Genomic DNA, 72089 nt, shown 5'->3' on the forward strand with positions numbered 1-72089 from the left:
GAGGTAGGGTCAGTGATGCTAGAACACACCCACATTCTAAACACATAAAAGCAGACAGACAGGACAGATAGGGACCTTCAAAATCCATCTGCCGCTGGAAGCTCTGCCGGAAAAATCCATACTTTACCTCCATCAACCTCCAGAGAGCCAAACTAGAGACTTCAATCTATCCAGAACTAAGAGACCAGACCAGAGAGAAAGCAGTGCTGTACCCAGAGAGACCCAGACCAGCAGAGAGAGCTGACCCAGATCACTGTGAAGTGCAGAGGCCAGACCAGACCAGACCAGAGTTCAGTTTAAAACCCTGACCAGATCCGTGACGAGGCCCATTTAATTCAAGAATATAGTGTGAGTACATAGTAAAACTGTGTAGAACCAATCTCTTAGTTGAAATCATATAATTCAATCTATTTAACCTAAGTAGAACTGCAGCTTAGCAATTGTGTTATTCTGCCATCATTTTTAAAGCTGAAAAAGTGTGCGTTAAAAATTTGCAAAAACCAAAAACGACCTCTAGTAAATCGGTCATATCTCCGCAACCGTTTGGGCTAGAGACTTGCAATAACTTTCATTTGGAAGCTGAGATCCTAGGCTTTCCTAGGACCCCAAAACGATAGAGATAGTGCTTGCGGTTCCTCTGTAATAGCGCTCGGCGCATCCGCGAATTTTGCCGCGATTTGCAAATTTCTTCACGTGTAAAAAGACAGCAGTTTTGCTTTTCCTTGCCAGAAATTCGTTTAACCTGCTAATCATTCCTGCATCATTGCTAGTGTGAGCCTGGACTAATATTAACCAGATACCACTCACCCTGAACCTCTGAAAGGGAATTAAAAGTATTTTAGCATATTTTCTAATTCATTGCCAGCACATATCAAAGCAATTTGGGCCTGTGTTTTCAAAACTCCTATCTGTTTTCTGTAGTCTAAGCTTGCTGGGGTGAACTGAATTACAGTTGGTTGCATTTCTGAGAACTGTGTGCTTCCTTCCATTTCCTTGCATTGCATCAAGGGGGGGAGGGGATTGCCAGAGAGAAGTGATTACATTGTTTGTTGAAATCATATTGAGTATTTTCTGTATTGCATTTTCATTCAACATTACATCCAGTTGAACTCTATAAAGCATTCTCTACCACATTATACTTTTGTACCTATTTACCAGTGTGCTATCTTATCCATTTCATGTCAACTCCTTATTGATTATAAAGAAGTGTGCTAGTGCCAGATTCTCCGTTGTTAATATTTACCATATCAGATTAAGTGTGCTATTCAATTATTAATTTATTATAAAGTGTGATATATATATATTTTAAATTATCAAATAAACCTTTTAAACTTGCAAAACAGAACTACTTCTTGGCTCAGTGGGGTCAGGGGATTCCAAGAGAGGGGTGTTATATAGGGGTAGTCATCCAGAACGCATGAACTGGACATAAAGATATATCAATAAGGGTTTTCATTCAGTATTCTAGACTAGGCGTTAACTTAGCTGTAGTGCTGAATTGAATCCTCTTACAAATCACTAGTTGGCCAGATTCTATTTAATGATGGAGATATTCCATAGAATTATTCCCATAAAGAGGAAATTAGATTTTGCTGTCGCATTAGACCATTAGGATGCATAATTCCATATCATGATCAGGGAGTCTCATCAGCAGTTCTTGTGTTTGGCACTGAGGAAATGCCACTTCAAGTTCTGTAATCTCCTTTTTGGATTGCAGAAAGCCCTCAGGGTGTTTATGAACGATGTGGCTTCTGTGGTGGGTTCTCTTCCCTGGAGGGGGGGTTTAGGTCTTTTGTTACCTAGACAATACAATTGGCTGTTGAATGAATACACTAGCGTTCAGGTGTAGCAGTATGTTCATTCTATGTGATCGTGATTGGCTCTGCTGGAGTTCTTAGACAGCTGGGGGAAGTCTAATTGGTTACCCTCTCAGAATCTGACGTTCATTTGTGCCCAAATTCACACAGACCTGGGATGGGTTTTGCTCCCAAAAGATCGGGCAGTCTGTCCTCAGGACATATCACGGAGATGCATCAAAAAGGAGGCTGCATCTGCCAGGATGCTGCTATATGCACACAAGTGTATGGCATCTTATTTGTTTGTGGTGCTTGGTCATGGTTTTATCTGAGGCCTCTGGTTTCCTACATGTATTGACATTGGTGTCCAACTTCCTTGTTGCCAGTTTCCCCATGCTGAGGAGCAACCTTTGTTGGTGGACACATACTGATCATTCTTTCCATCAATGCCAGATGCACAGGGTTGGGAGCAGCTTTCGGGGAGTTCACACAAAAAGAAGAGTTGAACAACCAGGAGTGGTAGCATTACTACAATTGGAAGGAGATTACAGTGATTGCCAGGGCTCCAGTCATCTCTTTGAACTGTGTGCTTCAACACTTGGTGTTGGTCCGAAAGGAAACCACTATGATAGCACCCGTTCCAAACCTGCAAGGAGACACTCAGCCTTGATAGCTGGAGGCTTGGTCAAGGTCTTGGTGTAATGGGCTGAGTCACACCTGGAATCCTCAAATGCACTGCACAACAGAGGGGGAGAACAGGACAGCTGGTTTTTCCATCCTCCTAGGAGAAGTCGTTTCAGTCAGATGTTTTCTGGAGGATTGGGATGAGATGTGGTCTTACGTATCTGAATCACTTTGCTGCTCTGAAGAAAGCCCAGCTTTTTTTCTTCAGCTGCAGGTTCTTGAGCAGTGGTACTTATGGGATCAATGTCCTTTAAGTTGCCTGGGGGTGTGCTGTATGCATTTCCTCCCAGTCCATTAATTCCAGCAGTATTGAGCAAGCTCTGTGACAGCAGACCAGATATGGTTTTAGTGGTACACTATTGGCCTCGGACATCTTGACTGCCCCTTCGGGTGGATTTGGCATTGGCTCCAGTGTGTATGTTGCTGAGGTACCCATCACCACTCAGGTCATTGACAGCGGATTCTGAGCTATCTCTAGTGCTATAATCAGTTTGGAAGTTGGGAGGAGTGAGTTTTAGCATTTAAGCCTTAATCAGTAAGAGTCAGGTTCCATTTAGCAGTTCAGGAGATGGCAATCCTGATTGTGTGCCTTATGGAGAATGGCGTGCAGGCATTGCACATTGGCTTTCCAGGTTTGATGCAGTTTCTGTGAGACAAAGTCAATAAAAGGCTTGCTATCTTTAATTTGAGAGCACAGTGATCTGCGTGTTCAGGGACTCTTGGGTGTATCTGGCCTTACATCGGAAGACAGCATATCTGGCCTTAGATCAGAAGACAGCATTTATGGCCTTACATCGAAGACTTCCTCTCCGAAGGTGAGAGTTGGCAGAGTATGCATGTTATGAGGGGAGTTTTGTGTACATTAAATGATTGCAGGTCAACATGTTTATACCATTTGTAGGCTCAGGGACAGGCAGGAAGGCCTCAGTGTCTTCATTTTTAGGTTGATTTGGACAGTCATTTTCAAGGCGTGCTTCCAGACAAATTGAGGAGAGGTAAACCAGGGCCATGGCGACATCCTGTGCAGAGTCTTCCCTGATGGTATTGTCAGGGCAGATACGTGGGCCTCCCAGAATACATTAATCACACATTATCGACTGAATACAGCCAGTCAGGTGGCATAACTTTAGGCACCCGTGTTTGGAGGTCTGTCATGCACTTAGGGCTGTACGTGCCTATTGTCTGTTAGAAAGTTTGGTGATAGGGGTGTAACAGCATACGTTGGGGGCTGAGTGATGGTTCCAAGGCCCTATCATTGCTGTATGTGGTATTCTTCAAACGTTAGTACTGGAAGAAGGATGGATGTAACAGACCAGCATGAAAGGGAGAATATTGGACTGGGTTCTCACACAGAATAGCTTTCAGGGCTCCTCCTGTCCGTGATCTGACCATTTCCTTTTGGAATGGAAAATGTCACGATGCGGGCAGTACAAAATCAAGCCTACAAAAGGTATGGACGTCATATAGAAACTTGCGCAAGCTGGCTCCTGTGGCAATGACACTCCTCTCTTCCATTATGGACAATCTAACCAAGTTAAATACATCAGATGAATTGGTACAGGCATTTGGTAATACACTTGAGAAGGCAGTCAATATGCTAGCCCCAACAAAAACTAGGCTGCTCAAACCCCAACCTAGCAAAAAAGTGTATTTCCCTGAGATTCACATGTTAAAAAGTATAAAGGTGCACACCATGAAACTATGGCAAAACAGGCAGGCCGTTGAAGATAAAACCGACTATATTGTGGCAATCAAAAATCATAAAAATGCTATTTTAACAGCAGAAAAATGCTTCTATACCAGAGGATTGAGTGGGAAGCCTTGAGTTCAAGGGGATTGTTCAGGATTCTCAAAGAACTGGAAGACCCATGTACTATTCCATCGCAGGGCACGAAGGATGTTAAGTGGTGTCAGACCATCCAAGAGACCATGTGTAACAAATTGATGGATATCCAAAAGGACATCTCTTTTAAAACCATGCATGCACAGGGAGACCATCTGACCACCTTACATGGCGGTGCCTGTTTAGAGGACCCTAAATTTGACTTTCCGCCCATTAGCGAGCAGCATCTTGCGAACGTTCTTAGGCAAATAAAATCCATAAACTGCATGGGAGACATCTTCTCTGCCCTTACCATTAAGGAGTGCAGCCTGCAACTGGTCCCGGTGATCACCACATTTATAAATGCCTCTTTTAGGGAAAGCTCTGTCCCATGTGTTTTTTGTGTTTGTTTCTTTTTGAGTTATGGAGTTTTAGACAACTCCACAGGCATCAACTTTTCCTGTCTGTCACACAGCATCCTCAGTGCAGTGACACAGCGAAGCCTCTTTTTAACACAAGGTTTAAATACCTTCTCTGGGATAAACTACTGTTTCACAGAGAAAGTAAAGTGAAATTGACTTTGCTAGTCTTTTCAAATTCCTAGACCCAGCACACCCTATCTTACAATAGAGTGCTGGAGGGGGTTACCCATTGACAGTGGTTTTACAACGAACTGCCATGATTTTTACCGACCACGAACACCCGTAGCGTTACATAGCAGGAGCCGTGTTTTTCAAGATGGCATCTGAGCCGCCTTTGTTTAAACAGGTCCCGGTCTTCTTTTTTTGCCATTTCTTTTTGGAAAGGTCCTTCTAGAGTTTGTCTCTGTGAGCCAAACCAGGTCCGGTCCCTTTGTTCCTACACCTTTGGCGGGCTTCAGGACTGAAGACCGCCTCTGGCGCAAGAGTGTCTGCGGTGGGCAGGAAGTGAGGGAGGTGCCGAAACTCCCTGTGCTTAGTCTCCTAGGAGATCCAAATACACTCTGGCGTGATTGGCTGGCTGACTGTCCGGCAAGGACAGCCACCCTGCTGGGTGAGTGGCAGCTAGGCTGGAATGAATGGGAGAGCACTGTATAAAAGGCAAGTCTCTTGTCTTGGAAATCAGAGTCGACCACTGGAATGAAAGAACCGAAGACAAGCTTGAAGAAGACGGCTGCTGCAACTCCTGGACTGTTGGTTTGCCCAGTGAAGCCCTGCTGCAGGTCCAAATCGCCAAGTTCATTTCGACAGAGAAGCCATGCAAGGACGACTTCTTCATTTGAGTTGGTGGGACCAATCAACTCGACCTGTAAGCCACCTGAATACCATTCTCAGAGTTGGTTGTATTTTCCTCAGAGTGCTGCAGGAAACCAAATAACTAGGGAGAGGGACACCAGTTTGTGTGCTTTACTACAGCTTCCGGAATCAAAGATTTACCAGTTGCCAGATTTGTGACCAGTCTCAGTGCAGTGCAGGAGTACCCCAATGTCCTCCCTCTTGTCCCCACGACTGAGACTCAACAACAGCGAGATCTGCAGGAACCGCCAAGAACAGAAGTCTTCAGCTGCCTCTTATTCTTCATGGTAAGGTACTGTGAAAACCCGATCGAGAGAACTTACCTCTCACTGCGAAAGTGCTTGAAACTTTGGAAACTTGCAGGCCTAGTCAGCTTGTGATCCAACATATGAACCTTTCTTTTATGAACTACTTCCGAGAACTTTGGCGAAGACTTTTCCGTTTAACTACCAGAACTGCTTTATCTGAAACAAGACTTTAGCCCATTGACTTTGGCCTAACCTATTGAGTTGAATTGGCTCCTCTGGTGAACTATTTGCACTGTCTAAGAGAAACTGTAATATTCTTTTTATTAACCTATGCCTTTTTGCTCCTACTTCAAAGTACTTTGAATGCCATTTTGCTCCTCCTTCAAAGTATTTTAAATGCCTCAGACCCGTACCGTCTAAAGTACTGAAGTATATTTTTGGGTGATATATATTGCTTCCTTCTAGTGAATGTTTTATAACTGACTGTGAAATAAATTAATATGTGTTTTACCTAGAAACCTTGAGTATAACAGTCTATTTGAATATTTGTGATTGTAGACCTTTGTGTAAGATCATTACAGCTCACATTCCCCTCTTGAGATAAGCCCGGCTGCTCAGCAATGCTACCAAAACTGTGTAGTACAGACTTCTACCAAAGGTTAGTTTTGCTTACAACTGTAGTCCTAGTTGTGTGCAGTGGTCCCAAAGGGTACTGCATACAAACTTTGCCTTACAATCCCCATTGATAAAAAAAATCCACCTTTGATGCAAATGTGCCTGGGAACTATCGCCCAAATACTAATGTCCCTTTTCTACTCAAGATTTTGGATAAAGTAGAACAATAACAAATTGAAGAGTTGTTATGCCAATTTGACATTTTGGCTTCCGCCAGGCCCATAGTACAGAGTCTACCCCGTTAGACCTCAAATCTAACATCTTAAACATCTTTGATAAGGGGGGGGGGCAGCTCTGTTGGTGCTGCTAGATCTGTCCATGGCATTTGATTGTGTTGATCACACCATCCTCATAGAACAGCATATTTTTCAGCTGTGGCAGCATGCTGGGTACACTCATTCAAATCTGAGCGCAAGGCCAGTGTTTTTTTCAAAGCTGTCTGTGCATAGGAGTTTCTGGTTTCTTGTGGTGTGCCTCAGGGATACTGCGTGCCTCCTACTTTATTTAATATATTTATGCGCCCATTATTTGACCAATTGGATGCTGCAGGAATAATTGATACAAAATATGGAGATGACACGCAGTGCTACTGTCAGCTGATTGCGATGTCGACCCCTCCTCTCTCAATAGCACCTACAGACTGATCCAAACGTGGATGCTGGCGAATAAGCTAGTACTTAACGATTCCAAGACTGAATTCATAGTGGTCGGTACTGTGCCCCACATTAGGAAACTAGGGCAAGAATATCAGCAATTTGATGTTGCAGGCTGTCTAATTAAAACATAATACAAAGAAAAAACATTGGGTGTTACCTTGGATCAGAACCTGACAATGAGGCGAATAGTCTGGTGGCAGGCACCTCATATCACCTGAAGATGCTCGCACAAGTACGGCCGTTCTTGAATGTCAACAACTGTGCTATGGTGGTGCGTGCCATTGTTGGCTCAAGATGACTATTGTGCCAGTCTCCTGCTTGGCATCACCAGTGGGGATTTATCTCAGCTCCAGATTATCCAGAACTATGCGGTGCGCATACTTGAAGGTCTACTTAGAACAGACCATGTGTCCTCAGAGCCCTGCATTGGCTCACTGTGAGCAAGCACATTCTGTTTCGGGTCCATTGCATTTCCCATCATTGCATCTATGGACAAGGTCCCGAGTTTTTAGCTAAACATCTGACATGGCTTCCAGACCGTAGAGCTCTTCGGTCTAACAACACTAGCCTACTGGTTACCCATGCACTAAATTGTCCTGTGTTGCTCGTGGGGCTTTTCCACATGCAGCACCGGTTCTGTGGATTGCCCGTCCACCTGATCTGTGAGCATGTGTGTTGCTACCTGACTTTAAACAGACACTGAAAACCAGGCTGTTCTGCTGACCTATATCACATGTTCCAACTTATTTGGTCCCTGTCTGGCTTCATTTATTTGCTTGATTGTGTTTGTCATGTTTTAAGCGCCCCTATGCTTCTGGGCTCTTTGTTTTGCGCTATATAAATACATTAAATAAATAAACATAAAAACATGTTTAGATCAGCGTGGGATGGAAGGGGCCATGATCTTGAGTTGTAAAAAGTAACTGTGGATTTTGGTGCAGGGAGGTGTTCTACCCTGCAGAGGGATGAGTGAAACCATTGCTTTCATGGAGGCTGGAACTTAAATGTAAATACTGTGACTACTAAGGGTAAGGCTAGGGGTAATGTTGATTACCAGTAAGCAATCTAAGCAACTGAGACGCGTGCTGGTGAAGAAAAGCAACTTAGATAACTAAAGGCTGCGGGGCATAATTTCCCGGTTGTACATTTTATTTCATACTTTTATGGGGATGATTCTTCGCTGCTCACTCTGGAAATAACACAGCTTGGCTTGTATTTTTGCTACCATCTTTTTAATGTTTTTAAAATGCAAATTTTCTAATGATACATTTTGCTATGTGTATTTACTAATGCCACCTTTTTTTCATAAAGATAATACATGTATTAGGCTAATGTTGTCCATTCAATCTAGGTATGCAGAGGTTTGAGTTTATGAATATGATGCCCCTTTGTAAATAAGCACCAGGCGTGCTTGTATTTATTTTGGGGCTTGTAGCTCTGCCTGTTTAAAGCAAATCTACAAGTATTAGAATGAAAAGTATAAAGTCTGCACTGAATGAACTACCCACACATGACATGAATAACTGGTGAGCCATGTTAACAATTCAATACAAATACTAAAATGTGATTAATGTAATGCTTTAAATAAAAAAAGAACGCTGGCAATTCATGTGAACCTCTTCTATCTCTTCATATTAGCTCATCAGGTCCATTACAGAAGGAGGGAAACCATGTGTCAATCAGTGTTTGTCCTGCCCACAAAAGGAAGGAGTCCAAACAGACTCTCTGGACTGAAACACGAGCAACCCTAAGCATGTTTCAGCCTTATTGGACCTCATTAGAGAGATTCAGCGTCATGTCTTTGCCACTTAGAGCAAGAGTCCCTCAACTAGGCACGCCCACTCACACTTGAGGATTCTCAGTATAAACGCCAAAATGGAATGGGTCGACCATGAGACAGCTTCAATCTCATTGTATCCCACCCACCTGCTCCCTTAGAGAAAGGGGAAGACATATATGGAAATCAGTCAGGCAGCAACTGTAGGGTCAAGTCTTCTCCGCACAGGATCCCAAGAAGAACCATGCATGCTTCTGTCTTGTAGGGCTTCATTAACAGAGTGCAGCTTGATTCCATAGGCACACAAAGGAAGTGCACAGATGTGCGGGATAGCTGTGATTAATTCACAGCTTCCCATCAAGCATTTCTGGTGATTCGAAACTCATTCTAAGTCGTACAGCTCTTCCTATGCTCAGTGAGCCTCTGGCCTCACACTACTTATCAATGATGATGCCCAATGAGGCCAACACATGTTATTTTATTTTTCAGAAATTAAAGTCCTATAAAAAATTTAAATAAATCCCCCAATCCCTATCGGGTTCCCCCTCACATGCATGCGACTCTAAATAGTTTTAGAAATCCGCACATGATTTATTTTAAATGTACTTAGGTACCTAGAAATAGAAACAACCCCAGTTGTTACCGATGTGAGCCAGATGTAAATGTTTATCTGCACTAGAAAAATGTGAATGGGTCACCACCAGCTTGGCTCTGTGTATTGTTCCCTTTTTAAAGGTCCTTCCCAGTCTCGTTGACATGGTCATTTTAATCTCACCTCAAACAATGCTAGGGACCGTGTTGTAATGAGGTAAGACTTTGTAACTACGATCAGAAATCTAAAAACTTGCATAAACTACAAACCAGCATGCTCTACCTTGGAAAAGTGCCTCACAGCAACAGTAATGACTAAGGACATCTCGAGGTGGGTAAATCCACATGAGCATCAATCTGCTTCTTTGCATGCCAGAGCTCTGAAGCCAACTCAACAATTCCTTTGATCATCGATGCAGAATACACTACCTGCATAAATAGGACAAGTAGTAACACACTTTCAAAAATATGCAAACAACAAAATTACCATTATAGCAAAAAGATTATACTCCAATATGCACTGCTCCTTGCCACAGGAAAAGAAGATGGGGAGAGTACACAACATTCACAGTAGAGGGCACAGAAGAAAGCACTGCTTCATCAGAGCCTAGTACTTCCTTCTTCAAAGAGAGAAAGGTGAGTTACCAAGCAACCATTTTCAGGGACATGTTTAATAAGAGATGGAATATCTTTATCTGCCAGTGCTGGGTACTGCCCTGATAATGAAGCTGCTTTTCGATTGCTGGAACCTTGAATATAAATAATAGCTACATCTCACTCAGGGAAGAATTAAGTCCAATGTGCTTGGAGACCATTCATACACTGGCAGACTGCTGCACTGCCTGAAGTCCACTATGAATTGCTCATATTTCCAATGGAAATCAAGCGCCAAAGGATAATTGTACCAGTTTAGATCATATATGTTCTTCTTTAAACGCCCATTCATCGCATGCATCCCAATCAAATAGTTCATTCAAGTACTCCTTCTTTAATAGAGAATTCATCTCGGAAGTAGTTTTGAATAAAGCATCTGAAATATTTTAGAACCCTAAAATCCCTAAGTTTCCTTAACAGAAACAGAAAATGACTAGTGAAATTCCCCGCACCGTTTTAGGATTCAGGAACCCAGGAATTCCACACTTTCAATCCCACACTTTTCTTGTTTTTATGAAAACTAGTTGTCATGTAGACTCAGAATCCAGAATGTCGCGTAAATTACCCTGATATTCCTGTGCTGAGAAGTAATTAATTATATCATCATCCACATACATCATCTTTCGATATCAGAACTAAAGTTCACACATCTCCACAGAAAAAGCCAAAGCATTGCAAGCACCCAATGGCATTACACAATACGCATGGTGGCCAAATGAGATATCAAAAAGGGTCCCCATTTATCTACAGCTATTTTCATCAGATTGTGATAAGGTAGTCGATAATTATTAAATATACGAAAGCACAACAAACTGCACACTATTACCAATTAATTACACAGGGCAACAATCATGTTTTCTGTTAGTTAATCAAATGCTTCTGGTCCCCAAAGTGTGTAATTCTAAGATCTTTTTTGGGAATCAAAATAGGAAAGACCTAGTGAGATAGTGAATATGTAACCACAATGGATGGTTTCATGTACGTTTGTGCTCAAGGTTTGTTTCTCAGACAAGTTATGTATCTGTCAAAATGGGATCATCTAGCCTAGCTCAGTTTCTACTGCACAATCACGGCCATGATGAGGGTGCAAAGCATCATTAGAAAGTTTATAAAATATATCTAAAGATTGCTGATTCCTGCATGGATAAACTGTCATTTTAGATATTAGAAATGGTCCCAAAAATCTCACTTAAAGACACATTGGCTCCTCCAAACCTTACTGTGTACTGCAATGTACATCCGGTGCAACAAAGTGACTGACCCATAAGTATATAGCAAGAGGTTGATCTAATAGATGAGTTATGCGTCTCCAATCCAGGAAAATATACAGAGCAGCAGAAAATTGGGAAATGAGATCAATAACAAGATGAGATTTTCTCATTTTCGCCAAGCAGGGCACCCTAGTGGACTTGCATAAGTATCAACTGACCAGATTCCAAACCTATTGAAACCTATTGGGCCTCATTACGAGGTGGAGGTAAGGGATTACTGGCACCGGTAAAGGCACCGGTGCCGGTAATCAATTACCGCCCTACTATGAGTTCCCTTTGCGGGTCCCTCGGTAACGCCTGTTTTTTGCAGGCGTTAAGGACGGGACCCGCAAAAGGACTCTAGAGCTAATAATGGTACCATTATTAGCGCCTTCCCCATTCCCATTGAGTCCTATGGGGGCTCAAATGGGAATGGGGAATGGCCCTGATGAATGGGGAATTACCATTCCCTCCGACCTCGGAATGGACTGGTAATTGCTCCATTCACCAGGGCGGAATCGGTAGGGTTTTGGAGGCAGCCATGGAGCCAACCTCGTAATGAGGCCCATTAAGTCCACAGCATCTAACTTATCCATCAAGGACTTGGGTATTAAAGGAACCCCAAAGAGTCCAACTTTGGTCTGTTTCTCTGCCTAACGTCGCATAATCCCAACAAAGGCGAAGCCTAATGCATCTTTCCCAAAAGTAAAATACCACTTTCACCATTATTGCAACATACTATGGAGGCAATACCCATGTCTCAATTGCACTCATTGTCGATGCAAGGCTGGTCTCGCAGCGTTGTTCTTTCATTTGTGTGGAGGAGTGGCAAATGTCTCCATTTGCTTCTGCTCCAACAAGAACAACCTATGTGCTCAGGGGGTCCTCAATGTAGATGTGACGAAGGCAGATGACTTTGATGGAGTTTCCGCCTTAATCATAAAATCATAGTATACCCCCATTTTGTTGACACTCACGTTGAACTCCAATGATCAAAACAATGAAACAACTGAAATCACCAAATATGAGTGTCAACTTGTTCTATGAGTAAAAACTTGCTGTTTGTTAAAGGCTAGCAGCAAAAGTAATGTCTCTAAGTAAGCAAAAGCAACATTGCCTTGAGCCAGACATCTGGGGAGTTATTCAAGTCAAAAATAGTGTAATTGTTTCTATCTACCCAGCCCACTTCTTATGAGTATCCATCTGAAGATTACATAGTGTACTTGCCAGTGTGGCCTAGTGGTATAACTTGTGGTGCGATTAGTGATTCTCCTTAAGCACAGTGGTGTTAGAGAACCCCACAATGTACAGCACCTTCTGTATATCTCTGTACCTCCTTATGCTATACATATGCTAAGTACCTGAATCCTCATGTTATCTGTATCACATGTTACCCTATCCATCCTGTCACTTTATATACGTGTGCCGCTATGTATGGCTCCTGTCCTGCTCTTGTGCTTGGACACCTAGAACACAGCTATGCTATGACACATCAGCTGTTCTCATACTGACATGACCCCACAAACACCTCATCATCCTAATAAAACACAGCTAGCTGAGCACATACCGGCTAGCTTAGGCATCTCCTCAGGCCTAACACAGCCAGAACTCAGTCTGGGTGTCCACCCTCCAGACTGAACACATCCAACTGATTTCCTCAGCATCACACCTACCGCTAAGAAGCAACTAGTATGCAATAACCACACCAGCTGCACACATATCCGATGTGCCCACGCACCATATGACACTATATCTCTCTACTGACTTGAACTGTGGTTCCCGAGGGCGTTCAACCTACCAGCGCTTTGAGGTCATACCAATGATACATAAGGCGCTATATAAATGCCATAACATAACATAACATAACCTTCTATCGCAGCTCCAACTCTAACCTTCCTGTACATCTGTGCGGATGGTCTCTGCTTTGCCATAATTTGACTTTTCAGGAAATACTCTGGTGAGCCTATCCACAGCCATGGTATCCTATCTGATCTTCATAGCAGCAAGGCAACTTAGCCTAGGCAGGCCATGTACCCGAGCCCCTGATGAATGGGGATAATTGCTTTCCTCAGCCTAGATCCTGAGTAGAACGTCTGATACATCATTAGTTGTTCATCTTGCATTTCCTTGCTTGTTCTGTACACTTTAGTCCCAGGGAGTGTTGTACTTACTATTGCACAGAAGTACCTCTCACAGATGTCTTTTCAAAGGGACAATGTGGAACTTGTATGGCACACCTTACTCCGATCCAAGGGAATCCATTTTTCTCTTGCCACCCCTTAGGCAACCTCTTGAAAGTGCTGTTCCCTCTAGTGAGTTAGCCAATAGCTCATTGACAAGAGAAAACAGTTTTATGAGCTCTCCTGTGATTGGAGGTTGCCTCTAAATGCCAATGGACTTTAAAACACAAAGTGACTACAACTGTGTAACTAAATAACTCTTTTCATAATGCATGTCACCTTTATCCTGTATTCACTTTCACACTCTCTCAGATCCCTGGCTTGCAATATTCACAAGACAATAATTCTAGCGGTTAGCCTTGCTTCTTGGGGGCGGATCAGCCAAAGACCAACCCAATCAAACAGTTACTTACTTTGTGAGAAATAGCTTGAATCTTCCTATCCAGATAGAGCACACCCATGTTGGCCTTCTTCAGGAAACAATTGGCACAGTTATCGTCATAGGCCTCCATCCTACATTTTAACATTAAAAAGGGGCCCTCAGGAGCTTAAGGTAGAAGACTTAATTTGCCTTGAAAACAAAGTTGCTCACATTTAGTCAGACAGAAACAGACCACACTCACACAGTCTTCACACAATTGTCACATTCACAGTCACCAAAACACACACTATAGCAAGTTAGAGTGAGCGTTGAGGCAGCTGTCATATTGCCAACAACCATAATAGAGAGGATTAAGCGGGTACCAATTCCTAGATCTTTGTGGCTCATGGTGTACAATGAATCAATTAGCGAGAGAGAGGAAGCGAGAGAGAGAGTAGGTAGAGAGAGTAGAGGGAGAGAGTAGATAGAGAGAGTAGAGGGAGAGACAACGAGGTAGGCCTGGTTTAACAGTGGAAACATGATAAAGTGAAATGGAGCACACTGCAGAGGGCAGTGGTAAGAGTGTGGGCAATGCATCAAGATGCTGTGCCTTGTAGTCCAATTATAGATATTGTTATGACCTATAATGTGCGTTTATGCATTTTGATGTCCTTTTCATGCCTTGCTATACATGTTATAATCTGCTGCATCTATGTTTCAGGTTGTCTGCACAAATCACCAACCTGACCATCAAGGTCCATGACTGCTCCTTGTAGTAATGTGCTCAAATGTGACATTCCATACTCTACACACATACAAACTTAGTCAGCCACACATACATGGCAATTAGAGGCACCATCCAAAACATAATGCATACGAATACTGCAACTCTCCAATTAACTTAAAGACTGAACCATGACAATGTATCCTAACACCAATGGTACCAACGGTTCCCCTTTAGACAAGACTGACTTAATCCCCTCAACACAAAACACAAAGCCACTGACCTTCATACACAGGTCAGGGCACTTGCCTTTTGCACACCTCAATGCAACGGCCGTGTTTCCCCTCACCCCACACTAACCTAACATTCCAAAATCTCTTCAAGATACACCATACCACCTGGAAACTTTGCAAATTGCAGTATAGCATTTGATTAATCCCAGTAACATTATATATCATAACACAACCCTAAAATAGTGGCCAGAGAATTTGGCTTATTCATAGTGCAAGAACAATGTCAAACGTATAAGCTGGCCTTCTCTGTTGTGACCTCTCACTTATGGACTTACAGCAGACTTTGGGAAATCAGTGTGGAATTTACAGCATGTTGCTTTCCTAAATGAATAGCTTTTTATTTTGTCTTCACGGTTCTTTCACACATAATTTTTATGCATTTCAGTTTCCTACCACTGCATTACATATTTGTCCGTGTTATCGTTCATATGTTATAAAGCATTCCACGATTGCGTACATTTCCATTTGTCTGTTAAACATTGGGCTTATAATGTGTATACTTTTGTCATTCTGTGCCCAGTGGTCGAAGTGGGCGGGAGCCATCGGGAGCGGTGCTCCTCTACTTCTTTCAATTCAGTTTTACAGTTCCTATGCTTTTATTTTAAAAAGAAACCGTTCCGGAACGGTTTTGTTTTAAAAAAAAAGTGTGGGAAGAAGTTGAACTTTCATTTTCAGTGCACTGCACTGAGCGTTCCGCTAAACAGCAGGCGCATGTGTGTTGGGGTTTGTATTGTGCGTGGTAGGGTGTGTGGCGATGGGGTTTGTGTGGAGCGGTGCAAGCCAGTAGGGAACATAGTTGCACTACTTCTTTTTGTACACTTCGACCACTGTCTGTGCCACACTCTTTGGGCCCTTTGAGCCTACGTTTAGATGGGCTGATTCGGGTTGGAATTTACCTTATCAATGACTAGATGACAGAAGACCTAGCAGATCTCGTCTGTATTTCCACAGAAGTCATTTAAATCACTGCCTCACTTTTCACAAAAGGTTGGCTTTGCATTCACAATCCTTATGCTTGCTCGTGAACAGGGAACTATTACCAAATGTCCCTAAATATCACAATGTTCAGGAATACACTCCAATGTCCCTTCTCATTCTCCAACATGAATCCCCTTCAGCACCAATCTGCATTATTTTAAATACACCTGAACACCTGAGCAATCAGAACACCGAATCCCTCGTAGAGCCAACATCCTTCCCACGTCTTTCCTTTTTGTCTTGCCCTTCCCTATTCTTGAAATGTATATGCAACCGTCAGGACCAACATAACTACCACTTGACAGCTCGGAGTGCAAACCTCTCTTGCCAATTGAGCCTTAATTTGATCTTTGAGTCCTCTCTAGAACAGTGGAGTGTATTTATTTTGCTCACTATGTTTCAGCAGCCTACTTTCTGAACCTTATAAAGTCTGAACCAATATACAGTGTTTTCTCCTGTAGGTCGCAAAACCCTTCTTCCATACATCAATCAATATGTGGTTGATCAGACATCTGGCTAATAACGACAGACAAGGATGAGGAACAGACACTGGGAGGATAGTAAAGGATGAATCTGGCCCAGCTAAGTTCACAATCATAAATCATGAATCATGAATCAGACTTTCGATCAATAAAAAACACAATGATGTTGAAAAGAAGTGAACCAGAGAATCATCAAGAAACTCTTTTACCATGCCGGACTCCCCACCACATTTTCAAACGTACAAACTAGCCCATGGGGTAAAATAACCATCACCAACCAGAGACCTAGGACATATTTCAAGTTGATGTTAACATTCTCTACATTCTACAGCACTACTATCAAGATACAAACTTTAGCTGGCAGTGATAATTTCCGCTTAGAACATTCCTGATGTTTGTGTTTCCCCATATGTTTGTTCTTAAATTGGGCAAAGCTTTAGTAAAATAAATAAATAAATAAATACATAAGTAAATACATAAATAAATAAATAAAAACACTATTATTGTGACCAGTTGGAATATAGAGTGTCTAGCTATACACCTTTTCTTAGCCTACATGGGTGGAAAAACATGAATAGCAGGAAAACACCTTCATTCGTTGGATGTCTGGCAAGAGAATAAGGCAAGGAGATTCAAAGTCCATTGCCAAGAGGATCATAAGAGCTTGGAATACCTCATTGTGTCCTCACTTATATATTTAACACAGAAAAAGGACACAATTAGTACACATACAATTATATCAGTCATAATAGAACAGGGACATCCACTATTTTGCCCATTATGCTAAATGAACATCTGAAAGGTCATTGGCAATCTTGCTGCATAACAAACACACATCCACTGTCCACTGCCTAATTTAGCCGACAGCCACAAACAACTCGTTCAAATATTTCTAATAAATTATCATGCTATGATATGTTATTTTATGGTATGTTAAGTTACAATGTTTTTATGCTACACCAAATCACCAATGAAGTAGTTGTTGAGTTGTGCGCCTGCCCAGGCTATTCAGACCTTTTCCAGCAGAAGAAAAGTACTGGGAAGCAGATACAGGGATGAAATAGAGGGTGCAGCTGCAACTTCAACAAGTAACAGGTGGTAAATGACATGTGTTGTTTGGATGTGTGATGTGCTCAAGGTGTGCTCTAGCTGCCCAGTAAGACATGATGGCTTTTGAGCAGAGATGGTCATTAGATTTTTCCCATAGGGACAACGCCAGAATCGTATCTCGGGAACTACCCCTGATTCATGGAATTATTTGTGTGTAAAACTGGGATTTGCGTGGAATTTTGCCTGCAAAACCCCATTCGTCAGACAGGGATTTGCGTGCAGAAAGGCACGCGAGTCCCCGTTGTACATGCAAATAATTCCACGAATCAAACCTGTGGCCAAGTATCAGTAAAGAATTATCTGTGTGCAAATGTGAATGTGGTTGGATATCAAAAGATCCCAGGATAAGTTTCATGCCTGGCACTCAGAGCTTACTATCTGAATACGCCTTCTCTGTGCCCCAGTAATTCATCTCACACTGGTGCAGCCACGGTCTATGTTAGCGCTTGGGTGCTTATGCTGTTTGAAATTGTTGTCTTTGTGTACCCCAGTGTGTTGCCATCGAGGGGACTGGTCTCATTGTAGATATGTGTTTAATGTGATTACCTTATTAATATCCTCTGATATGTTAAGCAGGACATAAGTAAAACAGAATAATAATGTTTGGGAGAAAACGTTTTAGTGAGGCAATTCCATATACAGTGGTCACCTCAACTCTAGCCGAGAATGACTCTGAGGTTTAAACAGGTGAAATTCTCAAGCTGTGAGGCTCCTGCCAGGCACACAAAACCTGCAAATCCGCAAAACATGCATACATGGCACAAACCGCTGCCACCCACCGGCAGACAATCCGCACTTGCCAAGTGTGAACCAAACCCATCTATGACCTGTGGGGAGTGCAAATTCTGTGGTCAGTTTAAGAAGTCTAAGACTACATGCCTATATATGTATACAGCCTAGCTCCCATTGCAGCTTGTTGAGTGTTATGAAGTGCGACTCATAAGAAAGGTCTACAGCTCAAAAGATAGTTTTATATTGCGAATGTACTTCAATTATGCTACTCGCTACTATAACAGTTGCACATGATTACACAAAATAGCTGGGACACAGGAGTTAAAACAAATATTTAGATCAAATATGTTTCACACAAGTGAAACAGCAAAATAACTCCATATTAAACACTATATTCAGAACATGTTTTTACACATGAAAACACATTTTCAAAGCCAACAATATTTCCAACAAATATTACATAGTAAAGTTACACCCTATTAAACAAAACATCAAAACAAGGATGGTACCATACGTGTTAAGCAAAGTTGAAGGTATGCATATTGTTTTCCCAGATGTCACAATATAACAAACATATCACATCGCAAGGAGTGAAACACACGCTAGTTAATACACAATATGAGTTACAGTCATCCGAATATAGAAGGATTAAACCATAATTAAGTTAAAGCAAATTAACAAGGAAATAATCATATGTTATATTAACTTAATGTTAATCGCATGTGCCCAAAACAGCAAACAATCATTATAAAGCAAAAAAAGTCTTCATTTCAAAGTCAAAATGCAGGGCCGGTCTTTGCGTCAGGCAGCTCAGGCGGCTGCCTGACGCAGTCAGACTCTAGGGGCGCCACACCAGCAGTCTGCTAGTCCACATTTCATTAAAAAAAGAAGTTAAAATAAATTAGTGAAAAAATAATAATAATCTTTCACTGTGTTTACCATCTGTACCTGACACACACACTAGCTGCGCCACGGGGCACCACCAGGGGGCCGGCCAGCCTAAGTGGCTGGCGCAAGCGCATGCAAGAGACAGCAGTAGTCTTTATCTGCATTATTATAGCTTGAGGTGCTCCCCCAAAGCCAGGCTGCAGCAGCAGCCAGCCACATTCATTTTTATATAAATAACGTATTGCTAGCACTGCAGCCTCAGCTCAGGGCAGCAATTAGCAACATTTGTTGCTTCATTTCACTTCCCAGGGTGGCGCTGGTGCCAGACAGCAAGGCCCCATGCCTGGGCGCACGTTCCCTCCTCCAGCTCATGTGCGCACAGTGCACTGACACAGGGGGATTGATTGGGGCTGGTCAGCCTGCCCTTCCTTGACCTGCTGCCCCTGTGTCTGTGTGTGACCATGGATGAAACGGATCGGAATCCAGATCAAGGCCCAGCCGAAGGCAGACCCAGTGAGCCAGAGCCTGACTTTGCCATCTTGGGGCACCGGTCCGTGCAGGCAGCCCTCGGGTGCTGAGTGCTTCTCGTCTGCAGATCAATAAGGTGTTAGTATTTGTACCCTAAATGCCACTGTTAAGGGGTGCCAAAATGCGGCATTTCACTTACTATTGTTGAATCTTAAGTCTGATGTCTGCCGGGGAGTTGGAGAGGACAGAAGCCCCGGGAAACGTTGCATTTTTTAAGATTAAAAATACTATTTAATGTCGTCAGCTGCTTGGTTTTGCAGAAGCTGCCGCCGATTTTCACTTATTTTTATTAATGTTGCAAATATGCTCCAGTGGCGGATTAATACTGTTAACCCGCCACCGGGACCGATATTTGCAATGTTAGTTAAACAAAGTGAAAGTCAGTGGCATTGGGAAAGCCAAGTAGACGACTTTCACTTTGTTTTACTAAAGTCGCACAGCATTTTTTATGTGCGTCACGCCTCCGTGGTCAGCGGGGCCGCCAAGTCCACGGGGGATCCGAGGACTGGGCACCCCCTGGCAGAATTAAGTCGGGGCTGAGCCCCCTTTCCCCCCGGGCCTCAGAGAAGAGACGCAATATGGATGGCCCTTTGTTCCATCCATACTGTGTCTCTCTCTGGCGGCCCGGGTGAAATCCAGGGAAAAACGATGTTTAGAAATTGTGGACAGATGCAAAGCAATAGGCTCTTGCTTTGCATCTGTCCCTCAATTTCTAAAAATCGTTTTGGGTTGGGTATACTTCTACATCTGTGCACCCGGGTGCACGGATGTAGAGATACACCCAACCCAAAGCGATTTTTAGAAATGGAGGCACAGATGCAAAGCAAGCCTGTCCCTCAATTTCTAAAAATCGTTTTGGTTGGGTGTATTTATACATCTGTGCACCCCTCTTGGCAACAGGGCTTCTATAATTGTAATACTATGCTTTTGTTGAGGCAATGCTAGTTCATATTAGTGGGGCTGCTATACTTTTGATGGGACAACATCAGCACTTCTCAGTTGAGCTGCTACACTCTTATTGACAAGGCCCCAGCACTTCTCTGCAGTTTATTTATATACATTTTAATTGGTTATTTATTATGCACATAACACCCAGAGGTTTCTAACCGCAGACCGAGGGATCGTACCTGTGTTGTGCAGACCGAGGGATCGAACCTGTGCTCCATGTCGTCTTGCTTCCAAAGCGAGCACATTGCCCCTGAGCTATCCTCCCGCGACTCTGAAGATCTGAAGTACATTTAATGATAGAGAACCAGAACTATTGAGCAAGTCTGATATCATCTTCATCATCATCAGAATAACTGAACACTGTTGTGGTTATTCAAGAACTAATATATTTAAAGGGATGGAATTACTCAGAATGTAGCAGCACTATTCAATAACCCAAAGTGCTTAAGCATAGTTAATGTGAAAATACTACATTTCTCACCGTTGGGAAAGTACTGCCACTTCTCACAGAGGCTTCTACACCTTTTATGGGGCAGCACTGATCCAGCCTGCTGGACAGCTTCACTTGTAATGGCACTTCTCAATAGGGCTGCTATACTTCAATAGGAAATGACCAACACTACCCCAAGGGAATTGCATACTCTTGATGCCACCGAAGCAGCACTTTCACCCACCACAGCTGCTTTATTTTTAATGGCACAGTTCGTGTACTTCTCAGCCACTCTGCTTTACATTTAAACAGACCAAATTGTCATTTCTCAGTAGGACTGCAACACTATGGGCCTCATTACACGGAAGGCGGTAAGGGTTAATGGTGACCGGTAAGGGTACCGGTGACCATTAACCCTTACCGCCTTACTACGAGGTCCCTTTGCGGGAACCGACCTTAACCGCTGGTGTAGACCAGCCTTTAAAGTTGGGACCCGCAAAGGGACCTTGGTGCTAATTACGGTACCGTAATTTGCGGTACCGTAATTAGCTCCTTCCCCATTCGCCATGGAGGAAGGGGGAATTACCGCCCCGCCAACCTTGGAATGGGGTGGTAATTCCCCTTTCCTCCATGGTGGTACCGGTATGGTACCAGCGGCAATCATGGTGCTAAAAACACCATGGTTTACCACCTACCCTATAATGAGGCCCTATACCATTGTGTTCTGTATGTTGAGTGCTTCGTCACCACCAATGTGGGTTCATGGCACTCTCCCAGTGTCTAAATAGTAGATCTGACTACATTCAATTGGCAACAGGCATGTCCCGTGCTGCCTGCTGTACATAAGCTGCCACTCAGAATGTTGGAAGCCGTGATGGGGCAGGAGATAGAAGGCTCGAGCGTGTAGGATAGCAGAATCAGCAGGTTCTTAAAACCCGCTCACTTATTCCTGGGGCAAAATTAGCCTGATCCCACATACAGGGGGTTGTTACCCCTTTATCTCTCCTTAATGAAAGAATGAGCTCTCTCAGACACAAGTTATCCCCCCTGCCCCACAATGAATTAATATGGTATGGATCTATAGATCGAGAAAACTGGAGTGAGAATTCAGAGTGTTTTAACAGAAATATAATTGTCTTCCCAGATGGGAGACACCTCCATTAATATACATGGGGCTCACTGAGATGACCAAGAGTGAAACTGTACGTTCTGATGTGAGATTACCAGCAACGGGTATACTATGTTCCAAGGAGTGAGGTGCCCACTCAATATATCACACTGTTTCAAGGTGTGAGACCCCTCCTGAATGCTTGCCCAAAGAGCCTTGGCCAGAGTTTCACACTGAAGAAGTGAGCATGTGATCCGGGGTCTGCAGCCCACACACACGCATGGGATTCCCATGCACCCACTTGCAAGATTTGCACCAAATTAGGGAGATTGTGCTCCAAGGTAGGAGGCACACGCATAGTCTTTGCTCTGAGGTTTGACACACTCACAGGATGGGATGGCATTTTGTTCTCCAATCCTAGTTGTGTTGCTCTGTATTTTGAGGGCTACTACAACCTGGATGATTATAGAGGGGTGGGGTAGAGGCAGTGTTGGCCTACTGGAATGCAAGTGGATGGTTTAAACCTCCTTACTTACTTGATTTATATGCAGTACATGCTAGCCAATGTTTCCCCTGTTCAGCGCCCCCTCACCCCCCTCGCACCAAGTTGGCGACAACGTGCAAATGCGGTCATATAACCGCTGGTGATGTCACTTCCTGGTGGTCAGTAAGCATTTGCGAAGCATCCTATGCTGCCTGGAAGTCATGTACAGTAGAGTCATGCTTGCTAATGTCAGCAACAGCTCCTTCGGTCTGAGCATTGACCTACTGGACAGGTTCTGGGCCATAAACAAGATAAACCATTGCTTCAGCCACGTCAAAAATGGCAAGCCTGTTCATGCATGTTGAAAACACATTTTACCCGTAGGGAAATACTGGCTTGCAGGGTCCACTTTTAAAAGCTGCAAGGAATGAAAGCATGCTATATTGAGAGGGTTTTTCAAAGGGTTTGACCCTTGAAACTATATTCAGCTGACCCGCGCCACTCTGCCCAATACAAACGTAAACACAGACCAGTGCTGCTGCACAGAAGACCACAAAATCTGCCTCCAACAAAGTAGCTGCATGGGCACAACCCGTCAATGACTGCAAGCTGCCCAAAACATTGCTTCTGTCACAGCTTCATGCCAATAGCATGCCTCTGCCGGCGCTAGCATGGAAATAGGCTCCAATTAAAGGCTTTCCCCTTCCAAAGCTCTGTTTCACAAAGCAATTTATTATAAGGCTGCAACAATTCCTTGCTTCAAACCATATACAATTTTAATACATTGCTCAGTAGCAATTTAAGGGAAATTGTCCACCTTGCTTCCGAGTCTCCTCATAAACCAGAGTGAAGCTTGATCTATCAAGTGTGACTCGGAACTAGGCAACATTCCTCTTGGTTGACTCACATGTCTCTAGTAAAAATAGATCGAACTATGTATTTATGCATGGGTGACTGAACTACATGCAAATGCTTATCAGATTGTTACTCGGAACCACTGAAACCAGAGAGACCTTGCATTGGCTGAGGCGACTCGGAACCGAGTAGGTATGTTTCCTATAGGACAGCCATGTAGAACTCCAGTCAAATTTTCTGAATCCCAAGGTTGAACATTTTAATCCCCATTAAGGTTGTGGGGCTGTAGAGGATAGCGCAGTGAGGTGATTAGCTGGAAAATCCAGTTTTGGCTTGTGATTTTGGGAACTCCAGTAATGTCCTGCCAAAACGCTCTGAGTTAATAACAAACATCTAAGCTTTAGAAGCTATCACCAGTTGCATGTACAAACTGCTTTACACTGGAATTTTTGTTTTTGGCAGTTTAGTAGAGGGCAATCTATATATTAGTAGCTGTCAGTAAAATACAATTGCCAGCACTGAAGAGGTCAAATGGGTTTATAGCTACATCGATATGAAGAAATTGAGCATAACTGATAAAGGACTGTGTACCAATGTTAACTTGGTTGCTTGTCTAATACGACACAATGGTCTGTGAGCACCAGGTGTAGACGGGAGCAAAAGGGAAGTGAGCAAAAGGAAGACCACATATGCAGACCACAATTTGCACACTCCACTAGTGAGTGAGAATTTGCTTTAAAGGACCAGGAAATGGTGTTCTGTGCATGTAGGGAGGAGCTGGCATTCCTATCTGAGCCAAGGTCCATGGCTAGGAGCCTGCAACATTCAATTCTTACCAATTAGACCGTTTTTTATCCACAGCCGCCTCTCAGGCATGATTTGCACTCCTACACTTGTATTTTGTTGCCTATGAACCTCCGGTTACCACCACCGGCAACCAGTGTTGTTTGATTCATCAGCTCAACAGGACCTAGAAGCCATTCTGGCCCCAGGGCTCCCAGCACCCTGTGCGAGATTTTTGGGTGTACTCCACAGCGTTCTGGTCCGTGTGCAGATAGCAGGCCCAGAATAACAGTTCCTGCCACAATACAAAAACAGCTGGACCAGCGGCATTAAAATACCAGTCTAGCCAAATGATAACACATACCATTCATTAAAATCTTTAGAAAAATCCAGTTTTTGCTGCCGTGGCACAGGCTACATCCCTCTGGAGCCAGTGCCGTAATGAACTCGACAACATGTTTCTTTTGTCATCAGACCAAGAGTCACCTTGCAAATCTGTGGCAGTTAAAGCGTGCAACAAAATAAAGTACCCTTTGAAATATTTCTTCACACGCATAATGTCTAATAGCTTCACATGCTAAAAAGTAAGGTTTGCTATGATGTCCTTAGTTGTATGTTCTTAAAACCATACATAACAGCACACTGGCGGTTTGTGATGAATCTCCAAACCTAAGTGAGTTTATTACACAACTTCTTTTAAAATGAAGTGGGTACATAGATTTTTTGCAACTTATCGTTGTCCATTCAGGATGTGGAAAATAAAGGTACACAGATATTATTTTGGCTCAACATGCTGCTTTAAGGATTTACATGTTGTCATGATGCTTTACTATGCATGTTTTGTATTTTGCAAGTAAACTCTATAGGACAGTATTTTTGTAGGCCTTGACAATCAAAACTTAAATTTGTTCCAAGTAAAGCGTGGAAGAAGTTTGCCATGCCTAAAATGCAAATTGGGTTAAAATCCCTGCTTCGCTGTTTAGCGTAAGTGTGTGATCCTGGGCAAATAACCTAATGTCACCCTGACATCAACTGCAAAAATTCGAGTGCTTAAAAGTGATTACGTGTACACCATTACAATAGGACAGTTTTAACAAGTGTAGGGACACTGGTCCTATTTACAACATTTGCAACACATTTTTCTGGTTGTCATTTTGAGGGGTTGGGTTTCGGGGGGGGGTTGCCAATGATGCTTCCTGCCTGGGGTGCAATCTGGTGTAAGACCAGCCCTGAATGCACATTTGCAAAAGAACGCTGATACAAATGTGTAAGTGTAATTGTTCCATAGATTAATAACGGGGCCTTCATTTTCGTGTGAAAATCCAGGTTTTTTTTATTTTTATTTATTTTTTAAGGCTGGAAGTTCGTCAGTGTTTCTCATTGAAATGGGCATTCATATTTTAAGTATTATGCTATAAAAGGACAATGTAATGTTTTTATGTATCTGTTTGATTAATTGTCCTCATCGTTTAGAGGAAGAAATGGATTAAGTATAGCAGTGGAACACACCACTACTGTAAAATGTGAAATTATGAACAAAGTACTCTTTGTTGAGATGTCTTCTAATTTTATATGGTAAAGGGGGTTAGAAAGTATTCCCACTTTTTCATCTTCTTTGGGGCTGCCAATATAGACTTTTGTCTCTTCTCATAAACGACACAATTTTGTTTCATGATATCTGATGCGAAATTCACTGCACACAGAATTCCCTTGGGATACCATTTAGCAAAAAAACGTAATTACTTTTAATAAATTGCCTGTTATAAATAGACCGCATTTTAAATACTGTCTGCTTTTAAGGTTACCAACAAATTAATAATGAGATATATTTTTTGTGTTTTAGTGTATTAAAACATTTCACAATTGGCATGCAACAAGACACAAGTACATGTAAAATACTTACAAATTGTATAGAAACACAGATTATCACAAACAATTACAAGAAAAAGAAAGCACATCTCAATTCATTAGTCATAAGGAATAGGTTCTCCTAGACAAACATGTGTCAATATCAATCAAAGGATTAAAGAAATCTGAAAGTCATTCATAAGGAAATACTAAAATTCTTCTGATTTTAGATTGGAAATATTTTGCACAAATAGCTGAATTCTCCTTTGAGCAGTGGTGTCACAATCAGTCAACAGATGTTTCGATGATTCGAATTTGCTGGGTTAGAACAGAGACAACAACCTTTTTTCCTAGGGACAACTCCTGAGAGGGCCCTATCGCTGCGATGACCCAAGAAGATTAAAATGGAAGAGCAGGAACATACAAAAGAACTACATGTATGGAAACCTCTAAAGATACCAAGGCAATGTGTTATAAGGTCTATAGTTTTTGCTATACTCATAATAAAGTTTGAACTTTCCAATTTGATACTGTTGATCGCTCCATTGGAATAATCTGATCTTCCCCTTAACTATATCCAGATTATCCAATAGTGTTTGACGACCACTCTGTATGCTGAGCAAGCATGCAATCAGTAATAAAGGAATGTATGGGCTAACACAGCTTCCTCGAGGCTGATTGATGTAGATCCAAAAATAAAGCGTGGTTCGGAGTAGTTACAATTTGGAAAGCAATTTAAATTTATTCCATATGACATATGAATGCTAAATTCATGATGTATTAAAACAAAAGGCATGGAAATCGGAGGTCCTAATAATCATTTCCAAAGTTTCCCTTGCAGAACTTTAGTTGTTTGCAGTCTGGGGAGAGGAAAGATAGAAGGAATGACCTTTCCCAAGTACCATTTTATTAAGGGGATTATCATAAATGTACAATACTTTCTCTTTATTTCTGCATGTGTGAATACAGAGTGGGCAGTTTGCCCATTAGTCTACTACAGATATCTCTGGACCTAAGTTTGGCAGATAATGCTAACCCCAAATAATTTAACTTGGAAATAGCATTCATTTGATCCCCATCAATAATCTGTTATATTTTGAATTACTGGATTTGTTTTCAGAGATTAGAGATGCAGTTTTAAACAAATTGAATTTCAAATAGTTTATTCCCAAATATTGATTCAGACATTTCAGGGCACGTTGGCATCCAATCTGATACTGTCAAAGAAGACAATGTCATCTGCAAGTGTGTAGAGATGCTTAGATGTCCTATTTTATGGGGGAACAGGCAGCATTTGGATAACTCGTTCTCAAAATCTGACAAATATACCTAAAAAAGGCAGTGAGAAAAAATGCATTCCTGTATTATTGAAAGTACAGCAGTGAAGTAAAATAATTGTGTTAAAATCAGAGGAACCTCCGTTACCTCTGCATTTCTGCACCACCGTACTAAAGGTTTGGTGGTGAGGTGGAGGAAAAACCTCCAGCAAAATGCTGAAGGTAATTATGCCGCCTTACCACCAGAAAATCTGCAAAAATCAGCAACATTTCTGCCAGGAGTGATTCTGGTGAAATCCCATGGAGTGCACTCCATAAAAGGGGACTACCACCGCCATATCACCACTTCTGATATAGCAGTAATTACACCATACCAAGTGGCAGTAACAGTAAATCTGTTTGGAGGTATTCTTGTAGATTTACCACCAGAATACTGCATAACCTGTGATGAGGTCCTCAGACTGACAAAAGTGCATACATTCCCACCAAAATTACCACAATTGTTCAATTTAATCTGCGTAAGCATATATTTATGCATAACATATCAAGGAGCTCTTCTGGCAACTTAATTATTTCCCCAATCTCATTCTGTCAATGCAATCAAATACAGAAGTAAGATCTACACAAGACAGAAATAATGGCAGTTTCTTTTGTTTGCCATGGTTTTGATTTCAGGAGATCTATGATTAAGTCACTAAGAGTGGTGCCAATGTTTCTCCAGCAACACATAAATGACTGGCCCACCAACCTAGCCCAATCGTTGAGGTTGTCTAGCAGTAAATAAGCAACACTCTTGGAGTATGCATCTAAAAGAAAAATTGGTGAATGGGTGGGTAGTTTGCTGCATTACTATGTTCACAATTCTTGAAAATCGGAACAATAAAGCTTGACTGCCAAGTAGGGGGAATAATTCCTCACAATGAGATATTCATATACAATTTATAGAGAATATCCGCTCACATGACACAATCTTGTTTGAAGACCACATTCGGCAACCGATCTGGAACCATTACTCTTGCCCTTTTAGATTTTGTTGATGGAAGAAGACTGGTTAATATTTGTACTTATGACACAATTTCAAAATAATTGAGGATAATTGTTGTTGGCGAGCTTCAAAATGCTCCCTTTTCCCACCTATCCTCAGGGTCTCAATGTCTCCAGAGCTCTGGCCCTCTCTAAACTGAACCATTGCAACAGCCTTTCCTCAATCTCTCCCCTTCCTCCCTACGCCCCTTCAGCTAATCCAACATAGGGCTGCAAGACTTATCCTTGGCCTCAAGTCCAGGGACCGTATATCTCCTGCCATAAAATCTCTCCAATGCTGCATGGATCAATTTCAAGACTCTCTGCATTATCCACAAGGCTTTCTGTGGCCAGGGGCCATGCCATCTCCAACTTTCCCTCCCTTAAAACATCCCTGCTTTGCCCTGCACTCTTCTACATCCAACTGTCTGCTTGTCAAACACTTCTCCAAGGAGAGAATGGGAGGCTGTTCCAAAGGAGGCACCAGCCCAAGAGAGAAACCTGCCCCTCTCAGACTTGAGCCGGACCTCCTTAAGTACCGGAAACTTCTACAAACTCTGCTTTTCTCTACCTTTTTCCCTCTTTCTCTTCCCTGCTAATCACACCACTGTGCCAGAGACTGGTGGCCTGGTCCTTCATGACTCTCACAGGGTACCAGGCCCTCTACCCAATCGACACAAGCACCCTCTCCACCCTCAGCACTGCCCTTGCAGGCCCCCTGCCTGTTGGCTGCACATCCCACCCTTCGGATTCCTCTGCCCTAGCACTTAAACAGTGGCCTCCTCCCTTGGCTCCCCTTGGCACTTCCCTCCCTGGCCCCCACAAGCATTTGTCCAAATCGTGCTCCCTTCTTCCCTATATCCTACACTTCTCTTCACTGCACTTGCATGTATGAATGCCAAAAGGCCTAGTAAAACCACAATTGTATATTTAATGTTGTGCCGCTGTTATTTATGCCCCTTTTTCCTTCCCGACTTGCCATGTGGTCCCTGAAAACACCATTCTGTTGTATAGGCGACTAACATATGCTCAATACATAAATACATAAATATTGTCTATTCTGAAAGTTTAACTGTAATAGAGAGTTGTATCATTGGATACCCAATCATCTGATTTCAAAGATCTAAGTAATATGTTTAAGGCCTTCTTTTTGTGGCAAGTTACAACATCAAAGACATGGATGCGTTTTGTGAAAATTCATCTAACCCATGTGAGGAGTGCTGGCCAACAGTAAATGAGAAACCCGTAGACAATCAGGCTATGGCCATTTTGCCTTTATTCCATAAAGCCCCTGCATCATAAAAGTTGTTACTTAGCAAACTATCACATTCCTCACAATAGCCGCAGGCCAAAATATTTGATTTGTCTGATTATTTGTAACAATACACATATAGCCACCCAACAATTGCATATAATCACAGGGGAGCTTTAAAGAGAGAATAGACTCCCTAAAGTCTCCTTCACTACTAATGATTAAATATGTGGCAGAAAGGTTCCGGAGGCACATATGAAGTCACTTGTTATCAAGTTCTTACCTCCCTTCCAGGTGAGACGACTTAATATATCGCCCATATGTGCCAACGTTCCATGGTCTTCTCACAACAGGCACCCCTTCCATAATAAAAGTGGGACCAAGATAAACCATGGACATCAGCCTGCCCTTCTGGAAACACATTGCCAAGAAGCTCAAACAGCCTGGTGCTGAATCTTCACCCTGCTTTCCACTACAGGACCTCTGGACCGTTTTGCACACCAATGAGGGATATGCCCTCCTGACAGGGCTCCCAGCTCCTCACTTGGCTCCCCTAAAAGCAGTCCACCATGCTGTAGCACGTCTTATTATGGGTGCACACAAATGTGACTGAATCACCTACCTCCTAAGCAAACTACATTGGCTTCCTTGAAACTATTCAGGAATGCATGTATCACCTACAAAGCAGTCACGAGTAGCACACTAGAATACCTGGTGGCTAAGCTCCACATATCTCATGGCACACGCTCCCTGTGCAGCAAACTGACCTACCGGCTTGAATAACAACTCATCTGCAAAGAGAAGACCCAGAACCATTCCTTCTTTTGTCATGCACCCACCCTCTCGAACTCGATCCTGGTGTCAGCACGGAATCCTCCTACAATTCTCTAATTTTACAAATCACTCAAAACATGGATTTTTCAACACCAACTGACCAAGGTCTAATTCCAATGCACGCAAATACCGATGCACAGATCCAAACTAACAGATCTGTGCTACTGTTAAAAGATGTCAGCCCAAATGCTGACTACCTACACTCTGCACTGTGCCCACTGTTCTCGAGCTAGATCAGTGCGTTAAACAATAAAATAAAATAAAAATAGTTTGAAATAAATCTGGATAACTAATATCAGGTCAGTAACAATTTAAGTTGTACATACGTAAAATCAAATCAGAGCCAAAAGCCCAACGCCAACCATCTAAAAGCCTGTATAATGAGTCACAAAATCTTTCCTCATCTCTTTCTTTGTGGATTCTAATGGATGTTTATGACTAACATATGTTGGCCACCTGAATTTAATGCGTTGGAACAACTGAAGACAACTGCCAAAGTACTATTGGAATCAGTGTCCCATTCACAAATGTTTGAGCAAAAAGAGGTATTGACACCAATAAAAAACATTACCAAGGGCCATCACTGATGGCTTTGCTTAGCCTCATTAGAAATGATGGAATAATCAATCCAAAATTGGAGCTTCCAGAAGCCAGAAATCCTGTGAAGAAAATGTCCTGAATTTTTGCAAACCAGGAGAGTACTATTTAGGGGTTAACAATTTGCTATGGCCTCTAGTATTCCTAAAAAAAAAAACTAGTTAGAATTGAGCTAAAGAATGGTTACTGGCACTGTGTTTTTGTTCTTACTTATTAAATAAGCCGGCAACCATGACCAAACATCACTATCATCACATTTGTTTTCATTATGACAGAAAGAAACGACTTTTCAGAACCCTATGCATTAACAATGCACTTAGGGGCCGATTCATGGAAAAAATGTGCGCCGAAATCTGTGGCGCAAGCTGGAGCAAGCGTGAAAAAGCAAGCGCACACGTGCAATTCATAGAAGGCCTTGCGCGTGTTTCCCCCTGGATGTACGCCAAATCAGCGTGTGGCACACACAGGTGCGCCCGTTACTGCAACATCCTGAACGCTGTGCGCGATGCGCACAGCGAAAGTGCACAACGTGTAGCACACACACCACCAAAAAGTGGGTGGAACACGCGGAATGGGGTACAATGCGTGAAAAAAAAGGCGTAACTGGGGAAGGAGTGCTGGGAAATAAACAGAACGCCCACACGCACGCGAATAACACATATTCATGGAATCGAATAGGGGAAACCAAAAGACACGCACAGGCATAAACACGTCCGCCACACGAAGGCAGGAGGAAGCGTCCCCACGCAGTATAAAAGTGCTCACAAACATGTATATACAGCTACGATGAATGTCCCATTTCTCGCAGCACTGATCGTGGGACACCGCAGGAAGAGGAGAATAGCCAGGGCCCACATTTTTTTGACCAGGACTAGCCTTTTTGGGATGTCTGATGACCAGGTCTATGGCAGGTACAGGTTTCCACCCCATATCATCCTAGACCTGGTCAGGGAGTGGGAGGATGACCTTACACCACCCACCCTGTGCTCCCAAGCACTGAGCCCCTTGGAAAAGGTGTTAAATGTCCTGGATTTTTTGGCCACTGGGTCATTTCAGCGGACAACTGCCATAGTTGGGGGTGTCTCACAGGCCACCCAGTCACGTTGCCTACACCAGGTGACTGCACGCCCCTCAGTCCGCAGGCACATATACATGCCCAGAACACCCGCAGAAAGGCAGGGCATGGTCCAGGACTTTCACAGGGTGGCACACTTCCCCAAAGTATTTGGTGTCATAGATTGCGCCCATGTGGCCCTTCGTCAACCTAGGGCCACTGAGCACATCATGGCATTCCATCAACGTACAGGTTGTATGTGATGCCTATGGAATCATCACCTCTGTCTATGCAAACTATCCTGGGTCTACCCATGACAGTTTCATATACAGAATGTCCGCCCTGAGCCGGGACCTGGAAGCTGGGAAGCATGGCGACACATGGCTCATTGGTGAGTACCAATGTCTGTGCATATGCATGCCTGTCACACACAGACAAATACACAAACTCAACTAATCACAACAATTATGACCTCCCCAGGGGACAGTGCCTCCCCTCTGAGCAACCACATGAGGACGTCAATACGGAACCCCACCACACCACCCCAGGTAAGATACAATGCTGCCCATATTGCAACCAGGGGCATAGTGGAGCGCACATTCGGATTGCTCAAGTCACGTTTCGTTCCCTTGACCGCTCTGACGGCCAGCTACTGTATGCACCCCCAGGATCAATGTGGCAGCATGTGTCTTGCACAATGTTGCAACACGACGGGATGTATCGGTGGACATGGTGGTGCCCCCACACCCCCAACCACAGGCACAGGCGCTGCTCATGGGAGGGGAAAGGGCACGTAGAATGCAGCCCGGACCCAGCTTGTGGCCACATTTTTCACCTAAACTCCCACCCCTGCGGAGTGCACACAGGCCTGGCACATACCAGGTGAAAATCAATGATGACAAAGAGACAGTCAACTGTCACAACCTTACCACCCTGAGAATGTTGCCATGGAAGTGCCACATTGTGTGCATACCTAGCTACTTAAACATAACCAATCCTATGTAACCAAAAGGAACACATGCAAGGTGTAAAACAGGCCATGACAATCAGTGGTAGGTCACCCAAACTCTCCCATCCCACATCAACCTTGTTGGCCACACCATGACATGGCATGCAACAGCAAAAGAGGAAACCAAAAGCACAACACATGACCAATTACATACGAAGTGACACGTAATGAATGGAAATAGGCCTGAGACAATCACACCTGACATGGAATCAGATGAAATGACTGACCAGCAACCACCCACACATACAAAGTCACACACAAATGCATGCCACCAGTGGTACCATCAACAAAAGACAGAATGCCTGTTGGCATGCACATTGGCCAATCCAAATCCGCAAATCCCTAACCCGTGTTCTGTGTGTCTCCTGCAACACACTGCTCAGCACACAGCACAGTGAGCAGCCATTGTGTTGGGGATAACCCTTAAGCATCATATAAAAAGGACAAGCAACAAAAATAACCTACTGACGCATGTACACAATCCCCAAATGGTAAGTGATCATGCGCTGCAGGGACACAGCATGCCAGAGAAGGCAATCTGTGTGCGCGTGTGGGCATGGAAGGGTGGTTGAATGTGTGGTGGAGCATTGTGTAAGAGTGTGTGTCAGTAGGGACATGCACTCAATACATGCATGTGAAATCACGTGAACCTGAGTGTCCTGTACACATTACATGTGAAAATTGGCCATGTGTACCCCAGTATGTCAAACCACAACAATCCCCTGACACCTGAAAAGTAAACCCAACACAGGAACAGCCATTGACCAGCAGAACACATCATGTACATAGTACCCCACAATGACAATGTCAGAGAGTGCCCAAACACTGTAGCCCAAGCGTACTGTCCGACAACAAAAGGTCCGCCCTCATTTACTCATCGCCATCACCTTCAGAAGAACTGTCTGGGGTCCGTTGGCCTCTTCCTTCTAGTCTACCTGGCTTCACGATCCCTCTACCCCTTGGTTTCCTTGTTCTACCTTTCACGTAAATAGGGTCCAGCCCCCTCACAGGCCACCTTCACTGGTAAAAATACCAAATCGCAGAGAACTCCAAGGAGATAAACCCCCAAACCAGGGCTAAAGCCTCTAGGCACTAAAAAACCTTGGAAGAGTTTCCAGTAGATGACTTGAAGTCGCAGAATATGGCCAAGCACATGTCCATGTCCAAGCAGAATGATAGAATAACTACTAAGGTAGCACAATAGAGCAATGGTTCAACAGGATGGGTAGCAATTTCAGTACACAATAATCAATGAGGATGTAACAACTGATGGGTATTGTCACAGCTCCAGTCTCGAGGCGCAGGAGTGGCACGAACCAACCAACCCTCCGCGGTCAGGGTGCCTGCAAGGTAAAACTTACACCGGCCTCCGAGATCCCATTGGGGAAAGAGGGTTAGGGATCCGTTGGTTGGATAGGCATCAGTATTTAGGATAACCGGAAAGAAGCTCAGGAGAGGAGAGGTGGATGGGCAAGAGAAAGTAGTGAAAATACAAAATACAACTATTGACAATTACACATACACAATAAGAGAAACCATGTACTTCATCCACATTGTACAATATGGCTCAAAGGCAAGCAAAGGAGAGACTTACCTATGGGGTGAGTGCTGGCCTCCTGCCTGCGGACTCTCAGATCCGGTAACAGGAGCAGTTCAATGCTGCAAACAGAGCATGAGTTACTAATCTGTGTGTATTTTTCCCACACACACATAACACCATTCATGTCTTGAACTTAGTGACTCCTCCCCAAACAAGCACTCTTGTCTGCTGCTTTGTCCATATAGTTTTGCTGGCCCCCGTGAAGGTTAATACACTGTTAATGCGGTAAGGTAGCCACACGTGGCCCTGCGTTAAACGGAAGACCATGTGTTAAGAATCACACATGATAGAATGTGCATTGGATGTGCTGCTAGACGCATGTGGTGAGGTGCAACTTCAGTACAAGTAGCGCTCTGCCACCCCCAGCTTTCTATAGGCAGCACACGTGGCTAATTGCATATGCTGATGATATGCACTGCACTCGAGTTGTGTGTCGCTGGGTGCCCCCCTTGTGCTGTATTAATTTGTGGCTAGGAACGATACTGCGCTAATAACTTAGCTTCTATGGATCAGGGGGGACTCGAGGCTATGGCCCCCTGCGTGTTGCCCTGACAACCATGAAAGCTTCCTGGCATTTGGTCCTCAGCGTGGCTTAGCTGTACTGTGTGCATCTCCCCCAACGCCTGGCTAAATTCACCAGCACTGGTGCTACTCAGCTTGCATTTGCGAGGGCCTGGAGGAAGGTCGGCTGGGGCGTGGCCCCTTCTGCTGTTCACCTTGCTTGGAGCTCCTGGAAACACGTCTGCTTCTGTTGGACATCTGAGCACAAGCCCCATGCTTCTGCTTGCACACGCATGCGCACGTGTGCACCACCCAACGTGGCCAGTTTTTTGTAGTTCTTGGCCCGGTGTCTGCTGGGAAAGGTCGTCTTGAGGCTCATTTTCCTGCAGAAAGGGCATAAAAGCTTTTAATAGTGCTGGGAAGTTTCCTGTGTGTGTGTCTTCATGCTGGTTGTCACTGGGCCATGTCTGAGACCTACATCCAACCTCCTCCCACACAACCCCACATTCTGTACCCTGACAGGTAGAGCTGGAACTTGAGTCGAAAATAACCAAGGAGGCTGGCACAACAGGATGGTTGAGCTGATAGCATGAACAAAGAAAGGCAGAGACAGCAGAAGTCTTGAAAGGCACAGAGAATGCGAGATAGCTGGAAACAGCTGACAGCAAGTTAAGAGCCACAACAGTTGAATAGCATTGGCAAAAGCGAACAGCCAACATAAAGGCAGGGATGTAATAGATGAAAGACAGGAGGAGCGACAGTAAGATTCTGTTGAGCAGAATTGTACAGAGGCAAACCAAGGCAGTGTAAGACCATGTGGAAATAACAGCCCGAGAGACAGGCGGACAGATCTGCAACAAGGACAGTAGCAGGAAGAAGAACAGGGACTAAAAGCACCAGAGTGTGAAAAACAAGTAAAAGAGCAGTAGTCCAGTAGGAAGACTGCGCCCTCAGGCAGCATCAAAGTCCAAGAGGGAAGACATACACAGCGTGCCGTCCAAACGGAACAGAGCGCAGTAGTAGTATAGGCTGACATCTCAGGTGAGGACTGGACCATGACTAGTGCCTCTTGGCGCACATTACTAATGCATCCTCCTTTGCCACAATCCCCAGCGGCTGAACTCAACATGCACCAACTTGACATTGTCAACATCCGGCCCCTTCCCACCATCAGTGTGACTTTGACAGCCAAAGGGTGCAGGCTATTGTCTACAGCATGAAGTGCATCAAGCACATATACAGGCAAGAAAAGAACATACTTCACAATCAACATCAATAAATGGACATTTCAATAATGTACTGATCAAAATTGATAGCAGACATGGCATGGAGAAAACATCCATAATCCCCACTAGGGGTGTTAACAAAAGTAGTACAGCAGCAGATAGGCCACAGATATGATGAAAGTCCAATGCCCTTGTGTAAATGGTTGTAACACCAAACCATCCTTGCGAGCCCATGGATAGGGGAAGCAGGAGTGGCATATGAGAGTCAGGACCCCAAGCTGCAAACACATACACAAAACAAGCTTGAAGGGCCCAGCTGGAACAGACAGTGGATGCTTTCAAAAGCCACAGAGCACCTCACTGTCACATGAATGCACAATAGACAAACAATTTTAAACTATATTAACTAAACTAACTATAAAAATAAAAAATGGCCATATATGACCTGGGGGGCACCCAGGAGGGGGAGGTACAGGGTGCACCTCAACACCCACATGTGATGATGTTGAGATTAAAGAAAAACCTCCATGGGCTCAACACCTGCACGGCCCGACCTGTGTGGGAGATAAGTCATCGACCTCCTCACCCTCTGACTCAAAATGTGGTCATGGCACAGTACCCTGACCACGCCTACGCGCATCTTGCCCCTCGTCGGCAGCAAGTCTGCGAGACTGGTAACCCTGGTCCTGTGCAGCGATGACAAGTAGGTCAGCATACAGAACCTCATGTGATATGCGTGCTTCCTCTTGCAAGGAAGCATGTTTAACACACAGTTCTTCCTGCATGGCCTGACATGACATCTGGAGCACCTCCCGGCATGCACATAGCTCAGCTGAGATGGTATTCTCAAGCTGCTCCAACCTCTCCTCTGTCCGCTGCCTCTGGGACATCAAGAGCACACCCAGAGTAGATCTGAGGGATCGATGGTCATCCCTCAGTGCCTCCATGTGTGCCTCTGTGTGAGCAGCAAGTGCTTGATGCAGAGGCACCATTTCAGCCCGGTGTGCCCTGTCTGAGGCCGCCATACCCAGCCTGAGTGAGCTGGCCGTGGACTGTGCTACCCGCTGCTGGAGCTCCACCTGCCAGGAAAGTGGGAGCACAAATTGGGCCACACGTTCCATGCTCTGAGCGATCTTACCAATTCCTGTTGTTCTGAATTGGCACACATGGATCGCTCCCACTGAGTATACCCTGGTGGTCCATGGCCACCACGTTGCCGGGCTTGACACCCACGGGGCCAAAGGAGCCGCCATCCTCGCTGGGTTGACACCGCCCACGGCTGCAGGACTACATCCCTTCATTGATGGGATGCCCCAGGCACATCATCAACTTGTGTGGAGTGTGACCGTGCATCCCGATCCACCACAGGCGGAGGTTCCAACACCGTCTGGCCCCTCAGTGCAGGTGTCGCGGACAGAAGATCGTCCGCATCAGAATCACTCACCATCAACAAATGGACATGACGCGCATCCAACTCAACATTGTCACCAGAGTGATCATCCGGGCTAGACTCATTGCCAGCCCTAGACCCGATGGTCCGGAACACAAGTGGTTTCTCGTGGCCTATCACCCCACGACCCCCAATTGTGCCAGGTTGCTGATGTGATAGCAACGCTGTCTCTGGAATGACATCACCATCTTCTGGCTCCATTGCGTCATCATCTGTAATGTGGAAAAAACAAACATGAGTACACATGTCAGAAGCACATAACCCACACACACATAGACATCACATCGACAGCCAACGCATGAAGCAGGCATGTCACACACAAATGAACATCCGGCATGCATCCAGTGGCATTGTTATGCAAACACATCCCAAAAGCAGAAATGGATGTGTCTAAATAGCAAAGCCTGCACATGTACAGAATGCAGTATTTCACCTCCATCACACACCACCTCTGTCAGGCACATGTCACAGGCAGAAAAGACAGATGTCAACAAAGAGATGGCACATACCATAAGCATGTCTGAACTGCAAACTGGCCACATCTGCAAGTGAATCCAAACACACAATGACACACGTAAAATGCATGTACACTTGCATCACTAAACCATCATCACCAATATAGCTTCATCCATCTGCAGCTCGGCCCGTACCGGGGCTCATGGGGCCTATAAGACATAGTGAATTTCACGAGCAAAGAGAGGGCCTGCAGCCAGGCATGAGGGACCATAACGCACAGTACGGTCTGAGCTGCCGGCCATGAAGCCTCCAGAACACCCCTCACGGCCTGATTGAGCACATTGTGCATTGATTGTGCCCTAAACCATTATTCAGTGTGTCAAATCAGCAGGGCCAGGCCCCAGCAGATTAGCTAATTTGGCCTGAGTGTACACATTACTGCACCACTGTGCACCTTCAGGATTGTGCCAGTCGTACATAACGGGCGCAATGCTGAAATCTCAACAGCATTAACGTTAATTAACTACATTTTAGTCATTCAACCAAAAAGCTGGAGAGAACACATGTGTAAATGAACACCTTCACACACATGAGTGAGTAGCTGCAATGTTGCACTACACAACGTTGAAGCTGCTTGCATATGTACATGTGAAAGTATGCAAGTACACTCGTGTCCATCTACACCCGTATGGTGATTATGAACAGCAACCTATACAGCGAAGCAAGCAGCTACAACGCTGCTTGCTTTGATGTATGTGAAAGTGTACACATACACACGTGAAGGTAGCTCCACAGTCATTACAACCCGATTGGCAGGCTACAATCAATCAGCGGCCTACACCAGTTGTAATAGGCCACAGATTGAACAATCAACTTTGCTAAACACCCACTAGGGTGTTCCAATACTGAGTGCATGTGTCAGAGGATGCACCTGCGCCCGTGTCTTTCATGACAGTGAATGGATGACAATCTAACCATACATGCCAGGTCACTTTGACATTGCAGCAGTGAGTAGGCATGTAGAACAGTGTAACATGGCTCAGAAGTGGGTTGGTGCAGTGCAGAACATGTGTACGTTACTGACTATCTACATGAACAAGTACATTATGATGTCAATCAATACACATGAAAGCAGTGTAAGGGCAAGTTCAGCCATCACGTGCAATGTGCATGCAATGGGTTGCATGGCTACAGGCATCCCTCTCCCCTTAGTGAAAATGCAGGCAGGCATTGCATGGCAGTGAAAGGTTGACCAGAGAACTGTGTATTGGCAGACATTGTTGACTAGCGTCAATTGCATCATCTGAGTCAATTGACAACACAGCAGATGAGAATGGGACAGTAAGCAGGGCACATGATGAACCCTCAGTAGTACACCCATTTGCGCAGAAGGCACTACACCAGTTGAACAGAGTCAGGGGGCCAGAAACTGGGGGAGGCCTGTGGACACAGATTATGACACCCTAAACATGTGCTTGATGCAGGACTGAGCCAGAGTGGGCATGGAATGGATGATCAAATGCCATTAAATGTACGTCATCCTGGACACATACTACAATGTTCATTCTGCCAAGGACACATAGGGGCATGCATGGAATGAACATGGAGCATGAATGGGCACTCATGTCCCTGCGTAACATTTGCCATCTGCACAGTTGTGTGAGACATCCTGCATCAAGGACAAAGGATGTACCCCACTGTATGTGTCTGGCAGGTTGGCAGGGGGAAGTGTGCATGTACACAGGAGCGTTGAACAGGCCATTGAAGTAGTCCAACATGATACCCACCAGTGCCATGGTGAAATTGAGGTGCAGGGGGGTGGAGGGGCAAGGGAGCATGCCTACGCATAGTACTCACATGCAGGCAGAACACACATGCACGTCAGACATGTGATGACATAGTCCCAGTTCTGAGTGGAAAGACACCCCCGGCTACATGCAGAAGGGACAGTGAGCTGAAACATGGGCCAGAGGGGCATCCGGGTGACTAGCATGTGAGTAGGGTGCAAGTGTGGTGATGAAGACAGTCCCTGTCTCCTCTACATGTCCAGCATCTCTCCCACTCCTTCGTACAATTCTGCTGGTATGAACTCTGTAGCGATCAACTCGTGCGAAGTGAGATCTTCCTCCTCAGGTGGTATAATTGGAGGCACGCTTTAGCTTAGCACAGCGTCAGAGGTCATCCCAATGCTTTTTGCACTCCTGAGCTGTGCGCACCTCATGTCCGAATGCACTGACGCCCTCCGCAACATGCTTCCAGTGGGACAAACGCTGGGCAGCCGTAGTGTGACAATTCAGGCCCACTAGCATATCACAGTCGTGTCCCAACACGTAGTCCACAAGGAAGTCCAGTTCCTGCTTGCAGAAAGGCTTCTTCCTCGACGTGCCGGAGGCTGGAGCCACGTGTGGGGTCCCATCCTCTTGTGCAGATGCAATCCTCCAATTGGGCAGTGATGCGGACCCTGACGGGCAAATGTTGCCCTGATCAGTAGGGGCAGTGGCGCTGGTGAATTAAACCGAGGGAGTGGCAGGTGGAACAAGGACGGAAGCCCTAACTTGCGTGAGTGGCTGCTGGGTGCCCTTGAGTGGACTCTGCGCAGCAACATTTGCTGTGCCAAGATCATTGACCGGGACTGTCCTGGATGTTAGACTCACAGCCGGGGTGGTGTCGGCTGCATCTGCCCATGCACTTGCCAAAACCCGGCTGTTCGGGGCAGCAGATGACAATACTGCCCCAGGGACATGTGCCTCGGTCAGGGCAGCCCTGCGTGCACTTACCGTGTGCCTCCTGACCTCCTGGAAATCCTCCTGGGACTCTTCAGGTGCCAACGCAGCATGCGCTGGCCGACCCTGAGCCTGGGTGGTGATGTCCACAACTGCACCTGCAGCTGCCACTACCCTTGGGCCTGTGGCAGTCGATGAAACAGGCTGCTGGGTCACATGGGCGCCAGTGCCAGATGCAAGAGCTGCATCTCCCGGAACCACAGGGGGTGGTGGCATGACTGCACCAACACGTGGCACAACATCGTGCCGAAGTGGTGCACCCCTGCCTCTTCCTCCTCTGCAGCCACCCTGGACACCCTGGAGTCCCCCTACTCCCTGGTCACCCTGGCCATGTCCCTGACCCCGCCAGCCAGGTGGAGTACGCCCAGCTGAGGTGCCCCTCACCTTTCGTGGCCTCCCAACCTTGGCACAGATATAGTAGTGCTGGCACAGATGTAGTATTGCCAATGGGAGGTGTACACGACAATTGTCCTGGGCAATTGGGGTCAAGGGGGTGGATACAAGATGTTAACAGCACCCCTGGGCACCTGCAAGGCTGTATGTGACCCCAATGATAAAGTGACGGGTCACGCAACGCTCAGGCACCCCAAAATTTCAGTAGTGTAGCCCGCGTGTGTGGAATGAACCTCCCGCAGTACACGGTGGAACACAGGGACATGTAAAACACATACGCGTGGGACACGCAGGCTAATATGATCTCGATAATGGGTACGCGATACACAGGGGGACCTACAGTGGGAAAAATAGCATGCGTGACTCACCGTCTGACTAGCGTGGTAATTAAAAACACGCTAGCCAATACCCCCGCCAAAAGAAGAGATGCGTCCTTGATTCGCTGTGAAGTTGTGATGGTGCGTGAAACAACCAGAAGTAGCAACACACGTGTCACTCTCCACAAAAGGCACGTACAGCGAACAGCCCGCACCCACTCACCTTTAACCTGTGCCGAGGGAAATGCCCGTGCACATCCACAAGCTTAGGCCCTTTCCACGAATTACACACATTAACACGCGGATGTGCTGTTTTTTCACACGCTGAATCACTATACACCCGTGATGAGGGAAACGCCCGCGCGTTTTATGTCACATACGCACTTACGCGCTAAGGGCCTTTCCTCGAATTAAACACTGACATGCTGTTTTTTCACGTGCCAAATCACCCCGTAACAAGCTCGCCACGCGACAACACATGGAAGACCACGCTCCTGCCCAGAAGGGCATTTTCCTGCCCCGAGCAGACTCCCACCTGCCATCTGCTGCTGCCTGCCTGCCTTCTGGCCACGTGCCCTGCCATTTGGTGCATGCACGTCAGCCATCTGCAGGGGTCCAGTTGCTGTGACCACCCTTGCTGGAACAGAAGACTCCCAACTGAAGCGCTATTCCGGGGGTGCGCGTGGACTTTCACATGTGATTTTGCTAACGTAAGCGGGGTACGTGTATTCCGAGGGGTGCACGGGGGGTTTTACATGCGTTTTTGCTAGCGCGAGTGGCGTACACATATTCCGAGAGGTGCGCGGTGAGATTTACAGACGTTTTTGTGGTTGGGGGGCTGTATGCTGGTCCACTGGCCTTTGCGTCTTGTAGGGGATTTGTGCAATGTGTTTTGCGCACGGGGCAGGGTTGGGGGCGTAACTGGCACTGCTGCAGGGTCGTTGCGCCACTGCGCCATGGCTGGTTATGGATGTAAGTATCCATGAATACGCTGTGCACTAAAATGCATAGGCCACTTGTGTGCTAAATTCTATGAATTATCCTCTGTATTTCCACGAAATGTCATGTAGGAAATTTAGTTGTGGTAAAGTCATAGGCTTCTCAAATTGTACTTTATGGTCCATTAGGGTTTTTTGACCTGATCGACTCAAATGCAGAAATACTTCATATAGTTGAGGGGCATCTGTTAAAATAACCTAGTCCGTGTGAATGAAGAGAAGGTATTTCTTCTGGGGATGCATTGATAACGAACCATACAGTCATGTGCTACAAGGTGTTTTGTCTTAATTTGTGGCAGATGGCCTGTGTGACAACATTAATCCAAGAGGGCCGCACTTACGGATACTCCTTTCCTTTTTGAGATTTAACTGCATTTAGGGTGGTTCTATAAAACATTTACTAAGTAGTTGGTTTGTTAAACATGATCAAAGGAATAGAAAAATTCATATAAGGAATGGTTTGATATCTTTTACCGTTTTTGAGATATAGCCTCATAAATGATTGCTAATTCATCGCAAAACTTCAACTGCATGCTCACTAAATTGTAAAGTGTGAAATATGTTTGAACTTTCTCGTTGAACATATTACTTATTAAAGCAGCAATAGCTATTTACATTTGAAGAGAGAAATTAAGGTTTTACAGGTCATCTTCTGAGTTCCAGAGTTCATTTTCATTATCTACAAAATTGTTCTTGTCACAGAGCTCCTCGACCCCACCACAATTACACAGTTCTGTGCACCTTAGTGACCGAGCTCAGCATTTGCAATGCACAGCACACTGTCATTTGTTGCATGCACACAGTATCAGCGGTATGATTAATAGTGGTGTACATGGAAGGGTACACACAGCAGGAGAATATTGATTATCTTCCTTCTCCCACCCAAATTGTTATGGCTCTGGAGATTTGGGTGCTGTTGATCAGCGTGTCCACACTCAATCACCTGGTAAGGAGTCGTTACGTTGTATCCTATTAGGGAGGCTCTTGTTGGTGGAAGATCCAAATACCCCTACCAGAAGCTCCGCCCAATGTTGCCTATATGTTGGGAACCCAGAATTGCGGCATGCGCAGTACCAGTGAGGATGCCTATGACGCAAAAAATGCTTGAGACAAGGTATCCATTGAGAAAACCCTATATGCATTCACAAAGAAATATTGGTCTTCTGGAAGGAGTCCTCGAAGAAGTGTGAAAATGAATGGGAAAGGAGACTGGTGACGTCATATGAAGCAGAACTGACACACCTAGAAAAGCCACAAATGAAGAAGGAATATAGGAATTCTATAGGATCTGAGGATGAGGTACAATTAGGGATCAAAATGAAGATAGCTCATGCGAAGAAATACTGAAGAAAATGCAAAGTCATTTTACAATGGTACAGATTCTGTAACGCAAGTAGACGAAGTAATCCTGAGGCTGGCTACTTAGTAAATAGATTGCGGTGATGCGCCAATGTATATTCATAGGAATGCACTTTAGCAAACTTGAACCCTGTGAAGGGAAAGGGCTTGCAGTTGGTACAGTTGAAGACAGCTGATGGCGAAGGAGAATTCAAGAAAGGCTGGTTAGCCCATCATCAAGAGTCGGGCAACCGTAAGCCTGGTTATCTGTCAAGAAGCTACATGAACATGAGAAAGAAACAAACCCCTGTTGGGGTGTATTGGAAAAACACTGAAGGTGCCAAGAGTTAATCATTTAATAGTATTTTATGCAACAAGTAGCATGAAAATGTGGTCTCCAGTCTCATGGTCTGATGGAAATAGACTGTGGGTCGAGCTACACTGAGACCAGAAGATAAGACCATGCCATACTTCCTTTTAGTCTCAGGCACAGTGAGCCTCTACAAGGCTAAGTTCAAAGCCTTACTTTAATGGCAGACTGCAGGAGCGATGATGTATGAGGGCTAATTGGGTGGGAGGCATGACCAGGCCGACCTCCAGCAGCACCTGGGGTAACCATCTTGCGTGCTACTAGCAAGTGGAATATTCCAGAAGGGTACAAGCGTGCCAACCAATTATAGAGGGCCATGTATTTGGGAGCCCTATAGTTTGTAAAGCCAATAGGGTACCATGTATTAGTATGACACAGAAGATGACTTGCACTTGGGGTGGGCTTAGTTGTCCACCTGATCTTAGAGACCCAATCACAACTCCTGTCAGTATGGAACATATACCTAGATGTTCCCTTTAAGCCTATGACATCTCCTAGTAGGTTTTCTTAGCTTGCCACGTAGAATGATGTCAGTGGTGACACATTTCTAGCATAAGAATGCTTTTTCTTCATGTGATGATTTGAGAGAAATCGAGCAAATGTCCGTTGATGTCCCTTGTAACACCCTGTTTTAGATAATTGTTAATAAAACAGTACAGTGTTTTGTCAACTTCCTGAGTCTGTCTGATTATTCATTGTATGAGTACATTCTACATCACCATCCATCTCTGAGTATTTCTACCCCATCTTGAAGGGCCCCAGGACCCGGGGTTAATTTTCACTTTGTAGTTCTTTTTTGTGAACATCCACCAATGCAGTTGACCAACGTCCAAAAACATTGTTCCTGGTGATTAGACTTGACAAATTAATTGCTCTATCAATCGTTCATCTTCCTTCTTAAATCCTTCTAGACATCCAAGTCTTCCCACAACTTTAAGGATTTATTTTTCTGAAGTCTCACAAACTTCCCAGACAGATAGATTTCCTTTCTTCGTAAAACACCCTTTAACATCAAACCCTGGAAGAGCATGACGGTCTAATAATGCCTGTACATTTGCGGGCCCTATGCAGGAGAACAAGTTAGAGATGTATACATCTTCTATTTGTTCCAACTCCTGTGACAAACATGCTGTCATATTTGAAAAATAGTGAGCACCACTGTGAAAGGACAAACACATTGGTATCAGGTAAATGTGGAGGGTAGTAGCATGACGACTGGATACATAAAGGGAGTGAAGAATTATTTGTGTGTCTGCCTCCTCATGTGTGCTTTCCATGTCTCTAACATAATTTCTATCGGATGACTTGGCTTAATTACTCCAGCTGGCTACCGGGCTTCTTTTTATCCTGTCAGCATGCATTATTACTATATTTGAGAGGTAAACTGTTAACTCATCTTTAGTTTTAGAATGCAAATGTAGGTTTCTCGTGGAACATTTTTCAATATTTGCAGAATCCATGTTTGTGTACTCAAAAGTTGTTTTTCCTACTATTTTCCTTCGTGTTCAGTACTTCAGTGAATTTTCTAGGTCGGTATTAAATACTAAATGAGTTTCATTGCACATCAGCATATAAGGTTCCATTTTCTTGTTGAATTCAATTGCAAGGTCATGGCATGTCTTCACATATGGCGGTTTCTGCACTGCTTGCAATTCTGCCATTCCATCAATGAGACCTGCTGAATATGTTTGCCCTGTTACAGATAATATGTCCTCAGTAACAAATTAAGAGAACTCATGTTGTTAGACATCTATGTATGCTGTTCCTCTTCTAGTATCTTCATCAGCTTGCTTTTGTTTGCAGTTAAAATCATTGTACCATTTAAGTTGAACATTGACAGAGGTAATGCAGATAATTTGTAATTATTTAAGCATTCCTGTAGATCAATGTCAGTTCGGCTTAGTGAAGCAATCAGCAAAAGTGTGAACAAAGAATGATCTACCTTCAACTGCACTATGGTGTCTGATACTTTTGTCTTAATAAATTTGTATGTATTTTTACGGTTCTCTTTCTTCATTGGTGCCCACAGGCTACAACTGCCTGATTCAATCATGTTTTCTTCCAAGCTGCTATACATTTAGCAACTTTTTTCTGTCTTTCTTGATTTTTCCTTCTGAATCTTTCCTCAAAAACTGCCTTTGTCGAGATGTTGAAGAGTTCTTTTCTGTCATAAGTCACAGGATTAGTCAATGTTATGCACGAGTTGCAGACCTGTTGACCATCGTTCTTTTGGCATGTTGATGTGGGTGCTGCTAGTTGGTGATGTTTTGACTGTTCATAATCTGTGATTCATACAGTTTCTTTTGCTTCTGTAGACAGCCTTAACAGCTCAGGAGAGGCTAAAAAGAATCACTGTGTCATTTGAGTAATATTAACCACACTACCAAGTACTTGCATTGCCCTGTTTTGATGTTCCAGAGCTTTATCTGAACCAAAATCACACACAGGTCCTTTTGTTTTGCTTACTACCCAATTGCCTTTCTAAAACCACCCCACAAGTCTGGGTGTTTGCTTTCAAGCTGTTTCATTTCTGCCAACTACTGTGCTATCATGCTTGTGTAGTTTATCAAATAGAGGGTGGAAAAGTACACAACAAACTCTTGTGATGCATGGTGTAAATCCCAGTTCCCAATTTGAATGGATCTGATAATTAAAAGCAATGCGTCCAACCTTATGAATGTACTGAAGAGCAACTCTGAGTGTTGGTTTTTCTTGAGATTCCTTAGCCTTAAAATGCTTATATTTTGGCCATCACATTCAAATTTGTCAAAGCTGTTACAACGTAATCATGGACTGATTTTGTTTCTTGGGAATCATCCACTTGCAAACTTTTAAGTAACTTCTTAAGCTCAGGTTCCATTCTTTCCGTGATTTCAACATGCTCTTTGTAGATTTAATCAATGATGCATTTGAAAAGTGTAAGCCTTAGTGACATGTGTGCTTCAACAATTCTCCTTATGCACTTCCCTGCTAGAATCTTTACACAACATTCACATCATAAAGTACAGTTAAGGTGGTCTCAATGCTTGTACCATCCAAGAAAAAACCAACAGCTCAAAGCATCTACATTAGTATATGTAGCTCACCTGGTCGAATCATCCAGTTCTTTGACAGGTCTTTTTTTAGCCATAGCTAATTTTAAAACAGGCTTGAACAGGCCAAGATGTAGTGTTACAACTGTTTTTTGATTCTGGGTTGACAATTGTAGTGTCTTCAATGTCTTCATGAATGTGTGCTGTGTTTGTGTGCCTGTTGTTATGACATCTATGAGTGGGAGTTCACAGAGTCTAGCTACTTTAGTTGTGAGCTGGCCAAGTTGGAACATTAGTGAGTAGTTCTGACTCTGCCTCACTTTCTCAGTTTCTTCCGTGAGATTACAATGTGTATCCAGCAACTCTTCATTGAAACATTGTTGAAAATCACTTAAGGGCAAGACGTCCACCATCATCCAAAGTAGGTCCTAAAGCCTGCTGGAATCTAAAATAACCTTATTCCTCTCTGTATAATCAGTGATTTGACTTCTTACAGAATCTTTACCTCAGACAGGGACTGAGGAATCTTCTGCTGTGATTGAAGTTATGATGGCCCTGATACTTCAATTGGGCTTAGGACATCTGACTCCTCCATCTTTTAATAGACCACCATAACTGTAACATGCAAAGTTCCTTTACCATACAGAGTATCCACAAGGAAGTCAATGTTGTCAGCAGCATAATAGACAAATCTGCCTCGGACCAACTCTTAGGGAATGCAAGATCCTCCACACTCATCCATGCATTTAATTACATCAGTGGCTATCTGTGTCTCAAACCGAAGGACTCTGGCTTAATCTATAGAATGTCCCATTATATGCAGAAATGGAATGATTCATTTGCTATCAGTAGCTGTGTGCATTGTGATCCCAACTGCCACTTGCAAGGGCATTTTGCCGTACATGTCGTAGAAGTGTTTGCTTAGGAAGCTTGTAGTGGAGATAGCATTTCATATACAAACATTTGTGAAAATGTATGATCCCTGTTCATTCCAGTGGTGTCCTGCTTTTCTGAGTTACTTTTCAAATCCATCTGTCTTGACAGCACCACTGGAATGACATCTACCAAATTCTCTTCTTCCAGTCAATTTCCATTTTTCACAAGTTAGTATGGTTCTCTGTAAAATCGTAACTGTTTCAAAAAGGGTTGTTTTATTGTTCACAATATCCTCCAATTCTTCTTCTGCATGTAATAGTTCAACATCTGATATTACTTTCAGTGAGACTAGTCGTGGTTCTTTTACCCTTTTGGGATTACTAAAAAAAATGCCAATACATTCAAGCTCTTCTTCTATGAAACTTTTGATTTGTTTTCATCTGTCCTTTTGTAAACCATTGTTAGCTGTAATGTTCTGTAAAGCTTAAATTCCCCAATTGTTGTTACGTTGTCTTGAAGGAGAAAATCACTGATTGAAGATAAAAAAATTTATTATTTGTTGCGTTGTAAGACAGTGAATTTGACTGCATCTTTCTGCTTAGTGTAGGCTTGCGTCGGAAGACCTTCTCTACATGTGTGTTCCACCATAGCTTGTGATATGCAATTTCCCTTGTGTGTGGGTCTCCAGCACCTGTACAATCGCTTAGACAAATCTTCAATGTATCATTGTTAGACAGTTCTACTGCTCTATTCAAACGGATGCCTGATGAATCAGTTGCTATCAAATATAATTGTTTTCTTCATTTTCCTTCTTTATCAGAAAAGAAGCATGTATTTCTGTGGTACACATCTATTTTTGATCTTGTAGTGTAACTTCTTCATCTTCTTCATGGATGGAGATAGTGAACTTTTGCTTTGATCAAGGTTTGCCTTATCAGCTACATTGCTTGTAACAGTCAGAATCCCATGATGCTTTTTCCTTTTTCAATTCTTCAGGTGTAAGTTGCCTAATCGTAGACTTATGTTCAAGTATTCTTAATTGTTCCACTTGGCTATCTTATTAATACACTCTAGAAACCTTTTCATAACATTTTGGTTTAACCATGGGAAATGTCTTTCTTTGGTGACATAAGATACACAAGGAAAAGTCACTTTTTTTCGTTTTTCTTTTTTCTGGTATAACGTCCTTTCATCGACGGTCATCATTTTGATGTTTTTTTACGAGTATCTTTTGACAAAAAAACTCATCAACATGTATAGGGGTGTTGGGAAAGTATATGTAAGGGGTGGGGGGTCAGGAATAATTAAAAAACATAGTGAATGTGGGGCTTGTGGAGGTAACGCCTCATAAATAAAATAAATACTAAGTTTGATTCGTTTTTTCATTAAAAAATACTTATAAAAAACATCGAAATTACAACCATCAATGGAATGATATAGAACCTCTTTTTTTGGTAGAAGTTCTACGTTGATATGACTTTCGATGTCTGGGGGTATCAAGATTTTGAAAAAAAATATTTTATTGAAACAGAATCACATAATAGAAGGAAAAGAAATGTTAGGCATTTTTAAAAATGAACTGAGAACAGAAACATCTAAACAATAGCAGATATCAAAATATTGTACGGATCTTCTTTATTCCATGTTTAAGGTGAAGAAAAAAGGTCTGTAGAAAATATTTGATAGGATCACTATGAAAGGAGTTATAGATCACATTCTGATGAATATATTGTAGTGATGGTCATCTTGGATTAATGACATCACTCAGGCACTCTTTCACAAATTCAGACAAAACACCTGGTACTACATGATTATATTCTTAATTTGCAAATGCACCCCCTGTATTCATAACTTCCCTTCATTCAAAATCCCCTGGAATTAGATATGCCCCTCAACTAACACCCAGAAAGGCCTAGTTTTAATTTAAAATAAAATAAAATCAAATTATAAATTAATTTAGATTTTAGACTTGCAACCATGTCTGTATGATGGTTGTCCATGAATTTGATATGGTGGACATCAATGGAAAAAAAGGTGCCGAGTAGGACTTAGAGCGAACACAGATAGCAAGGTTTCTCGATTCAGAACAAGAATTTCAGAGTCCTTAAAAATACATCGGGAGCCAATTGGGTATAAACCTGAGTCACTTCTTCTGGACAGGACATGATATCAGAGGTTTGAAAGATGCAAAGTCAGTTTGAAGAGAAACAACATCTAGGGGCCGAGAAGGCACATGTGAGATGGCCATTTGGTGTGGCTAACTGCTGGTGAATTGGTGAGGACAGACTTGTTGGGACTTGCTTGCTCCACCTGAACCTGTAGGGAAGGACCATTCAGAACCCTTAGTAGATTGTCTGGTACTTAAGAAGCACTACCCACTCAATCTATATTAGTCGCATTAGACTCTGTCAGGTTATTGGGTAGTGATGAGTATGGGAGAATGCTCATGGAATAATGAACGGTACATCCTTCACAATCCTTAATGTCCAAATTTGCCTTTTTTGCTCACAAATCTTTCTTTTTGTGTATTATGATTCTGTATAACTGTGTTGGAGTCAAAAAGATAGAAAGTCAAATTGGGGTTTGACTCTCCCAGGAGAATCATTGCAGAAGAAAGCTCCAAACGTAATGATCAAAGGAATTTTCTGGAATGTCTCCTTTTGTGGGCATGTGAAAAAGTGGCTTTCTTTTTCTGCTTCTTATATTTGAGAATGACACATCTCTCATTTGCTGAGTTTCTGTGACTCTTTGTGACAGGACTACGATTTGTAAATCCATCAAAGTACCCAGAGTGATCATGGGATTAGGTTTGTTTGGTTGTTTATTTATTTGATATAGCGCGCAAAACCCAGAGGTAACAGGGCGCAACAGAGAACAGAAAAGTACGTATACATAAAGACTTGGTTACAGGGTAGGAAACAGTTGAATGGTGAATAGAGCATTACATTACTTACAGGGTATGTTGAGTAGGCATATATACAAATATACATACAGTATTGTACATTTAGCAGGTCAGTTTATATACATATATACATTGAGGAAGGCTAGGTGCAGGGGCATTGTTCAGTCATGGGGATCGTTGGAGCGTAACCAGGTGAGGGTTGTTCGCCTAAACTGTAATAGGATTGGTCAGTTCTGATGTTGAGAGGGAGGGCATTCCAGTGTTGGGATGCCATGACAGGGAAGCTGCTACCGCCCGTTTTTTTCTGTATGAATTTGGGTACTTGTAGGCAGTAAGCGTTGGTCATTCTCGTGGGTCTGGTGGAGGTTCTTTTTACTATTCTGGTTGCCAGGTATGGGGGGGCAGCGTTGTTTAAGCATTTGAAGGTGAGTGATGCTGTTTTGAGTGAGATGCTGTCGCAGATTTTGAGCCATTTGTGTTCTCTTCTTTTGTTGGATATGTGTTCCTTGTATGGTAGGTTAAGGGCTGTCCTGAGTGCCTTATTTTGCAGAGTTTGGAGCTTGTCTGTTATGTATTTGTTGGCTCCTAGATACATGGCATTTCAGTAGTCGAGCCTGGATAGTATTAAGGCAATGGAGATGGTGATGGAGCTAGCTTGGGAGAGGAATGCTCTACTTGCCCTGATAAGCTTGCACGTGTAAGCGGTAGAGGATGCTAAGGAGTTCACTTGTTTTTTTAATTACATGGCTGAGTCAAGGTGAAAGCCTAGAGTTTTCACTGTTTTGGCGACTGTGATAGTGTTGCCGTCTATGTTGAAGGCCTTGTAGTCCGGACTGAGTTTTTTTAGGTTGATGTTGGATACGAGGAGCAGTTTTTTTGGTTTTCTCATCATTCAGGCATAGGCCGTGTGTGGCCATCCATGCCTGAATGATGAGGTATATTTTGTTTACCAAGGCCGTATCTGAGTCGAAGTTGCCCGAAAGGGGTATGAGAATCTGGGTGTCATCTGCATAGTTAGTGTATGAGACACCCAGTTTGTCCAACTTGTCAAATAAGGGCTTGGTAAAGATATTGTAGAGGGTGGGGGAGACGCAGGATCCTTGGGGAACACCGCAGGTTATTTTGATGGGGTCTGCTGAGGCTAGTGAGGAGAAGACTCTCATGGTACGATTGTCCAAAAATGATTGAATCCAGGCTATGGCCTCCTTTGAGAAGTGGGCAGCCGATGCCAGGTGTTCGCACAGGACTGTGTGATCTACCAGGTCGAAGGCTGCCGACAGATCAAGGAGGAGAAGCATGGCAGTGTTTCCTTTGTCGTTAATCTCATTAATTTGGGTTTTGAGGGCGATTAAGGCGGTTTCTGTGCCGTGTTGCGGTCTGAATCCGGATTGGCGGGCACCTAAGAGTTTGTTGGTTTCTAGATATTGCTGGATTTGTAAGTATGCTACTCTGTCTATTATCTTTAGTAGGAATGGCACCGTGGCAATGGGCCTGTAGTTGGTAGGGATAGCAGGGTCTAGGGTTTGCTTCTTGAGGAGTGGCAGAACCCAGGATTGTTTGAGGTTGCTTGGATGAGAAGGATGCGTTGATTGGTAGAAGGATAAGCATAGTGCAACAGATGCACATCCACAATGAGAGACCTATGCACAAGGCAAGGAATTCTGGTGCAGCTTGTTTCTGTCATCTCTACATGATGCAATGTAAGAAGGCCATGCATTCGTCAAGAGTGTGGGCTGCAGTCTAAATTTGCTAGTGCTAAATCTTCTCAAAATGGAAGCTATCAAACAAGGTACAAAAATCGACCTTGCATTTATTGATTTGGCCCACGAGTTTGATAGTGCGGATAGGTTGATCACTAAATAAAGCCAAAGTGGGAGTAATAACCGTCAACAGAGATGTTGGTTTGGCGCAGAAGGAGTACATGGAGAAGCTTGAACAAGGCCAAAATCTGTTATTAGATCAGAAGAGAGTAAATGACATTGTGTATTTGACTGTGTGGAAATAACGGAAGCCAAACTGAGGTTTTCCTACTGATAACATTGTAAAGTATGACCAAAGATTGGAGTTTTATATTAAGTGCTGCAAAAGAGAGTGACACTGTGTAATTGGCATCATAGACTGGAAAAGGTTTTGGCCAGACGGCAACAGGCAGTGGGGGGAGAAGGATGATTCACTGCATTTGTTGCATGGGCTCTTTTCATTGATGGTGACTTTAGTAAGTGTGGTTGATTTAGGTTTAGAGTTGTCAAAGCAAGATACGTTTCCTAAGCGGTAATCAATACCATGTCTGGTGTCCTCTTTCATCACCTCATTTTACAAACTCTGACACAATTGGAGACATTAATGTTGTACTTCTTCAAATAGATGATCAAAGGACAAAAACAGACAAGCCCGGTTCACAGAAAAGTTCTGAGGCTCTGTTTACTATAATGGCAAGGAACTATGGGCTGGGCCAACTTTGCCAATTGTAAGAGTAGAGAAAAACTATTGTGTAGTATTGCCCATGTCAGAGCAGTAGCAAGGTACAGCAGTGTTGTCAACTGAAAGTAGAATCGAGTCCGACTTAACCTGCGAGTGACAGGTAAATGTAGTAATTGATTTTACAGGTCTGCTGCACAAGTTGTTCATTGGAGAGCTAAGGCGAGACATAATGGTAGGTAAAGACACTAGAATTAGGGAATACGGTGTGACTTAATCCTGAGCAGGAGCCTGCCTGCCAACTGCAACCAGCACAACATGCATGGCAGTAATCATTTTAAGGTAGCGTCCACTCTGTGTGCTATCCTGGAAGGTGTCCATAGTGCAACAGGGGCTCTCATTCCAGCTCTCCTGCAAAACTGCACACTTCTGTGCCACACAAATCTATTTTTGCCTTAATAGTGTGTCACAAATAATTGTGTCTTCCAGATGTCTTGAATCAAAAAATATTAAGCCACTGATACAGAACTCAATTACCAACATTGTGTGATCCTGTGGCAAAGGCCTCCATACAACAGGAACACATTTGGAAGCCTGCCTGTTGGCCAGTGGTCACTCCTTTAGGTTTAACCCCTTAAGTGCCAAGGACGAGTATGCTCGTCCTTTTTGCATAGACTTACATAATAGCCTGGCACTTAAAATTGGGGAGGTGCATGTACTAGCTCAGGATACAGACATGACTACAGCATGGGACTTTTGTCTCTCATATCAGAAACTGTGACTTTCCTTTAACCTCTTAAGGAGGTCAGATTCCAGTGAGGCAGTTACAATGAAAAGTTACACTTGATTAGAAATATTGCACAACATGTTTACTTGACATCTACTAGCTAAAAGGAAAACTCATACAAAATACAAACATGTGTCTTCATTAGAAATGTGAACGTGTTTGTTAGACCATATCTAATCAAAATACAAATATTTAAAAGCCCTCAATGATACTTATTTTCATGCCAAGAATTACTATATGTTAAATATTGTATCCAAATTATTTATTTGTTCTAAGGTTAAGTTCTCCAAATTGTCAAAAACATGCATCCAGCCATCTGTATGATTGTTTGTTCTTACCCCATACATACAGCTTTAAGTCATAGATAAAAAAACAGATTCATCAATAGCATTGGAGCTGGAACAGAAGCCATTGTAAGACCATGTTGATGGTTGTGCATATGATAATCCCTGTGAGCTGAATAATGAATACCAGTTTTGTCTGGTTTCCATTATTTAGTAGTTGCAGACATATTTCCAAGGAACTAGGGCAGAGCCCGTTACCTAGCAAGTGGCCAGATATACTGCACGGTTTATAGTCATAATCTCGAATACAAATATGTCGAAAGTCATAATGTCGAAAAAATAAAGTCGAAAACAAAAATGTCGAATTTCTTTTTTTTTGTTGATTTTTATTCGAAATGGGGGGGTTCCCCCCAACCCCCCTTTTTTAATTTTTTTTTTATGTTTTACCCCTTTTTTTTACCACCGGAACCCCAAAAAAATATGTAAATTAAAAAAAAAACAATTCAACATTTTTGTTTTCGACATTATTGTTTCGACATTATTGTAATTCGACATTTTGTTTTCGAGATAATGACTGGACACCATACTGCACATTTGAGATCACCGTTTTATCTGACTACCATCCTCATATTTAAAGGAGGCATTTCTCTAAACCAAATGTTCTTCCTTGCCATTAACTTTAGAAAGTAGATTATGGTAATGATGGAGTCTTCCGACTCAATAGGATATAATATATCTATTTAAGTGAGAGATGGTGAGAGAGAAAGAGGGAGAGAAAGAGAGATGAGAGAGAGAGAGAGAGACAAAGAGAGAGAGAGAGAGAGAGAGAGAGAGACAGAGGTGGGAGTCGTGCATACTTAAACATAGAGAGCGTTGCAGGAGACTAGTTGTGGCAATGGTAGGACAACATAATGCATTACCTTGTAAGACCTCCCCTCTCATCCAACCTGACTAACTAATGCCCCTCTAAGTTCTCCACACCCAAATCCCCCACAGGCACCACAGGCCTAACCGTTAGCAACACTAATTGAGTTATTACTAAGTTCTCCTCTTTAGCCATATCACACATCTCAACATCATCAACATAGCAGGCTATCTCTTGCTATGTGGCTCTGTAGCTTTACTGCTGCACATGTTTTTATTGTTGAACCCAGGTTTTACCAATATTATTGCAGTAGTCTATCTGTTGATTGGTGCATACATATGCATCATGAATATTGCATTGACTTAGAACTTGGGATTCATTGCAAAGTGACTCGTGTTGAGTCTGGGACTTTAGGTGTGGTCTTGGAGTTTTGGCTCTGTGTCTTTTGTTTTACTTGTATTCGCCTTCTCGGTTCACTTTTTGCGTGTTGCTAACCACATTTCCTGGTATTCCACAGAGTGCTTGTGCATCACCAGAGAACGAAGTTCAGGCATAACTGCCCAGCATCAATGCCTATTGTTTGCCTGTCTGGGGCAAGTTGGGGCGTCATATCTCAGTGAGGTAATATGTGATCATTGCTTCTGAGTTTTTCTCTGCATTATCTCTTGTTCCCTTTTTGCTGTTATGTATCTTCCTCTCAGGGAACACGATTTTAGTCCGTAAAGATGGCACTGGTTTTTTTCCACTTGTAGTACATAATTTCATCTATATGGTCTCAGGTGAGTCTACTTCTTTCTGTTTTCCTGTACCCAAAATAACAGAAGGTTAGCTCACAATTTAATTAGGAGAGGTTTCAAAACTGGTGGCTTCTTCAAATATGTTGTCTGACCTCTGCTTTGGGTGTTGCCTCTAGCTTCAGCCTGAACTGTGCATGCTCTACAATGGCAATTGTGGCAGTTATCTCTGATTGTATTCAAGAACATAATTTGGATTTAATCCTTATTAGAGGAACGTGGTTTACATGTTGTTCAATCATTTCTTTTTTCTTTTGTTTCTTTTTTTTAATTAATAATGTGTCATAGTCAATAAATACTACTAATAACAGATACACAGAGAATAAGAAAAGTAATAAATCATAATATAATTTACATAACCAAGCCTCCAACATTTCATTTAAAACAATTGGGAACAATATTTTCCCTATTACAAACATTATACAAAATGATAAAACAAAGACTATGCAACATTTTCAATTCTTCTATTGTGAGAAAGGTTTCACGGCCTGAGTATAGTCGCTCCCAAAAGTCCCATGTGCTCAGTCCTTTCTTAATTCATCACATGGACAATTACCACTTCTTTCATCCTTTGAACATGCTGATGCCTTGAACTCAATTTTCTGCTCTGAAGTTGCAACATATTTCTAGTCGTAAACTGAATTTTGACTGCCACATTAGGCACAGTCTTATTGTTCTTTCTTATACCTTTTATTTTAAATCTGTTTCTGCTGCAGACAAATTGGGCCTCATTATGAGGTTGACGGTAACTCACCGGTGCGACTAGGTGGTGGCCGCCAACCCCGTAAGACCGTTTCCTCTGCCTGAGATCCCAGTGTCACCTGGGCATTACAAGTCCCGGCGGCCCGGGATCTCAGGTGGTGGAAATCATGAAGTCCCCATTCTTATACATTCCCGTAGGACTCTATGGCAGTGGGGAGACGGAAATACCAGCACCATTGCTAATGGTGCCAATGCTTCAGTGAAAACTGTGGCTACCAGGTATGCTGTGCCCGGCAGATCAGACCCTGCTGGACGCAGAGGCCCCAGCAGGCAGAATTGTAGTTTGCCGGTCTGGAATGGGTGCCAATATGTTGCTACCACCACCATTAATTCTGGACCGACATACTTGTGAGGCCCATTGACTCTGATTAAAGCCTTGCGGCATACTTGTAGAAAAGAGAATCCCCATCAGCCTTTGCAGCTAGCCATGTTGCAGAGTTGCTTGCTTATTATTAAATGGTTGTGGGAAGGAATTGTCCCTGGCGTGCCTTAAGAGTCGATAGTGACCCCTTTGTTGGAAAAGCCCTGCTACCAATGTCTGTCTTGGTTAATTATGACCTTATTGCTGGCCTTCCATGGATGTGTGAAATATTGGAACATGTTGCTACAAGACAATTTCAATCTTTTGTGGAAAACAACAGCTACCAGAATATTTCCTATATGTTTTTCATTCAATGCAGAAGACTGAAATTGCCTCAGTTGCAGTCTGGGTTGACATTGGGCCTCATTACAAGGTTGGAGGTAGCCATGGCGCTATTAGCACCATGGCTAACCCCCTACCACATACCGGGTCCAGGTTCCCTGAATGGGGAAATACCGGGCCATTCCAACCTTGGAGGGCCTGGTATTTCGCCATTCAGGGAACCTGGTGCCGGTACTTCCCCATTCCTATTTGAGCCCCCATAGGGCTCAATGGGAATGGGGAACATGCTAACGATGGGCCCGTTGATAGCATGCTGGTTCTTTAGCGGCTCCCACTAAAGGCGCCTGGAAAAACCTGCTGCCCTTAGCGGGACCCACTAATGGACCTCATAATGCGGTGGTATGGGTTTAACGGCTCCGGCACCTTTACCAGCGCCAATAAACCCATACCGCCAGGGTCGTAATGAGGCCCATTGTGTTAAACACTGATTCTAGAAATATGACCCTGATAGTTATGCTTCATTTCTCCACCACTTTAGATATGGTGATCAAGATTGCTTGCTTTCCAGATTATCCATAATTTTGGAATATCAGACTCACCTACCAAATGGTTCAAACGTGTTTATCTAATCAAACACAGAGAGTCCGCCCCCAGCGCTTTCCTATCCTCTTCCATTCACAATTAATTGTGGCGTTTCTCAAGGCTTTCTGCTCACACTACTATTGTTTAATGGTTACATGTGTGCTCATCCTTCTCTTATGGTTGGATCTAAACCTGCATACCACCCTTACACTGATGACACAGAGGTGTACTTCAAAATCAGTGGTAAAACAGACAATTTCTTCTCGTAAAGCTTGTATGGACAACCTAGAACAATGGATGCTTCCTGACAGCCTTCAGTTTAATCCTAATAAAGCTGGTTTATATCTGTTTGTATGTAGACATAGATTTAGGAACCCTGATTTGCTTCCCCCTCCCCATTCTCTAATGCATGCAAACAGAGTTCAAAACTAGGCATTATCTGGCATGCAGAGTTGGTCTCTCTACATAAGCTGGAAAAGCTATCAACTCTGCCTATTACAAACCTCTGCTGCTTTGCCAGGTTTGGACTGTTCACCCTAAAGATGTTCATGCCATGATTGTTACTGCTCTTATCAACACTAAAATGGTTTCTGGCAATGGCTTTTATACTGGGCTGCCAGATTGCTTGGTGGACGAGCGATAGCAGGCTCAGACTGCTTACATTTGTTTAGTCTTTGAGCTGAGGAAATCTGACTCCATGACTCACTTTAGACATTCCTTACACTGACATCCCGTTTGCTCCATGGTCCTTCGTTTGGCTATTTAATTCCTTCATGGGTGAGCCCCAAAGTAGTTGGAAAATAAGATGATTTGCTTTAAGCCGGTTAGGTCTATTCAGCCTAAACATAGGGGAGTATGCAAATGCTTGGTTCTAGGACCAGCTTCCTTGAAATATCATTCCTTGAGGGCAGCTATTACCTTCCTGAAAAAGCTTGCAAATCTCGCCGGTTCTGCTAGTCTGTGTACTTGTTATTGTTATTTACTTATCTTGTCTGTGTTTATTTTATTTTGTGCCCAGATGCACCTCAGTCCGTCAGGCCTTTCACCCTTTCACACTTACACATTTCAAATATCAATTTAATGCTGTCTATCAGATATTGCAGTGTGCCCTTCAGATATCATGTTCCCAAGTGTCTCTGCCATCCCAAAAAAGGGAGATCCCCATTCAGTCCCTTAGCACTTCTGACCTTCCCCCCATCAACACTGCAGATTTCCCACCTGCCTTATGCACTACCCCATTATAGACCAGTCTCTTTTCCGACAGTGCCATGTGCAGGAGGCCAACAAAAGGGTGCTCTTTAAGGCCACTATTCATTACATTGCACGTGTACCCTCTGAAGTGCTTCTGGCAGCTTTTTTAGTTCCACTACTGCCATATTACCTTTGTCGGTCAACCTGACACCCACGGATGCAACAGCTTTGGAGATCAGATGTATGCAGCAATGTTAGTGACACAACCTCAGCAAGGCCAACTGAATACAGATACAACCTGCACGGAGCACACTCATTACACATTGTACTGTCCAATAGAGATGGGTGAATATACACAGTTAAAATCGCCTGAAACACCAGAGTTGGGCTTTTTTCATGCTGAAAGCTATATTAACAATCTGGCAACTTTTGGTCATTTGGGCAACACTATTCTTATTCACAGCATCACCTCGACATTAAAATCTGCCCATTGGCAAGAGTAGGTTATGGGCAATTATTAAATATGCTGGAACATGTAATCAATAGGAGTATCCACTATATTGACCACCATCATCTGGGAACATCAGAAATGTCTGTGGGATACTGGATGCATAAAGAATTCACAGTCACTTTCTACTGCCTAAAGTAGCCTGGGCCACAGACAACTCCTGAAATGTAATAATGCAGAGCTACTAAATGCAATCGTAGAACGCTGCAGATGAATTATGTGTCCTCTTATTTCACATGTGCTCTCTTATTTGACACTATAATCTCGCAGACTGTTGATTTTACTGATTTCCTGTTGCTGTGCCTTTTTTATGTGGGATATTTACTTTTAACCATTGTAGTTGGGTATATTCTACACCACGATGTAGAGATCTATTTGATATTGTTACAAGAGATTGGGAACAGTGCTGATCACAGCGTCATTTCCATCTAATTGTTTGCCTTTGTTTTGAACCATGGTCAGCATTTGCGCTCAGGTACACAGGTGGCATGCAAGGGCAAGCCTGATCCCTTTGCAGAATCACCTTATGTGTAAATAGGTAGCATATATTTCATCATAGACCAACTACATCGCTGTAACAGTCCTACTGAATCTGTGTATCCAACACTAGGCCCTTTAAGAGGAGGTAGCAATACTTTGAGATGGATCGAGATGCAGAATATACTCAAACATAAATAAACAGACTGACTCAGGAAGTTGGCAAAGTACGTCTGTTTTAATATCAATTATCTAAAACAGGGAGTTACATCGAACATCAACGAACATCCGCTCGATCACCTCACTCAACGAATTTCATAAAAAATACAACATTTATAGTAAAAACTCACCATCATTGACATCAATCTACATGGCAAACTACAAAAACCTACTTGGGAAAGTGATTGACTTAACAGTAACATCTAAGTATATATTCCATACTTGTTGGGAAGGTGATGATTGGGTCTCTGACATCAGGTTGGGCAACTAAGCCCTCCTCTAGCGCAAGTCAATACAAACATGATCAAATACATGACGTCCCATTAGTTATACAAACTATAGGGCTCTCTATTATGTGTCCCTCTACAAATGGTTGGCACCCTGCACCCCTCTGTACTTTTCCACACACACTAGCAGCACGCAGGCAAGCACCCAGTTGCTGGTGGGATGGTCATATCCATAGCTCCCCACCTCATTAGCCTGTCATCTATCATCACTCTTGCAGTCTGAGAGTCAATTAGCCCTTTGAACATTGACCTTGGAAATGTTCTCTGTGCCTGAGAATAAAAGGGAGTACAGGCATACTTTGTCTCTTGGTTTTGATACAGCTCAACTCAGACACCATGTTTCAGAGCTTTTATATATTTGAAATACTATTAAATGATGAACCTCTGACGTCTGCAATGTTCTTGCTTCTCCCCTCAAACAGGAGTTTGTTATTTTCACTTTTTGTAGCTACTGCATGAACATCCAAGCTCACGGCGCCCTTGACTTCTTCGTGCGGGGCCAGCCAAGCTCTTCTTAAATCTACCTCCAGTATTAAGTTGTTTTCCAACTATGCCACACTGAAAAAGCTTGTCTTTTTACTGGGGCCGAACTCTGCTAAAGTGCGTTGTGGAACATCCATAGTCTATACATTCTTATGCATATATGTTGGTGCATTGCCGCAATCTATTCACTATGTAGCCAGCATTTAAGAATAGGTTGCCTTTTTTTTTTTTTCTTTATTTGGTTGGTTGATAAATCAACCTTTCAAATATAACAATATAACGATTATTTAAGAACAATTGAGAACAATTTGCAATGCACAATATACATAGTACAATTAAAATTGCAAATGAATGAAACCTTTTTTTTTTCCACAGCTTTTGAACAGTTGCATATTTCAATATTCGTAACAATTCACAGGGTTCTGTATTCAAACCTCATTTAAGTAGGTTTATAATAAATTTCAGTGTCCTCCGACAACACTATATCCAAAAATTGTACAATTGCAATTCTAAGTCCCAGCTTGTTGCTTGAAAACATTCTGTGCCAGATTTCATCAACAGTCAAAGGTACATATGTTCGCAGTTGCTTACTGAAAATGTTCTTTCTTGTCACATCTAAAGTAGGTTGTCTACTTGCGTTACTGCATCTGTACAATTGTAACAACTTGACATTTTCTTCATCATTTCTGTAGGTTGAGCATCTTCATCTCAACCCTGAAATGTTGCTCATCTTTAGATCTTCATAGACTGCTTACATTCTTCAGCCTCTCGTCTCTGGATATGTCAGCTCTGCTTTGCATGACATCATCAATCTTCTCTGTTGCTCAGTTTTCACACTTCTTCTGGGATTAAATTCAAATTGCCATCATATTGTCAAGAGTGCATACATGACTTTTTCAATGGGTATCTTACTTTCAGGATTCTTTTCGATATAGGTACTCTCACTGGTACTGCTCTTGTCTCACACTCTGGCTCCCAACATATAGGCATCATAGGGGTGGTGCTTTGAGTGTGGTACTTGTCCCCACCTCTTCACTACTGTAAGACCTGAAGAGAGAACCCCTCAAGTGCTTCAAATGTACTGTATATGGAACACTATTGGCAGCCTCCCACTACCACTGGACTTATGTCTTGAGCCCAATCTCCGCTCCCAGCAGGAAAAGCCCTTTAACAATGTACTGTCTGATATTACACTAGTAGAGGCATGTGTCTTCTACAATGTACGGAATCTCGACCTCAGAGTCTGACTTGCAAATCCATGAAAACCTTGTGTCAGGGAATCAGTGGGGACAATGGGACTTATCATGGGTCAAGTTGCTGACGGCTCACAGGCTGAGCATTCAGGCTTCTACTGATGGCTAGGTCAGGCCCTGTTGAGATGCTTGGACAGGTGGAAGATAGTTCCATTTGGTTGCAGCAGCACAGCCAGACCCCCTAAAGGAGAAGCAGATCTGAGCAGATATTGGTGTAACCCAAGACAGGTCCTTCATACCCTTAGAATCAGCACAGTCAGAGCTCTGAGCATGGCATAAAGGATTCCAGTGAGAAGGCAGGAAGGTGTCTTTGCAGAGGAGCAGTCCAGTTCCAGGCAAGCTCCTGAACAATGCAGACAAGTGAAGGCACCTATCTTGGTAAATCAATTGATACAAAGAGGATATTTAGCCTAGCTGGTCTCTCCCATCCAGAGTAGGAAAGACCTGGTTCTGGTCTTCAATTGAGTTCAAGGCAGCTTTCTGGTATGTGGTGTTTGGCTTGGCTATTGCTCATTGCAACAGCAGTCCTATGGCCGTTTTCTGGTGGTCTATTGTCTTCATAGGCTTGGAACTTGTAGTTAATGATTCTGAATGGCTTCCTTTTATACAAAAACCTTTGGCTTGGGCTGCCCCATCCCACATATGGAAGGGACCTGGAACATTTAAACTGGTGGGAGCTGCCCAATCAGGGACAAACTACACCCCACAAGTTGCCTGCAGCAGGACATTCCCAGTCTGTAGTGTGAATTGAGGCTAGACATGACCAAAACCCAGTTTCATCCAGTTGACACACACAAATCACTGACTGGGAGTCCAGCACTGGACTACTGTGAAAGTACATTACCACAAGATGTACTATTTTCTCTCTTTCTGTTATGTTATGTTATGTTACTTTGCATTTATATAGTGCCTTATGTACGATTGGTATGGTCTGAAGGCGCTGGTAGGTTGAACGCCCTTGGGAACCGAAGTTAAAGTCAGTAGAGAGAGAGTAGAGAGAGTCAAAGGTGCGTGTGAGCACCGGAATATGTGTGCAGCTGGTGTGGTATTCGTGAAATAGCGGCTTCTTAGCGGTAGGTGTGATGGTTGAGAGGTCAGTATTATGTGTTCGTTCTGGCAGGATTTATCCAGACCGATTGTGGCTGCGTTGGGCCTGAGGAGAATGCCTGGCTGGGATGTGTGTAACCAGCAGTGTTTAGTAGAGTGATGGGGGTTTGAGGCAGATGTTGGTATGAGAACAGCTATACCGAATGGTGTCATAGTATCGCTGTGTTCTATTTGAGTGGTGGTGTAAAGAGGAGAGTAAGCGTGGAGATGTGAATATGGTGGTTTGCTGTAGGTGCTTGAGATCGCGCACAATCGAATAGTTCTATGAACTTCATCCGTTCCATGCACTCTGACTGCTCCGTGCATTACGACCGTTTCAAGCGCTCGGACTGTTCCTTTCAATGCTCTTTCAGACGTTCCATGTCCTCCAAACCATTCCATGTCCTCCAAACCATTCCATGTACGTCACGCTGGTCCATTGACTCCCACCCTTTCCCGTTCCATGCACTCCCATCCGTTCCATGCACTCCCATCCGTTCCATGTCCTACCATCATTATTTGCACTACTCCTTTCATTCGTTCTACCCACGTTATCCTTTCTCCATGCATTATCAATACACATACGTCATCTTTACATGTTCCATACACTTAACTAATTGTACCCATTTCACTCGTTCCATGCACTTCATTAGTTCCGCCAACTTCGCTGGTTCCAAGTACATCACCCGTTCATTCACCTACTTCATCCATTCTACCATTTCACCCATTCCACCCACTTCACCCATTCTATATCTGTTCCTTCCTCATACTTCACCCATTCCATCGACATACTTCACCCGTTCCATCGACATACTTCACCCGTTCCATCGACATACTTCATCCGTTCCATCCACACACTTCACACGTTCCTTCCACAGACTTCATCCATTCTATCCACATACTTCATCCTTTCCGTCCACATACTTCACCTGTTCCATCCACATATTTCATCTGTTCCATCCACATATTTCACCTGTTCCATCCACATATTTGACCTGTTTCATCCACATATTTCACCTGTTCCGTCCACATATTTCACCTGTTCCGTCCACATACTTCACCCGATATAGGGCATCCACTTCAGCCGTTCACCCGATGTTGTCCAGACTTTCTACACTTTGGCACAGTGAACGTTATTAGGGATATTGTCAGATCCCGCTATGCCAGAGTGGTGTTGTTATATACACTTCTAGAATCAACTTTGTACCAAGAGGATATTAGGCATACTTCTAAAATCAGCTAAGGCACGCTATTAGGCACACTTCCAACTTCAACCCTGCACAAAGAGAATTATAGGCACACCTATATTCAGCTTTGTAGTACGAGGATAATAGACAGCCAAAATAGCTTTGCAATGGGGATGATATTAGGCAACCAAATTTTAATTTGCACAGTGAGGATATTCAACTAAGGTGCGCTAATGGGCAGACTTCTAGGTAAACCAAGGTCACGCTATCAGGCACATTTCTAAATTCAACCAGGGCGCGCCATTAGGCACCCTTCTAAAATTCAGCTTTGCACAGAGAGGATATTAGGAGCACTTCTAAATTCAACCAAGGCATATTTGATCTGATCCACTGCAATGACTACACAGGCACTGATACTCCCACAAGCCATTTGTACATTTCCAAAAGTGTTTGTGTTTTCACTCCTAGTTCTTGCATCCTCTCAATTTGTTTTCTTCTTTTTCTACATGGAGCACTGCCACCGGACCAGGTGGCGGAAATCATAACATGTGCCTGTACCCTGGTGGATCTACCACCATGATACTGGCAATGTTAGAATGAGGCCTAGTGTCTAGTTACCACTGGTGGGGGTGCAATACACCCGTTTTGGTGACTGGTGTAGTGTAACAAATTATGAATATAACATAATAAATGCAAATCCTGCTCTGGCTTAGGGCAGAAAGCAATGTGCCTCTCTGGTCATTGGAAAATGCCTGATATCCATTGAAAATGAAGGTTGTTGGACACCAGCAACATTTTTAGGACACTGTAATTGTAAATCCCTGAACTGGGAGATGTGCATGTGCCAGGTGAGAGTTTCTCATATCTGTATTTATCATTGGACAGAAGCTTGTCATTACTTTCACAGATCACAATTTTATTTCATGTTGGCACTGCATTTGGCTTTGTAGCCCTCCATTTAAGTACTGTAATCTATCACAGAGACACACTGTAATGCTCATGATTTCCCATGCCAACCATTGCAACAGTGCATATTGTTCTCTCTCAAGCTATGCTCTGCCATATCTTCAAACTGTTCGATCAACCAGGATGTTGCTGACCTGTCCTTGTTCTTCTTCAACAATATAATTTAGCATATCCATTGGTTACCGAATATTACTTATGGTGCTATTTGGACTATATAAATCAATTCAGAGAACGGCCTCCATTTTCACTGCTGAAATGTCCCCATAAGAGCCATGTGCCTCAGCATTTCGAGCCTGAATACTAGCGAGCTAGACCAGGTGATTTACCAAGTTCATTTCTGGTGCCTCAAAATGGAATCAACTCCCTATTGAGTTGAAAGCTGACACTATTCATGGGGAATTACAGACGATACTTACAACCTTTCTAGTAAAACAGTTAAATTACGCAAGTCTAACACTTATCATAATGTTAGTCTAAGAGGTAGTACCAAAATACCTGTATGTGATGCATTGTGTTCTTTACAGGTTTGTGTGACATAACAAACGCTGACGTGCTGGTCTCAACATCCCAGAGACAATTTGCTGGGATATACATGCTCCATCACCTCACTGGCACTGATACCACCATGTGCACAGCTAGTCTTTACATCTTGGAACCCAATGATGACCCTAGCATACCCAGATGCCTCGTTACTTCAGACTCTCAAGCATGACTCAAATTGCTTCCAATGTTCTCTGATAGGGAGACTATAGAAGGCAAGCTTCCACATATGTACTAGCAGGGGCTATATTGGAAACCTGATACAGTTTGTTTCAACTATCCCTCAAAGTCAGAGTTGATCGCTATAATTTTCAGCAGATAAAAGCGGTAACCAGGGTTTACTTGACAAAATAGAACTTCAGGTACACTCTCTTGGAAACCTAACAGGAATCAGATCGCAAAAGAAGAGAAGCCACATAGCAAGTTAGTTCTATCTGAAGGTGCTTGATCTGCTTTCCCTGAGAGTAAGCCAGAGGTTCGTGAGCAATTTCCCAGGGAGAAAGTAATTAGGAAGGGTAAGAAGGGGGTATACACTATACTGAGGCTTGTGGGAACACAGGGCTAGTAACATTTCCCAAACTAGTTCCCCACTTCACTCTGACCAATCACACTAAGCAAACCCAGAAAACAATGTCCTAAATCGAACAGGCAAACAGATGAATTATCTTTCCTGTAAAGGTCTTTGCTGCAGCAGTATTTTTATGGAAACTCAATGTCCACCTTGATGCATAGGTGCATGTATGGGCTGGGAATGCAAACATGTTTTCAATGCTAAAATAAAAGGCAACTGTGGGGCAATGAGTCTTTCTGCAGAAGGAGTATTGGCAACTATTCCATGTGCAAGCCCAAATGTGTTCCATATCGGGTAGTTAATTGTAGATGTAAGAACATCCCAGAAGTTTCAAGCTAAAATGAAGATTGCCATCCCTAGTTTCTTTCATGCAGTGGCATATACCTATTTTCAGACATTCAGTGTTCAATCATCATAGGCATGCATGTCTCCAAGCAACATAATCATCTGTCTGTTTTTCTATTCTAAGGGTTCTTGAGTTACTGTGTTTGAACAATGTTTTCGAGCTGATAGTCAAGCGTGGTTTGGCCATGCGTTTGGCTAACTTCCCCTAAATGTGAGTCAGGATGTTATTTTCTTTGTTTCACCAATTTCCATGAAATTACGCCTCAGCTTTTGTCCTAGTGTTTCACAGAGGCACATTAAATGAGGGTCAGTGTTGTTAATACCCGGGCCTTAATGTCTCTGAAATATGGGTCATTGATCTTATCGTGTACAAGAAGGATTTTTGGGAATATCTATTTTTTTCTGAAATTACAGCTTCATCAACATATATAAACTCTAATTTGGTTTCAGAATATCTCTGAGATGAGGCCGATACAGTGAAGCAAAGCACCTTCTATGGTTTGAACGTTTGGTGGTGCCCGGAACGTCCATGGAGATTTAAAGATAGGCGTGAAAGTGTTACGCCTGTCTTAACACGCATTCAAACTCCTCTTCATTCTTTGTGAAGTCAGGGGGCCAGGGTGTACTGGGGGGTTCGGTTTTGCTGCCCTATTAGGTTTTGAGCTGTCATGATAGTTTCATGTTGTCGTAAAACCAATGATTTCTTATGCAATACGTCTGCTGTGTGTAAATGGCACGAGGTGATTACTCATTTTGATCTGCAGAGTGGAAAGGGGAGACGTACAGATGATTCCGCCATCACTTTACACTTCTGGTTTGCACTCCCCAGTGCACATGACGAGAACTGCCCGGAGGAGTTCTAGTTGCATGTAAGTGCAAATGTAAGCATTACCCTCCGAACAATTTACGTCTTTTTACAAAATGAACTCTGCTCTGTCTCATCGACAATGCACAGCGGTCATCAGCCCTGCACATACATTGTCTGTCTGCAATGTGAGTAGACTTCTTGGGATGAAGGTAGGTTCAAAAGCACTCAGTCACTGCCAGATAGTGTGTGGATCACGTTAGAACACTTGCCTGGGTAACGTGCAGCCACAGGAGTTATGAATTCACTTCTGACTACACTAATTTCTCATTTTTACAATTCCTCTCTTCTTAATTAATTAAAACAATGGCTTGCACAACATCACTTGTTCAGTACAGCCTTACTTTTTTGTGAGAATATTGGCAAGAAAACCCATAATAGCAAGAGTACCTGTTTTTACTAAACACAAAACATGTTGCATTATAATGTACGTGACAGTGACGTTTAGACATACCACTCTTTGTTCTCAATGGAAGGGCTCGCTTAGTTGAGCACATTCACTGACTGAGATAAACTCCTTTGAATCATGACAGCATTGACTGTGCTTACAAATGAGGTGGCGTTCATCACAATGTTAGTCGTCCAAATTCCAATCAGGAAATAATCAGAAAACAAAACGACATTGCCCGCCATTTCTGAATCACAAAACTGCAATACTATGCTCCTTTTCAAATCTGAAGACATGTTTTTTGAATGAGTACAGAGTTCAGTTACATATTAACTGAGACGATATAATATGTCATGAAGCACTGCCTAATATTATGTACTCAGTGTATGTGAAAGTGGGTGCTGCATTAAAAAAAAAAAAGATCTGTCCCTAATCAAACACAAATAAGCATAACTGCACATAGTTCAAAAAAGGTAGCAGGCGCTCCTCTCCAGAAAGAACATGGCATAATAACCTGTTCTGAGATGCGAGTTTGCAGCACACGCGTTTTGCTCACTGTACCTTTCACAGGTGGGAAATACCATTTGCATATCAGTCTCTGTCCCGCCCACTGCACATAGAGTCACATAATTAATGCATGGGTATAATAAACATTATATGATGCCATGCTCAAAGACCCTCCAGCAGCCGCAGATCAGCAATTTGGCTTTTCTTCTGTTTTTCGCACAGCACCATGGGAGGCAACACAGAAAGTGATTGTGCTGTGAGCAACATGCCGCTGATTGTGTATCAGAGAAAAGAGCACATCATGTCACAACAGAGATCGCATATGCTGATGAGAAATACTGCAGAGCTTTTCAGACACCTAAGGAGATATAACATAAGGACTGCATTTCTAAGAAAAACAATATCTTTAATGCCATTTGTGGAGAATAAGCTCTACATTGTTCATACTTAAACCATACAAAATTGATGGGTGGAAGGTGTTGACTTATATTAGCCACTGGAATGCGAGTTCAGGCAGGGTACGGGTGTAGCCTCGGGAAATTGCCTGAGGTTTTAAAATGCCCGTATCAGAGTCTGTGCCCTGCCTGGATACAAGAAGGAACATGCATTGGCAATGCCAACAGTTTGGGCTTCTTTGTAGGCATGGGAAAAGCATCTTCCAGGATCTGCTGTAATGGCATTAACTAGCCATCGATGGTAGGATCTGCAAAATGGTGTGAGTACACACACATATTAGCAGTGCTTGGAAAATGAATAATGCTTTTAAACAAGCCAAAACTGTTGGCTTTGCCAATGCGTGTTTCAGTGACGAACACGCATAGTACTTATAAATCAAGTCACATAAGACAGACCTGGTTAACACATTTTTATTACACCTGTAGCTCGTTTCAGCTCCAAGTATGTCATTAACTCTCAAGACGATTGCTTTAAAAAAAAAAAAAAAAAACACTGGCAGGCACTACAAACACAAATCTTGATGGTAAGGTTTGATAAAGATAGCTCCATGAGATCCCAAGAGGAAGTGTTGCAAGAACTGGGTGGGAGTGGGAATGGCTATAGGGATTAGCAGGCAATGGGCAGTCAATGGGTGAATAAATAACCAAAAACCTGCAAGCTGTGTCCCCCTCCTCATATGCAATTATTTCCTAGCTGTACCCTAATGTAATAGTTTCAGCCTATAGGTGGCCCTTTTGTGCCACATAATAGTCAAAAACAAAAAGGTCAAAAGAGTGTGCTTCCGTATAACGGATTTCTTCTGCAGTCACTTCTATGACATGGTTGTTCACAAGTCTTTCATTAGCAGCTGATTGTTCTGGACCAGATAATTTCAAAGGCTAAAAATGTGAGAAGGGGAACAAAAACAGAAAATGAAACAAACATCCTTTGTGATTCTGTAACTATTTACTATAACTGAGTGGCACTGTGATAAATTCAAAGCAGCTTGATTTAATACAATTTCTAGCTAATATTAAATATCTTTTTCTATAAATGAGAATTTGTTGAACCAGATCGCTATAGTATATCCCATGCATAATTAATGTTGATCCAGATGTGTCAGCTAGATTGATCACTATCAGATAACGCCTCCTCAATGATTGACCCAATCATATTGGGCTATCATTTTCAATTGTCTATATTGCCTGGAGTACTGCCTTTGTGATATTGTGAAACAATCTAGTTTCCTGGATCTCAATAAGCCTCAGATTCTTCATAAATGGCTTTTCAAAGGTGGTTGATTTGGCAGCAATGAAACTGGGAGGGGTAGAACATTGGCGGGCAAGAAGTTCTGCGGTGTGCAAGGGGGTTCTTATATCTATATCCCTGAAAAAGTGTTTCAGTATGATTTTCCATATCTATTGTGTAGCTATTATCTTGTCTAGAATTGGTGATGGGCTTTGGGAGGGACAAAGGTAAGACCATTCGGTAAGGACTGCATTTCAATTTCCATCATAGTTCAATTCCATTTAGAAATGTTGGTAATACAACTCCAGTCTGTACAAAACTTGAGTTGGTGGAGGAATATTATAGGTTTTACATGGTTCAAAATTCCACTTGGGCCACTTTTGCAAGGATATATTAGGTCATCACCACCCAGATATGCCCAGTTTGGATCAATAGCTACCAAAGAGCACCAATTATGTTCGCTGGAACTGGTCAGTGCTGTGGTTAACTCTCTGTAACCAAGAAAAACAGGGGTCAAGTCCTAAAAATGAAAGTGGGGGGACTCATTAACATATTCAGTGGGATGTGACATCATCAGAAATTTGCATATCACGATGAAATATGCAAATATCATGCATTGGCTTTGCAAAACCATACAAATTGCACAGGACAAATGAGAAATTGCCTTTCATAAAATCAACATACCCAAAAAAAACAAGTGAGGATATGCTCTTGAAAATGTTAAACAGTGTCCACGTTTTAAACCCCAATAATTACATGACAATGTTTTCCCTGGAGAGTGCAGTCCCACAATGTGAAATTGCACCTTTTGTTATTCATGTTTTTTCGACAGGTTATATAGTATAGTGGTGAACTTCCTGACCTGTGAACCTGGTAACCGTGATTCGAATCCCCAGGTCACTCTTAAAATCATAGTTTCAAAAAAGTGTCTTGTTTTACACAAAACCTCTA

This window comes from Ambystoma mexicanum, chromosome 6p (assembly GCF_040938575.1).
Source record: "Ambystoma mexicanum isolate Mex_15411 chromosome 6p, UKY_AmexF1_1, whole genome shotgun sequence".
In the NCBI taxonomy this organism is placed as follows: Eukaryota; Metazoa; Chordata; class Amphibia; order Caudata; family Ambystomatidae; genus Ambystoma; species Ambystoma mexicanum.